Genomic DNA, 69,982 nt, shown 5'->3' with positions numbered 1-69,982 from the left:
CCAGTTCAAAGCCAGCCTAGGCCGGAAAGTCCATGAGACTTTTTATTTATTTATTTTGCTTGTGGGGTTTGAACTCAGGGCCTGTCGCTGAGCTCTTCAGCTCAAGGCTAGTGCTCTTCCACTTTGAGCCACAGCACCACTTCTGGTAGTTTATTGGAGATAAGAATCTCACAGACTTTCCTGCCCAGGCTGGCTTTGAACCATGATCCTCATATTCTCAGCTTCCAGAGGAGCTAAGATGCAAGGTGTGAGCCGCTGACACCTGGCTCCATGAGACTCTCATTTCCAATGAAACAGCAGAAAATGGAAACTGGTTCTGTGGCTCAAGTGGTAAGTCCTGAGTTCAAGTCCCCTGACCAACAAAACAACCTCAACAAAACCCAAATTTCATAGGTTATATTCAGATTAAAGAGTACTGTGTGTAAAGCACCTGCTTTTCTGTGTGGCAGTGGTAAGAATAACCAGATCTTAGGGAGTTAAATTTACTTATTGCATCTCAAAAAAAAAAGCAAAAACACTCAAACAATAATATCCCCTGCACAAAATGGAATAGTGTAGCCAGAAGACCCCAGCGCCTCCATGAGATTCTCAGGGATTCTGTAAATCTCAATTTCTCTCTTCCCCACTCCAAAAAAAAATACAAACTAAAAAAAAAAAATCCCATATTGTCCCCTGAAGCTTTTGCACACTAGAATTGTCTTAACCATCACAAACAAAAAGTGCTGTCACAGTTGTAAACACAACAGACCTTTGGCTTTGAGGGATTCCCCGAGGGCAGGCATTTGATCTCTTGTAGAAAGCTTGGGGTGACTGAAGACTGGGACCCCAAATGGTAACTGGAGCCTCAGTGTGTCAACCTGTGTGGGGAAGGAACTGTAGTACTTAGGGCTTCCACTTGCTAGATGGCAGCAGTTCCTGGTCCCCAGGTCGCCAGCCAGCCAGAAAAACTCTAGACAGGCCAGATTTTATTATTATTATTATGATTATTATTGGCGGGGGTAGACATCTCCTCCACTGATCTCCTGAGAACTACTGGGTGAGTGGTCAGAATATGTCAGGAACTACAAAGCCAAATGAGAACGGTGGCCTTGTGGATCCTTAGACAACTCACAGGTACAAACACAAGTCTTTTTATTTGTGTCAGTACTGAACCTGAACTCAGGTCCTGGGTGCTGTCCCTGAGCTTTTATGTTCAAGGCTAATACTCTACTGCTTGAGCCACAGAGCCACTTCTGTTTTTTGTTTCTTTTTTTTAAAATAGTTATTTTTTATTTTTTTTTTCTTTTGCCAGTCCTGGGCTTTAGCTCAGGGCAGGAGCACTGTCCTTGGGCTTTTTCAAGGCTAGCGCTGTACCACTTGAGCCACAGCACCACTTCTGGCTTTTCTATGTATGTGGTACTGAGGAATCGAACCTGGATCTTCGTGCATGCTAGGCAAACACTCTACCACTAGGCCAAACTCCCAGTCCTTTTTGTTTGTTTTAGGGTCATCACCTTTCAGCCAGGGTTGGCTTCTAACTGTGATCCTCAGATCTCAGCCTACTGGGTAACTAGAATGACAGGCATAAGCCAGCAGTACCTGGTGTAAGAGCCATTTAAATTGTTAACCATTCTTATCAAGAAGCCAAGATGACAGCAAAACAACTTCTAATGTGCTGAAGAGAGAATTGTACAGAAAAGCAAATTGTACAGAAAATCAAATGGCCAGTCACTCAACACACACACACACACACATCCCCCAGTTATTATTACCTTGCAAGCAGTATCAAATTGTAGGAATAGCAAGACTGTTTGTAGGCATGTTTTACTAAACCTTCACCTAAGATCTGGAAGCCTTGTTTATCCTGGGTAGTGGCCAGGGCTCACTCGCAGTGACCAGCGTGGGTGATGGGAACTGTTGAGAGTCCAGCTGACCATTGTGCACAGACAGCTGCCTAGATGACTGGCCAGCCACTGCCCAGCCAGCTAGCCCAGCCTTCCCATCCACCTGTCTCTACACGAGTGCAGTGACCCATGCGTCTTTTTAATTTAATCTCGAGTGGTTCCTAAAAAAAGCAATTATTCTGTGTGTGTCAGCAAACCCAACAGGAATGCTTTAGCAAGGGCATATTTTAGATTCTCACATGCTTTTCTAGATCTGAACTTAGCCTTTGCCTTTCGGAAGCCCTAGTGTCACTCGCTACATTGAGCTCCAATCCTAGTTTCAGTGACATTTGGTTTAATTTCTAGATCTTTCAAAGGCCCTCCTCATCCCCTCTTCTTCTTCCCCTCCTCCTCCCCCACTCCTCTTTTCTCCCTCCCCTCCTTCTTCTCCTCCTCTTCCCCTTTCCCTCCTCCCTCCTCCTCCTGACACAGCCCTTGTCTATTTTCATTTCCTGTGGCCCCTGTGCATGGGGTGCACTTGTTTCCTTGGTTTGGTGGGCTCTGTGTTAGACATAGAGTCCACCTAAGAAAACTCAGATGTTTCTCATATGTCAATAAAAGTATGTATTGCAATCCTTAAATCTCCCCTTCTTTCTCTCCCTTTATTATTATTATTAGTTTTTATTTTTTTAGCGGTCCTGGGCATAGACTCTGGGCCTGGGCACTGTCCCTGAGTTTCACAGGGCCCCTCCCAGCCTGCGTGTGTGTGTGTGAGGTTTATTGGAGGAAAGTCTCATGGACTCCTCTGCCCAGGCTGGATCTGAGCTGGGTAGCTAGGATGGCAGGCGTCATCCATGGCACCTGTCGTTTTCCTGCAGTCCTGGCTCGAGCGCAGGGCCTGAGCCCCAGCACCACTTCCGGCTCTTCGATGTGTGCGGTACCCAGGCCTCGAGCCCGGGTCTTCGAGCGTGCCAGGCAAGCACGCCACCCCTCGGCCACGCCCCTTGGCCACGCCCCTCGGCCACGCCCCTCGGCCACGCCCCCCGCCACTACCAGCGTCTCTGCTGTTGCCGTGGCGCTGGCCGGGCCTGGACCTCCGCGGCGGGTCACTGTCCCCTAGCCTTCCGCTCCAGGCTGGCCCCCACCACGTGGTCCCACAGACCTTCCTGCCCGGGCTGGCTCTGAACCCCCGTCCTCTGGTGTCAGCCTCCTGAGCGCTAGGATGGCGAGTGTGGCCCGCCGCAGAGACCGCGGCCCGGCCTGGACGACGCCACCACGGCCGCGCGCGCCTGCGCACTGGCGGAAGACGGCCCGCCCGTCCGTCCTCCCCGTGTGCGCATGCGTGCTGAGCGGAACGCCCCCTCCCTCCCCCCCCCCCCCCGGCTCGCCGTCACACGCGCGCCTGCGCACTGGGCAGGAAGGCGCCGGCCCTCTCCTCCGCGGCCCCCCCCACCCCACGCGCGCGCCTGCGCACTGGGGCGCGCCCGGCCTCCCGGAAGCGGCGCGCCGAGCTCGCGCCACGTCCGCCGCGGTCCGGGCGCCGCTCTGGGATGCCGCCGCTGGGCCGGGCCGACGGCATGGGGGGCCTGGCGGGCCGCGCGGCCCCGCGCCCCGCCCTCCGCCTGCTGCTGCTGCTGCTGCTGGGGCTCCTGCTGTGCGCCCGGCCGTCGGGGGGCGCCGAGCTCACCTTCGAGCTGCCGGACAACGCCAAGCAGTGCTTCCACGAGGAGGTGGACCAGGGCGTCAAGCTGTCCCTCGACTACCAGGTGAGGCCGCCCTCCCCTGCCCTCCCCTGCCCTGCCCTGCCCTCCCCTGCCCTGCCCTGCCCTGCCCTCCTCTCCCCTCCCCTCCCCTGTCCTCCCCTCCTCTGCCTTGCCCTCCCCTCCCCTGTCCTCCCCTTCCCTGCCCTGCCCTCCCCTCCCCTGTCCTCCCCTCCCCTACCTTGCCCTCCCCTCCCCTGCCCTGCCCTGCCCTGCCCTCCCCTGCCCTGCCCTGCCCTGCCCTCCTCTCCCCTCCCCTCCCCTGTCCTCCCCTCCTCTGCCTTGCCCTCCCCTCCCCTGTCCTCCCCTCCCCTGCCTTGCCCTCCCCTCCCCTGTCCTCCCCTCCTCTGCCTTGCCCTCCCCTGTCTTCCCCTCCTCTGCCTTGCCCTCCCCTCCCCTGTCCTCCCCTCCCCTGCCTTGCCCTCCCCTCCCCTGTCCTCCCCTCCCCTGCCTTGCCCTCCCCTCCCCTGTCCTCCCCTTCCCTGCCTTGCCCTCCCCTCCCCTGTCCTCCCCTCCTCTGCCTTGCCCTCCCCTCCCCTAACACTTGATTTTTGCCATATGGCGCCCAAAAGCCAGCTCCTGTCCGGCCATCTGCCTCCGTGGTCAGTGGCCCAGGGCAGCCTGCAGATCTGGGGCCTCCCCTCACTCAGGGGTGAGGCTCCGCAGGCAGATCTGGGGTGGGGGTCGTGGCACCCCTTGGTTTCAGCGGTTAGAGGGTTTCATGGTTAGAGGCACCGTGGGAGGCTTGTGGCTGCACACAGCTGTGTGGAAAGAGGAGGCAGGGGTCTGTGGCCCTTCCAGCTGTGGGGTCAGGTGGGAATTGTGCACCTGTCTGCACTCACCCAGATAACACATTGGTTGTGTGGTTGGAAGGCCCAAGGGGCCATGTCAGAGCTGCCCTCTGTGGCTTTAAACCTCCCACCAGCCTCCTGGGGCCTGCTGCCTTCCCCAGAGCTCGGAAACAACTGCATCACCTCTGCGTGTGTGTGTGTGTGTGTGTACGTGTACAGCTGCGTGCCCACGTGGACACACACATGCTGAGGCTGAAACTCAGGATCTGGGTGCTGTCCCTTAGCTTTTCTGTTCAAGAATGACTCTACCACTTGAAGTCCAGCTCCCCTTGCGGCTCTGTGTTGGTTAAGCGACGTGTCCCGTGAACCTATCTCTTGGGGCTGGTTTTAAACTGCAGTCCTCACATCTCTGCCTCTTTTGAGTAGCTGGGATTACAGGGGTGAGTCACAACACCCAGCAACAGTTTCCCTTTTTCTTTTAATTCATTTATTCACAGTCACATCTAGATTGCTTGTGTGGTGTTTCCCTCTGCTGTCTAACTCTGCCGTCTGTGTCCTTGTGTTTACACAGGGTGTTTCCACTGGAACCAATACTCATCAAATCCTGTGTGTACCCTACTGAATTTGTGCCTCTCTTGCTAATGTTACTAAATGCTGCTTTTTTTTTTATCCAATCATTGTTAACTTTATTAAATGTTCTTTTTTTTTTTTTTTTGCCAGTCCTGGAGCTTGAACTCAGGGCCTGGGCATTGTCCTTGGGCTTTCTCAAAATTAGCACTTTACCACAGCACCACTTCTGGCTTTTTTTGTGTATGTGGTACTGAGGAATCGAACCCAGAGCTTTATGCATGCTAGGCAAGCACTCTACCACTAGGCCACGCTCCAGCCCCCGCCCCCACCTCCTTTTGCATCTAATCCTAAATGCTACTGCTTTTGTATCCAATCACAGTTAATGTCACTGAATGCTGCCATTTTTGTCTCCAATGACTGGTCAGCTTTCCTAAACATCCTCAGAGCCATCCACCAAGCCCAGAGCTAATAGTTGTTTGCAGAATGGAGCCCACGGACCTCAGGTCCAGCCAGCCTCTCATCTCAGGCAACTTTCTTAACTCCAGTCCTCCATTTCCTCTGCTGTAAAATGGGTACAAGTTAGGCTTGCTGTACTCCTGTGGCTCAGACCTTTTGGCATCAAACCCTTAGGGACTCAGCTCTCAGCCCTGGCATTGACGCAGAGTGACAGTGGCCATTTGATGGGCCTTTCTTCAGGCCCAGCGCTGGCTGGAAGGAATGTGAGGAGCGTGGCGTGCGTGCGTGGCAGAGCGTGGCAGCCGTTTTGTGTGTGTGTGTCCCCGTCAGGTCATCACTGGAGGCCGCTATGACGTCGACTGCTACGTAGAGGACCCCACGGGGAACATTCTCTATCGAGAGACCAAGAAGCAGTACGACAGCTTCACCCACCGGGCCGAGGTGAAGGGCGTCTACCAGTTCTGCTTCAGTAACGAGTTCTCCACCTTCTCCCACAAGACCGTCTACTTCGACTTCCAGGTGGGGGACGAGCCCCCCATTCTCCCAGACATGGGCAGCAAAGTAACCGCTCTCACCCAGGTGAGTGCAGCGCCTCTGCCCCGGTCTTTCCTCCTTCCGCCTCTGGCTAGCCAGCAAAAAAAAGCCAGGAGTAAAGGTATGGCTCAAGTGGTAGAGCACCAGGCAAGAGTGTGAGGTCCTCATGCCAGGGCCCAGTACACACACATATACCACACCCAGGAGGGTGAGAAACACCCATCTGTTTCTCAATGCCCCAGAGCCTCAGTCACGTGTCACCTCTGTTCACGTCCCTCAGTGAGCACATGTCACGGGGCAGGTCTGGGTGAGTGGAGGGCTGGCCAGCCATGGCTGGACATTTCTGCAGGACGGTCACCGACACCTTAGGCCCTCATGGCTTTCATTGCTCATTCATTTCATTTTGGGCACTACTGGGATTTGAACTCGGGGCCTCGTGTTTGCAAGGCAAGAGCTCTGCCAGGCACTTGAGGCGTGTCCCCAGCCTTAGCGGGTTGATTCATCAGACCCTGGACTCGGGTTCCAGTCTGCCTTCCAGTCCTAAAGCTCACCCTCCCTTCCACAAGCAGCCGGATGTGTGCTCTGACCCCATTGTCCTCCCAGAGAAACTTGAAAGACTGGATCAGCCACCTGGGCCTGAGCTCAAGTGGCAGTGTCGTGAGTGTTGGGGTGTGGGGAGCAGGTTCCATCGTGCGCTGTGGTTAGGGGCACACACATGACATCCTTCTGGCTGTCACCCCCCCACACCTCATCCCCACCATCAGATGCTGCTGCATCGTTGAGAAAGTACATGCCGTCTGCACTCACCTGTTCACACTAATTCAAATTAAATGAACAACGCCACATGCCCGTGGCTCACGCCTGTCATCCCAGCTACTCAGGAGGCTGAGGTCTGAGGATCTCAGTTCAAAGCCAGCCTAAGTCTGTATCACCAGTGAACCACCAGAAAACCAGAAGTGGCACTGTGGTTTAAGTGGTAGAATACCAGACTTGAGCAAAAAGAGCCCAGGGTCAGTGCCCAGGCATTGAATTCAAGGCCCAGAACTGGCACCAAAAGGAAAAAGAAACGCCAGGTTCAAGCCTCTGTATTGGTGAACACACACTAATTTAAATGAGCAGTTCATCTTCTTGTGTAGGAATGCGCTGTGCCCTGGCGAGGCCCCCGTGGCAGAAGGCCTTTCTGGGAGTCTGCCTTGCTTGGCTCTGAGCTGGCCTAGTGGCTGCCTTCCGTAGGGTGAGCTGAGAGTGGAGCTTGTGTGTGAGAGCTTGTGTGATTCTGGACAGCTCTGTTGGGCTGGTGAGACTGCTCAGTGTGAAACGTTTTATAAGCTTGGCCCCAAAGACTTCCTCTTTTTTTTTTTCCCCAGTCCCTGGGCTTGAACTCAGGACCTGAACGCTTTCCTTGAGCTTCTTTTGCTCAAGGCTAGTGCTCTACCACTTGAGCCACAGTGCCACTTCTGGCTTTTTCTCTGTCTGTGTGAGGTACTGAGGAATCGAACCCATGGCTTCACACACTCTAGGCAAGCACTCTACACTGGCCCAAATTGAGATTACTTGTGTGTGTGTGTGTGTGTGTGTGTGTGTGTGTACACGTGTATGTACGTGTGTATACTCCATCTCTAGTGCTTGACCTCACCACTTTGCACTCTCCCTTGGCTTTTCCACTTGAGGCTCGTGCTCTACCACTTGAGCCACACCTCCACTTCTGGCTTTTTGCTGGTTCATTGAAGAGAAGAGTGTCAGGGATTTTTTCTGCTCCTTCAGAACTTTGATCCTCAGATCTCAGCCTCCTGATGCCGGGCTCTGAGTCAGTCTGGAGTCTGTCCCTCCTTCCTGTGTGACTAAGCCAGCCTTTTGCCCTTTCTGGGCCTTCAGGGTCTCCCAAGGGTTAAATGAGAGCGGTGCTGTGCTGGCACGGAGCCCCAGGTGGCCCTGGGGGGGTGAGAGCAGCCCCTGGTGGCTTGCTGGGCCCCTCTCCGCTGACGCAGAGCGTGGATCTGTCCCCCGTGCAGATGGAGTCAGCCTGCGTCACCATTCACGAGGCCCTGAAGACGGTGATCGACTCGCAGACTCATTACCGCCTGCGGGAAGCCCAGGACCGGGCCCGGGCCGAGGACCTCAACAGCCGCGTCTCCTACTGGTCGGTGGGCGAGACGCTCGCCCTGTTCGTGGTCAGCTTGAGCCAGGTCCTGCTGCTCAAAAGTTTCTTCACAGAGAAACGGCCCATCCACAAGGCTGTCCGCTCGTAGCTGCCGCCCCTGCGCCCCAGGTCCGGAGGGAACCCCACATCAGCACATCCAGAACCGCTGGAGCGCGCCGGCGCCGAGCTGGAGGCCGCACCTGGCAGTCCACGCACGCGTCTGACCCTGGCACCCACTCCCCTGCAGGCGTCTGATCACATCAGCCACCACCAGGGTTAGAACCTGAGGCTGGTGACTCACGCCTGTCATCCCAGCTGCGCAGGAGGCGGAGATCCGAGGACCGCCATTCAACGCCAGCTCCTGCAGAAAAGTACACGAGACGGTCATCTCCAGTGACCTAGCAAAAAGCCGGAAGTGGAGGTGTGGCTCAAGTGGTGGAGCCCCTGCCTTGAGTAAAAAAGCCAAGCCAGAGCACGAGCTGTGGAGTTCAAGTGCCAGTTTTAACAGCGGGCTGGGGAGAGTGGCCCAGCCCTTGGTATTCCAGGGACTCTGCTCCAACCTCCGCGCCTGGATGTGCAAGCCCGGAACTCCTCTCGGGGCTTGGTTGCTATGGGAACCGGAGGAGCGCTCCTCTGTGGCTAGGGCCTGCCCCCCTCTCCACTGTGTCTCCTCCGAGGGGCGGCTAATAAAACCTAAGCGTGGATACCCCGAGATGCCTGCCTCGCTTGTTACACGGCATCTCATCCGTCGGGAAAAATAATAAAATGTCCCTGGCTGGCAAATGGGTGACGTGCGTGTCACGCCAAGAGGCGAAGGGCACGTGTTTTCATGCCTAGGAAGCCCTTGGCACGGCTCAAAAGCTAAAAGAAACCCCAAGGCTGGGAGCAGCGCTCGCCCCTCCGGGGAGAAGCACAACAGGAAACCCCCAAAGCAGGCTCGCACGGAACCCCACATCCACGCCCTCCCTTCAGCTCTGTCGTGGAATGAGGAGAACTCAGTCTCCGGGCTTTGTAAGTCCCCATGTGGGGTGATGGAGACCCAGACGAGCTGGGGGGGTGGGGGGGTGGCCAGTCTATACTGCAGCTTTCCCAAATCCCCCCGAGTCCCCGGATCCTAGGTCAAGTCCATTTCAGGCATGGTTTATCATCAGGAACTAGAAAAGGACAGCATGACACTGGTGGCTCATGCCTGTAATCTTAGTGGCTCGGGAGGCCGAGGATCATGGTTCAAAGCCAGCCCAGGCAGGAAAGGCCATGAGACTTAGCTCCAGCTAATCTTTTTTTTTGCTGGTCGTGGGGCTTAAACTCAGGGCCTGCGCACTGTCCTTGGGCTTTTTCTCAAGGCTAGCATTCTGCCACTTGAGCCACAGCACCACTTCCAGCTTTTGCTATGTATGTGCTACCAAGGAATTGAATCCCAGTCTTCATGCATGCTAGGCAAGCACTCCACCACTAGGCCAAACTCTTGGCCCTTTTTTTTTTTAAGATAGAAGTAGCATTGTGGCTCAATAGAATGCCAGCCTTGAGCTAAAAAAGCTCGGGGACTGTGCCTGGCTAGGAGCTCACGCTCTAGGTTCTGCACAAAACAAAATAAAAACCTTGAGAGTAGAAATGGGGTTCTCCATTCTGGGGTTGTCTCCTCCCCTTTCCTCTGGGAGACTCCCAAACTATGATATTTCCGAGGATTGCTAGCCCAGCCCAGTTTTATCTGTCTCCTCCTGAAACTTTGTGTTTCTCAAGCCTACCATTTGACCACAGGAGAAGGGTAGGCTTCAGGCACGGTTTCCTCCAGCAGCTGCTTTCACACTGGAGAAACTGGGAGAGAAACTGTGTTGCTGACCTCTCTGGGTTTTCCTAGAACACAGGACACCATGAGTGCAGCTACCTTTATCCAACACACTGCCAGTGACAGCACACACACTCAGCACTGGAACCCTTCTAAGAAGGAGGGCGGGCGGGGTCGGCAGCTACTCAGGGGACTGAGGTCTGAGGAGTACAGATAAAAGCCAGCCTCGGCAGGAAAGGCCTCCATGTCAATGAACTAGCAAAAGCTAGAGGTGGAGGTGTGGTTCAAGTGGTAGAGTGTTAGTCTTGAGTGAAAAAGCTAATGGAGGGGCCGGGAGTTTGGCCTAGTGGTAGTGTGCTTGCCTTGCATGCATGAAGACCCAGGTTCGATTCCTGGATACCACATACGTAGAAAAAGCACGGTGCTTGGTGAGCAGTGACCACGAGAGGGCAGCAGAGCAGCGTTGCCCGGCTCCAGGCCGTCTAACCCCAGAGCTCCACGCACACCTGGCGTGGGCTAGACTGTCCCGGAGCCGGACTGGTGACTTCTAAATCCATGGCACTTCATTTTCTTTCCAATAAACCACAATAGCTTCCTCCATCCATGTCAGATGTGACCCTGTTCTCCATACGCTGAGCTGCTGGCAAGGAAGCCATGGCCCAGAGCAAGACTAGATGATGAAGCCTGGTATCTCGAGCTCATGCCTGTCACGTGAGCGTCTCAGGAGGCCGAGTGCTGGGGACCACAGTTCGAAGCCAGCCTCAGCACACAAGTCCATGAGACTTTAATCTCCAATCCCCCAGCTGGAGAGAGGGAGACAGAAGTGAGGGGAAGGGCTTGAGGCCTGGGGTGGGACTGTGAGATGACACAAGATGGCGGGCAGAGGGCCAGGGCCAGCCAAGGAGTCCTGGCAGGGCTTCTGCCACCCAATCACATCCCCAACACACCCTGGGGCTGTGAGCGTACCTGGGGGTGGAGGACATCGGGCTGGGCCCACGGGTTGCTGCAAAACCAAACCAAACCCCCTTTCCTGTGCTAGGCGCTGGTGGCTCACACCTGTTATCCCAGCTACTCAGGAGGCTGAGATCGAAGGATCTCGGTTCAAAGCCAGCCAGGGCACAAAAGTCCATGAGACTCTTATCTCCACTGAACCACCAGAAAACCAGAAGTGGGGCTGTGGGTCAACGTGGTAGAGTGTTAGCCTTGAGCAAAACTGCTCAGGGACAGCACTCAGGCCCAGGGCTCAAGCCCCACAACCAACGAAACAACAGCAACCATGAACCCCAAGCATTTTTAACATGCAGACAAAGGAAATGAGTAAGGTAAAACACATGTCTTAGAAGACGCATGGTTGGATTCCAAAGTAAAACCCACATTTGTGTTGCATATAGCTACATATGACATGTGGGGACCAGAAACACAATTGAGAACAAGTTATCTGGGGCTTGGAAAGCAGATGGGGTGGCAGTGACATGGCCTTATGAAAGAGAGGACAAAGAGAAGCCCGTAATTGGCATTGTTACCTGCGCTGTCACTGGCCTGAATTGCAGCCCTAGCACTGGACTACAGGCTGATATCACACAGCTCAGCCTCTGAAAAATGACCATAGGGTCATAGAGATGAGCTCAGGGCCTGACATGTGACAGTTGACCTGTCCAGGTGCCTTCTGGGGAAAACCTCGCGTGGGGTGGATGGAGGGGAGGCTGAGCTCATGGCCTGGGGCTCCAGCTGGAGCTGGTGAGCTGGGGTGGGGGGGGTGGGTAGGGATGGGAGTTTGTTCCAGGTACCTCAGAGCTGAAGAGAGCCATGTTCCTTTGAAAAAAACATTTTCTTTCTGCATAGAGGACTCCAAAGGCAAATAAAACAGATAAAAGCATTTTCAAGGACATGAATTCATCTGTATTTGTGGTGAGTCCAAAGTAATGAACTTATTTTTTAAAAAATCTATTAGGACTAATGAGACCACAGTGAGGAAGCTGGCTGACTAAAGATATATATATATCTATCTATATATATGAAAACCTATATTCTTTTACAGACCAGGAGAAGCTGGTCAGAAATCTTAATGGAAGAGGAAAAAAAATCAAAATAGTCCCCAAAGTGCAACCAAATTATATTTTACTGCAGCAGGAAAAAAAAAACTGTCTATGGTTCCAGCACATTAAAAATGACACCAACTGTGTGGAAGAAATAACTTTCTTGAGAAAGAAGAAGGTTATAAAATACCTCAGTACGCTCCCATTTGGGAGTAGAAATACACATACACATATACACACACACACACTCACTGCATATAGTTTGAAAGATAGTTATGGGAATATTATCATTTTTTGACAGTTCTGGGGCTTGAACTCAGGGCCTGAGCACTGTTCTTGGGCTTTCTCAAGGCTAGTGTTCTACCACTTGAGCCACAGTACCACTTTTCAGTTTTTTCTTTGTTGTGGTATGGAGGAATCGAACCCCAGACCTGGTGCATGCTAGGTGAGCACTCTACCACTAGGTCACTCCCTTCCCCCCCTTTTTAGCTAGCAGATGATGTGTCTTATAAATGCAGGTTGAGTGTCCAGGCAGAACCAAAGAAGCTGAGCAGAGCTTTCGTCTTGGCCTCATGGGTCTCTGGCAATTCTTCAATAACTGCAGATCTGCTCTTTTAAGTTTAGGTTCATATTCCACACAAAAATACCACCCCAGCCAGGCACCTGCCCCACATCTGTCATCCCAGCTACTCAGGAGGCAGAGAGCCGAGGATCTCAGTTCAAAGTCAGCTCAGGCAGGAAAGTCCAATTGAACACCAGAAAACCAGAAATGGCTGTGGCTCAAGTGGTAGAGCGCTAGCCTTGAGCTGAAGAGCTCAGGGACAGTGCCCAGGCTCTGAGTTCAAGGCCCAGAACTGGCAAACAAAACAAAACAAAAACAAACAAAAACCAAGCCAAACAAACAAAAAATAACCCGCCAGGAAGTAGAGTCCAAGAAAAAAAAGAAAAAGAAAAAATATTTCCAGGAACAATTTCCTAAGGCAGAGAGAGCCAAGGCTATGTCCAGCCCTTTTTATTTATGTATTTATTTCCATGCTGGTTACTGGGGCTTGAACTCATGGCCTGGAATTTTGTGCCCCATTAAGCCACAGCACCATTTCTGGGGTTTTGGTAGTTTGTTGAAGATAACAGTCTCGCCAATTTTCCTTTTCTAGGCTGTCTTTGAACCCCGATCCTCAGATCTCAACCTCCTGAGTAGCTGGGGTGACAAACCCAAGCCTGCAGTGCCCTGCTTAAAGCAATGGATGCTGAGATTGCTCGGTTGCCTTGCAGGGGCCAGGCCCACCGCCAGAGGGCAGTCCCTGTCGCCGGGCTGAGGCTCGGGAGAAAAAGTGGGGGCCTGGAACTAAGGAGCCTCTCTGGTTCCAGAAGAAAACTACAGCACAGACAGAAGCTAACATGGATGGATGCCTCCAACTCCATCTTCCGCTCACCTTGGCACCATCAGGACATGCATGCATAGCAGAGCAGATGGGTATTAGAAGATTCTAGTTTGTGTTGGTCCTGGGGCTTGAACTCAGGGCGTGGGTCCTGTCCCTAAGCTCAAGGCTAACACTCTACCACTTTGAACCACTTCTGGTTTCCTGTGGTTCCTTGGAGAGACGAGTCTCACTGTCTTTCCTACCCAGGCTGGCTTTGAACCTTGCGCCTCAGATCTCAGTCTCCTGACTGGCCAGGCTTCCTTCCCCTCCCCAGGCTGGGAGACCTAGAACCCCACAGAACCCCAGCATGGAACCTCCCAGAACCTCCTTCTAGAACCCAAGAGACCCTGCATCACGGCTCAGGAATCTCTTTGGGGTGATTGCAACCTTTGTCTGTTCCCCCCACCCCTCTGGCCCCCCAATCTGAGCTACTCTCTGCTACAGTCAGCAATGTGCAAGACCCCAGGTCAGTGGATTTGCTCAAACAAGCCCGTCTTCTCCTCCTCCTTCTCTTCAAGGGAACAGCCAAACAAAACAACAGCACAACAAGAAAAGCCCCATCAAGTAATTAAGTCCCTGGAAATTCTCCAAGGACAAAGACAAGGAGCTGACACTGGCAGGCGTGGTCTGCCGCAGAGCTGCAGCCAGCCCAGCCGTCTCTGCTGGGCCAAGAGGCAGCAGCTGGAAATGCCATAGCCCAGAGCTGCAGAGACACCATCGAGTTTTCCAGGGTGATTCATTGGGGCACGCGCGTGTGTGTGTGTGTCTCAGGAAACATGGCTCCCTCAGAATTCCAGGGTCATTTCTTGCAGGATGGGGCCTCAGATCCTGACTTTCCAGGCTCAGAAGCCATGGCCGGCCAGCCAGCCTGAGGCAGCGTGCCACGCGTTCACTCTCATCTCCAGGGACAACCCTTGAGGTGACACGTTCAGTTCATTCCTGTTCATTAATAGATAATGCCAGTGAGCCAGGGTAAACTAGCGTGACACAGCCAGACCAGAGTATTTCATAGCTGGGAGCTGGTGCTCACACCTGTAATCCCAGCTACTCAGGAGACTGAGATAGGAGAATCGCGGTTCAAAACCAGCCTGGGCAGGAAAAGTCCATGAGACTCTTGTCTTCAACAAATCACCAGAAAACCAGAAGTGGAGCTGTGGCTCAAAGTGGTAGAGCACTAGCCTTGAGCACAAACGCTCAGGCACAGCACCCAGGCCCTAAGTTCAAGCCCCAGGACTGACCCAAAACAAAGAGTATGTCAAGACTTAAACGGGGTGGATGGAAGGTGCATGGCTTTGGTGAGATGTTCCAGGCAGCTCTAGGCCTTGGCTGGCACGTCAAGCGTTTATCAGAATTCCTAGATTCCCCTCACCACACAACCACTGGGTGGCATTCTGTAGTGAAAAGACAGGAAAAGACAGTTCCTTTTTACCGCAGGATCCACATTGCAGTTACTTCTGATTTGGGGCTATTGGTGAGTTGTCTGCCGAGCTCATTTGGTATGAGTTCAGGAACACAGGTCCTTGTGGTTATCGAGGGAATGTCTGTAACTTGACTGAGCAATTTAAGAATCTTCTACAAAGTGCCCGGGGCAATTTATAGTCCCACAGAAGAAATATTCCTGTTTATTTACAAGAATATTCTTTCTCTGTTTTGGAGTTAATTCCTTCTTGAGTATATTTTACTCCACGGGAGATAGTTCTCTGTTATTTTCATTTACTTTTTCATTCTGTAAAGTGTCAGGGTGTGGGCTGGGAGCATTGCCTAGTAGTAGAGTGCTTGCCTAGCGTGCATGAAGTCCTGGGTTCAATTCCTCAGTACTACATACATAGAAAAAGCCAGATGTGGTACTGTGGCTCAAGTGGTAGAACTCTAGCCTTGAGAAAGTCCAAGGACTGTGCTCAGGTCCTGAGTTCAAGCCCCAGAACTAACAACAACAACAACAACAACAAAAGGGTGTGTGTGTGTGTGTGTGTGAATACTATAGCTTGTAATTTATCAAGATTTGGTCTATATGACTAATGGTTTTTGTGTTGGCCCTGGGGCTTGAACTCAGGGCCTGGGCACTGTCCCTGTGCTTTTATACTCAAGGCTGGCACCCTACCACTTTGAGCTCCACTTAGGCAGATTCAAATGTGCCACAAAACTAATTCAAAAAGTCATACTTGAAGCCCATGGCTCAAGCCTCTCATCGTAGCTACTAAGGAGGCTAGAATTTGAGGATTACAAGTTCGAGGCCAGCCAAGGCAGAAATATCTTCCAGACTCTTCTCTCCAATGAACCACTAGAAAACTCAGTGCGAAGGCATCGCTCAACTGGTTGAATGGCAGCCTTGAGTGAGTTTAAAAAATAAATAAATAAGCTAAGGGACAGATCCTAGGCCTTGAGTTCAAGCCCCAGTATTGGCGCCAAAAAGAGATAAGAAAAAAGAAAAAAAGAAAAGGCATACTGGAAAAGATTCTTTTTCTCACAGACTGTCAAGAAGAAAAAAAAGGCAGCCTGTGTTTTTATAGCACACCCGTCGTTCCCCGATGTTGGGTGAGCCTGGGTTTCTCTCAGCTCTGCTGTACTGACTCACACTTCTGTTGGCAAGCAAAGATTTCTTTATAAACTACATGGCAGAGAGGGAAGTTTGCAAACAGAGTTTGTGGCTTCCAGCATAATTGTTACTGAAGCTGTGGCATTTTTATCCAGACTGGCATCAAGGCTGTCCCGTGCTGTAATAACAGGTGAATAGGAAGCTTTCTTTTTCTTCTTCTTCTTTTTTTGTTCTGCCACTCATTTGTCTCTTGCAGATTCTGTCTCTTTTGGGTGCCAGGATGTGGCTACACATGGAGAAAGGGTTCTTGAATCTTTTTATTATATGTATTTTTGGCTTACAGCATTCATTCGTTTATGCAGGATCTGGGTGCTGTCCCTTAGCTTTTTTGTTTTGCCTGAGGTTGGTACTTTATCACTTGAGCCACAGCTCTACCTCTGACTTTTTGGTGGCCAACTGGAGATCAGAGTCTCAGGGACTTTCCTGCTCAGGCTAGCTTTGAACTGGGATCCTCAGATCTCAACCTCCTGAGTATCTGGGATGGATGACAGGCGTGAGCCACCAGTGCCTTGCTTGTGTTTATTTTTTTATCAGTCATGGGGCTTGAACTCTGGTCCTGGGCGCTGTCTCTGAGCTCTTTAGCTCAAGGCTAGTGCTCTACCACTCGAGCAATAGCATCACTTGCGATTTTCTGGTGGTTAACTGGAGATAAGAGTCTTGTGGACTTTTGTGCCTGGGCTGGTCTTGAACCTCGATCCTCAGATCTCAGTTTCCTGAGTAGCTAGGATTACAGGTGTGAGCCATCAGTGCCCAGCTTGTGTTTATTTTAATGACAATATTTCAAGCCTATAGCGAGGACTAGTTAATAATAATGTCTCTTCACCTATTATCCATTTATTACATTTTAATAATGTCCTATTTGCTTGAGAATTGTCTGGAGAGCCAAGGAAATTTCATGCCTCTTCTTAGTTTTTTCTCCTGTTTCCTTTTCATTTTGAAGTTGGATTTGGGGCTGGGAGGATGGCTCAGTGGTAGAGTGCTTGCTTAGCATGCACAAAGCCTGGGGTTCAGTTCCTCAGAACCACATAACAGGAAAATCCAGAGGTGGTGCTGTGGCTCAAGTGGTAGAGTGCTAGCCTTGAACAAAAGTTCAGGGACAGTGGTCAGATCCTGAGTTCAAGTCCCAGGACTGGAATAAAAAAAAAAGTTTGACTTGTTTTTGTCCATACTCGTACTTTAACATCTTTTGTTGTGCTTTTCCTTTTTACTGCTACTCCTTTCTTTTCCAGTTCACCATCTCGAACTCCCAGTCACTTCTATACCTATTGCTCCTTTGCAAATTGTAAGAGGTGACAGAAAAGAGGCTTCAGTGGGGTTTTGTGTGTTAACTCAAGACTCCTGTCTTTCCATCTGTGTCCTTTGATCCAAGCTGATTTTTGCTGCAGTCTCTTCGATTTCCATGGGCTACAGGAAAAAGAAGATTTTGGCATACGTGCCTTGCCATGGAAGGCACCTCATCTCTCTCGAGTGACATCTTGATCACGTGATTGCTCCTTTTCCTGAGCAAGAAGTTCAGGGACAGAGCCCAGGCCCTGGGGCCAGTCCTAGGACGGGCACCAAAAAAGAAGAAGAAAAAGGAAGGCTTTCGGAGTGCCTAAGAAATGATTTTGAATGATATTTCCAAAATCTGTACATGTTGCTTCAACCCCTCCAGCCCCCACCCCCCGCTGAGAAGGCAATCTCAGTGTCAGGAGGTACGAGGTGACCCATCTTAAAGGGGTATCCTGCCAAGATGAGGGGCCATGGCATGCCGGGAAATCTCATCAGGGTAAGTGACTGACTTCTTAGTTGTTATGGATTTTTTTTTGTCAGTCATAGGATTTGAACTCTGGGCCTGGGTGTTTTCCCTGAGCTCTTCAGTTCAAGGCTTGAACCACAGCGCTACTTCCCATTTTCCAGTGATTAATTGGAGATAAGAGTCTCATGGTGCTGGGGTTGGCTTTGAACCACAGTCCTCAGATCTTAGCCTCCTGTGTAGCTAGGATTACAGGTGTGAGCAACCATGCCGGAATTGTTATGGATTTTATTCCTTCTCCTCTTTCTTCGATACTAGGACTTGAACGCAGGGTGTCACACTCTCATTCCACTTTTTCTCTCAAGGCTGGCGCTCTACCACTTGAGTCACAGTTCCCCTTCTGGCTTTTTGTTGTTGTTGTTGGTTCACTGGAGATAAGAGTCTCATGGATTTGTCTGCCTATGCCGTCTTCGAACCCCAATCCTCAGCCTCCTGAACAGCTAGGATGCCAGGTGTGTGCCACCAGTGACTGGCCAGGCTTCATGTCTAATAGTCTGACAGGAAGTGTGTTAGGAGGGCAACTTCTATTTGCCAACTCAGTGGGCACATTTCCAGTGCCCCAGGCTAGGCTGCTTTCTTCCAATAAAGATAGCAACAGCGACAACTGGTGCCACCCCTGGGCTTCCTTTGATGGCCTGCTGTCATTGAAGCCCCATTTCCAGACACCTATCCCCTTATTTGGAATAAGCAGATGTGTGAATGCAGGGAGGGAGATGGATGTCTCAGCCAGCACAGGAACACAGAACCCAGCGTCCTCAGGGTTACATGGGGAGAACAGGAGGGGGGGGGGATCTTCAGAGGGACTCCAGTCCCCGGTCTTCTGGGGGACCTTGGGGACAGAAATAATTTGGCTGGCATGTGATTTTTCTTTGCTTTTTGCCCTGTGAGATGAGGAGAAGCAGGCGTGTCTGCTGGTGAGGAGGTGTGCCTGGGACATGGAGATTCATCAGCCAGGGCTCCCCGGCCCCCCATGGCCCCCAGAAGCCCAAGGAGGGTATGAAAGGCCTGCGGCATGGAGCCTGAGCTGGTCGGGGCCTAAATAGGGCTGGGGGGGGCGGGGTCCCAGGAAACTCAAGAATCCTGAGAGGTCAGAGCTCAGGACTGACAGGTCCAGTAACCTATCATCTAAGTCCCCGCCCCTAGGGTATAAGGTTTGCCGAAAGGAAACTCAGTTCAGGAGAGGAGGGTTTACTGTGTGAGGAAAGAGCAGCCTCCTGCCACCCAAGGTGGAGTACAGCGAGCAAGAGGGCTTAGGGCGGGAAGTGAGTGATGATGTAGGAGGAGGGGTTTAGACACAGAGGAGGTGGATGTGATCTCAGAGGATGGGGAAATGCCTCAGAGTGGGGGACCGCCCACTGCCCCCAGGCGTGCCAGCTGCCAGGGTTTCAGGTGCCGGGCGGGCATTTCCAGGGTGCAGTGGGAGAGAGCCAAGGGAAGAAGCCATTTCTTCCAGTGGGACCTCACATAGGGGACTTCAGGACTCATAGGAATTCAGACCACCACCTGGGGGCGGGGCCTCCCTTCCTCTAGGGATCCAGACACGCCCACCGCCTGGGGGCGGGGCCTCCCTTCCTCTAGGGATCCAGGCACGCCCACCGCCTGGGGGCGGGGCCTCCCTTCCTCTAGGGATCCAGACACGCCCACCGCCTGGGGGCGGGGCCTCCCTTCCTCTAGGGATCCAGGCACATCCACCACCTGGGGGCGGGGCCTCCCTACCTCTAGGGATCCAGGCACATCCACCGCCTGGGGGCGGGGCCTCCCTTCTTCTAGGGATCCAGGCACGCCCACCGCCTGGGGGCGGGTCCTCCCTTCCTCTAGGGATCCAGACACGCCCACCGCCTGGGGGCGGGTCCTCCCTTCCTCTAGGGATCCAGACACGCCCACCACCTGGGGGCGGGGCCTCCCTTCCTCTAGGGATTCAGACACGCCCACTACCTGGGGGCGGGGCCTCCCTTCCTCTAGGGATCCAGACACGCCCACCGCCTGGATAGTTCCCTTCCTTTACCAAGAAGACAAGATGAAGACAGTTAATACACCCATCTCCTTGTGGCCAAGGTGGTGCTGGCTAGACCCAGTACCCTTATTTCCTATGGCACTGTCCCAAAAGAAATGTACTCATCATCTAATTTATACAACTGCAATCCTTGTGTACATCATTTTCTAATAACAAAGTAAATGTACGAGAAGTAATGCACCTACTACCTGAGGAATGTAACTAATCCTTCTATACATTAAATAAAATTAAAAAAAGAAAAAAATTGCTTCATGTGACTCAAACTTGCTTTCTGCTCTCGTTTGTGTTTCCCACGCTGTCAAGGGCTGGGGACAGAGGACCCGAGAGCTTGCACCCAGGTGGGAGAACTTGAACTCAGACCTCTGCTGAGTTCCTGGGTCCTCCATTGAGAAGGGGGGACCCGTGGTGACATGTTGGGGTCCCACAGCATTGGTGGCGGCCCACTGCTAACATGAGAGCCATGCATTTCTTGGGGGGGGGCAGAGCTGGAAGAATGCATCTTCTTTCTCCTAGAAACTAGGAGTGGAGGGGACTGGAGGCATGGATTAGTTGGTAGAGCACCAGCTAATGTGTAAAAGCTTATAGGTAGTAAGGTTGAGTCATGGTCTTGGACCTAAAAAGAGAAAAAAGAAACACTTGGAGGAGAGATGATTTTCTGTTGAAGCAGTTGGCATTAGCCCTTCTTCTTCCTTTTCTTCTCTTCTTCCTTGCTTTCATCTCCTTCTCCTTCTGCTTCTTGTCAGCCTCAGCGCTGTCCCTGAGCTCTTCAGCTCAAGGCTACCCCTTGGGACACAGTGCCACTTTGGTTTTCTGGTGGATCCTTGGTGATAAGTCTCACAGACTTTTGTGCCTGGCTGGCTTTGAGATCCTCAGATCTCAGCCTCTGGAGTAGCTAGGATGACAGGCGTGAGCCACGGGTGCACGGCTGGAAATCTTCACTATGCAAATATAGTGGTTGTTAACCAATCACAGCAGAGCTTCCAGCTTCATGCAGCCCAATCACAGCAGAACTCCCATTTTCATACAGACCAATCATAGCTGGGCACAGATACACCCTTCCCCATCTGTCAATCACAAGTGCTTTGCTTTAGAGCTAACTGAAGACAGCCTGGAGGTCTGGGTTTCTGGAACACACTGCAGGTGAACTTGGCTGGAGTGTGGGGCTTGCTCTGCCTGAAGCGCAGGCTGCCCCCATGGCACAGGTGGTAACTGAGATATGGCCTTGTGAAGCCGGAGTCCAGTCTTTCAGCAGTCTGGTCTGCATTGCCTCCTGCAGCTGGAGTGCAGTTTTGTCTGGAGAGTTCACCCTGCTGGCTTGCTGGCATAAAGAAAGGATCTGTTGAATAGCCCGTTATCAATGGCTTCCCAGAAGAAAAGCATTGGGGAGAGCTTGCAAAAGAGACTTAACAAAGTCTTAAATAATATTCTCAAGGACATTTAAATGTTTAAGGGTGTTTAACCCCTACCTGGATACTGTATAGGGATTGCTGGGTCCCTTTGATCTGTCTCACCAGGATATAAAACCAGCCAGGCACTGGTGGCTCAAGCCTGTAATCCTAGCTACTCAGGAGGCTGAGATCTGAGGACTGAAGTTCAAAGCCAGCCCATGAGACTCTTTATTTTTTTCCTTTTCTTTTTCCTTTTGTCAGTCGTGGGATTTGAACTGTGGGCCTGGGCGTTTTCCTTGAGCTCTTCAGTTCAAGGCTAGTGCTCTACCAATTGAGCCACTGCACTACTTCCGGTTTTCTGGTGGTTCATTGGAGTTAGGAGTCTCAGGGACTTTCATGCCAGGGCAGGCTTTGAACCGTGATCCTCAGATCCCAGCCCCCTGAGTAGCTGGGATGACAGGTGTGAGCCATTGGCGCCTGGGCTGAGTGATATTTATCTGAAGAGAGGAGGGGAAGCACGGCAGATCCTGGGGAAGACAAAAGAATCCCTTGAACGATGACGCCAGGAACCTCACCTGGCCCAGTGAAGACCATTATAGACATTGTGATCCATTTTTTTATGAGTTACCGGTAGGTGATTCCAGGCAAAGGCAACAGAGTTAAATAGCTGAGACAGAGACAGAATGCCCCACAAAGCCTCAAATATTTATTATTTGGGCCTTGACAGAGGAAAAAAAATTTTTTTGCTGACACTTGCATCTTCCTGAAATAATTCTTTATGGATTTATGCCTTCTGGCTAATAATTTTTTTTTTGTCTTTTAACAGAGAGGAAATAGCCAAGAGAATCCAGCCAGCAGCTGGAACTGGGCTAGCCACTCAGAGTACCAAATTCCTATGCTGTAATTCTCCCAACTCATCACCGAAAAAAACCCCAAAACAAAACAGGTAAGTCAAGGAACAGAAAAACAACTTGTTAGGCAAGGCACCATATGTAATCTTAGCTACTCAGGAAGCTGAGATCTGAGGATGAAGGTTCAAAGCCAGCCCTGGCAGAAAGTCCATGAGATTCTTATCTCCAATGAACCCCTAGAAAACCAAAAGTGGTGCTGTGGCTCAATTGGTAGAGCACTAGCCTTGAGCTGAAGAGCTTGGGGACAGAGCCCAGGTCCTGAGTTCGAGCTCCATCACTGACAGATAAAGGAGAGAGAAAAAAATTTAAGGGCATGGTTGAGTCCACAGGTGTAGAAAAAAGAATTTTCTTTCCCAGGAGCCAAAGCTCCTTTGTGTACCATTCAGAGGTCTCTGGAAACGCGTGCCTTAGAAAGTGCAAGCTCTCTAGTGCCCAGAGATGGCCTCTCAAGTTTCGATAGATAAAGCCATTATAAGAAATCAATCTGTCCTCTTTTCCATTATTACTGAGCTCTAATGTCCCAGACACAGCCTGGCGAACGAAGTCACAGCAATTCACCTTGGACAAGAGGCTTTCTCGACCATTTCAAAGTCAAAAATAGGGTTCAAACTTGGTACCCATGAGGCTACTCAATGTGACTTTGCTGCCTGATTCTTGCTCCCTACCCCCTGCCTTTACCATCTAAGCCTGGATTTGTTCAAGTGTAAACAGAAATGGGAGGGAGCCATCTCTTACAAAGCTGATTTTTCTATGGTCTTTAATGGGACATTCAACCAAATAAAAATCCTCAGAGTATTTTTCAGAACGTCGTGCTGTACTGGGACTTGAACTCAGAGCTTCAGTATTGTTCCTTCACTTTCTCCTTCAAGGCTGGTGTTATACTACCTGAGCCACAGGTCTACTTCTGGGGTTTTGGTGGTTTATTGGAGATAAAATCTCATGGACATTCCTGTCAGACTGGCTTTGAACTGAGATCCTTAGATCTCAGCACTCATGAGCCATGAGTGCCTGCCTGTGGTAGGGCAGATGGAGCTGTGCCCAGCCAAGCAGTGCTTGCAAAGCCAGGGCCACTGGAAGGACTTTTTATCGCAATCAAATGGAAATTGGTTTAGTTAATATAATAAATTATGTCTCTAACTTAATTTGACAGCAAGTGCCTGCTACAATAGACCGATAAAATGTTGCTGGGAGATTTCCCATGTGTTTAAAACTTCACATGACTGGGAGGGTAAAAGTTCTGTGTGTGGTGTGTTTTCTGTGTATGTACATATTCTTGCATATATATACATATACATATATATATATAATGGAAGTCTAAAGAAGAAATTAAATGATGAATGTTGACAGGAGCATCTTAGAAGCTATAATTTGTAAGAAATTAAATCTAAACTAGAATTTCCCAAGTCTATTACAATAAATTTCCAGAAACATGTCTTGTGTTTTAATTGTGAATCTATTAACAGGAACCACACATTTATATGAGTATTTTTTTGCCCAGGACTGGCAAAAAAATTAATTTCTTATCTTTTTTAATTTTTTGGCAGTCCTGGGGCTTGAACTCTGGGCCTGGGCACTGTCCTTGGATTTTTCTCAAGGATAGAGCTCTACCACTTGAGCCACAGCACCACTTCCGGCTTTTTCTGTGTCTGTGGCATCAAGGGATCTAACCCAGGGCTTTGTGGATGCTAAGCAGGCACTCTATTTCTAGGCCATACTCCCTACCCTTCTGACTTGAAAACTGAGGGTAAGAACCAGGCTCACGCCTGTAATCCCAGCTACTTAAGAGGGTGAGCTCTGAGCACTCAGATTTGAAGCCAATCCAGGCAGGAAAGTCTATGAGACTTCCTATTTCCATCTAACCTGCTAAAAGCCACACAGCCAGAACTGGTAGTGTGGCTCAAGGAGTTGAGTGAAAAGACCAAAAGAAGCAAGAGTCTGGCGACTGGCAATGACTGAGGAATCTGCATCATTTCAAGACCAATAGTTTGGTCCCATCACATATGGCAGTTGGAAAGAAACAGGTACCAAGAGTTTAGGTAATTTACCTGCACTTATCCAGCCACAGAGGCACTTTGGGTCTCCCAAGAGAAGCCTTCTGAGGGGGGAAGGTAAGGGAGGGGAGGGTAAGACGAAGGAGAAGAGGGCAGGGGAGAGTGTGGGAGGGGAGGGCAGAAGGGGAGGAGAATGAGAGGGGAGGGAAGGGAAGAATGGACTGAGGGAGGTAAGGCAGGGGAGGGGGAGGGAAGGCAAGGGAGGAGGAGGCAGGGGAAGGGAGAGGAGGGCAGGGAAAGGGAAGGGAGGCTAATCAGAACCACCCCAAATTCTTCCATCCATCTGACATTTTTCTTTTTCTTTTGCATCTATGTTGTTCCCTGGGCTTTTTTTTTTTTTCGTGGCTCAGGGTTGGCACTGCTTTACCACCTGAGCCTCAGTTCCATTTCCTGTCGTTCACTCTTCACTGGAGATAAGAGTTTCATGGACTTTTGGGCCCGGGCTGGCTTTGAACCACAATCCTCAGATCTCAGCTTCCTGAGTAGCTAGGGTTACAAGCGTGAGCCACTGGTGCCCAGCTTGCTTTTTCTTTCTTTTGTTTTATTTTTTGGTAGTTTTGTGGCAATAAGAGTCTCTTGGACTTTCCCATCTGGGCTGGCTTTGAACATCGATCCTCAGATCTCAGCCTCCTGAGTAGCTATGATGACAGGGCTAATATTTGAAGTAGATTTCTTCTAGACAAAAGAAAACTAAGGTTTGGCTGTTTGTTGTTCTTTTCTGACCTGAAAAGCTCAGCTTTTTTTTTTATACTAAGCTGTTAGATCATTATATTATATGTAATTAGAAGGTTTCATCTATCTGTCTGTCTGTCTTTGTGTTTGTCTCTATCAACTATATTTGTCTGTCTTTCCGCTTGTCTGCCTGTCTATCTGCCTACTATCATCCATATTTGTGTTTGAATGTCTTTTTGTCTTCCTGCATCCATTCTACATCTGACCATCCATCCATCCATCCATCCATCCATCCATCCATCCATCCATCCATCATCTATTTACACTCTATCAGACAGATGTGCACACATCTCTATCTCCGTCTAGTATTTGGTTTGAATTCAGGGTTCTGCCGTCCTAGACATGCAGTCAACTGCTCCAGTCTTTATGCCCTGGCTTCTTTTTCTTTCTGGTGTTTTTTTTTTTTTTTCCAGATAAGGTCTTGTGTTTTACCTGAGGCAAAAGGGACCCCTAGCTTCTGTCCCCTTGCTCCAGTTCCTTCTCCTGACCCCCACACCCTACCTGGCACGTCCTCTGTCCATAGAGGAGGGAGCAGCAAGACAGCCTTGAGGGCTGAGCTGGGCCACAGCACCACTCCCTTGTCTGAAATGTCTAGACTTTCCCAGAGTTTCCAGCCTCCCATGTGGGTGGTGAGGAGTTTCAGACAGTCAGCTGATACTGGCTCTCCTTGCTTGAGTAGGAAATGGACAAATTGGAGGACCTTGAGGCAGACTCACAGTAAAGAGAAAAACTCAGGCTGGGGAATGGAGACTTGTTCAGCCAGGCTGGAAGACAGCTTACAGACTCCTTCCAACCGCCTGTGACAGACAAACGGCAGCATTCCTGTGCATTTATCCCAAAGATTATAAACCAGCACACAGTAAAGCCACCAGCACAGCCATGTTCATCGCTGCAAAAGACACCAGAGCCATGCAGACAATCCATACATATAATCTGACTTAACTCATTCGTTAGAATAATGAAAATGCATCATTTGCAAAGAGATGGATGGGCCCTGAAAAGAAATTCTGTTAAGTAAGTCAGGCTCAGAGAAAGGATGCATGTTTTCTGTCCTATGTAGAAGCTAGGACTAATTTATCAGTGTGCAGGCAAAACACATGTGAGGCTGCATGCACACGAATGCATTAACACAAGTATGGCATTCACAGGGGAGAATTCCTTACAAACAGACACTAACCCATAACCCAACAAAGTAAATGCCAGAAAGCTGGCACTCATGAGACGTGGGGGAGATGAATTAAGAGAGGAAGGGGGGTCATAATATTTAGTTCATGTCCTACAAAATTAAGAAATTTGAAGGGAAGGGTTGGGTTGTGATGGGGGCATCATGGTGGAAGAGGGAACACTGATCAAGATACATTATGCTTATCAACAGTTTTGTTAAATGGTGACTCTTTGGTAAAAATATGATTAAAAAATCGTTTCTAGGCATTGGTGACTCATGCCTGTCATCCTAGCTACTGAGGCTGAGATCTGAGGATCACAGTTCAAACCCAGCTTGAAAAGGAAAGTCATCAAGACTCTTCACTCCAATGGACCACCAAAAAGCTAGAAGTGGAGGCGTGGGTCCAGGCATTAGTCTGGAGCAAAAAAATAATAAATAAATAAAAACCTGGGGGATGGCTCCAAGGTCCTGAGTTCAAACCCCAAGACTGCCAAGACTGGTACGCGCGCGCACACACACGCACACACACACACACACACACACACACACACACACACACACTCCTTTAACTGTGACCATTCAGGCTTCTTACCTCAGCATTCGATACCATGTACCCACTGTGAATTCAGTCTGGAACAAGAAGCAAACCTCATCCCCATCTTCCATTTCCAGTGCGTCCTTTCCCCGAGGCTGGGTTTGATCAGGTGTTGCTGCAAGGTAATAAACCCAGTGGATTGTGAAAGGTTGGGCTGGGGAGGCGCCCTGGCAGACCTGGCAGACTCTCGTTAGCATGGCCTGGAGGAAGCATTATTTAAGGTATCCATGAATTAGCAGGTTCCCTTTTAGAGCGGTCACAGTCACAGACAGCTACTGCCAGGAAGTGCCAGCCTGCAGCGGGCAGGGAGGCGAGAGGCCACAGCGCCTGGCTTTGTGATGGAAGAGCAGCCCCGCTTCTGAGGTGGGCCCCAAGGAAGGTGGGCTGGCATCTTGTCCTGGGGCCTGGAGTCAGGGTCCGTCATTCCTTTAGAACTGGGGGCCCTGTGGCGAGGAGAGAGAGGGAAGAGGAGGGAGAGAGAAAGAGACTCTGTGTATGTGACTGTGTGTGGTTGTGTGTGTGACAGTGTGACTCTGTGTGTGTGTGATTGTGTGACTCTGTGTGTGACTGACAGTGTGTGTGTGTGACTGACAGTGTGTGTGTGACTGTGTGTGATTGTGTGACTGTGTGTGTGATTGTGTGACTCTGTGTGATTGACAGTGTGTATGTGTGACTGTGTGTGATTGTGTGTGACTCTGTGTGATTGTGTGATTCTGTGTGTGCATGATTGTGTGACTGTGTGTATGATTGTGTGACTCTGTGTGTGTGTGATTGTGTGTGACTGACAGTGTGTATGTGGCTGTGTGTGTGATTGTGTGACTCTGTGTATGATTGTGTGACTGTGTGTGACTCTGTGTGATTGAGTGTGTATGTGTGACTGTGTGACTCTGTGTGTGTGATTGTGTGACTGTGTGTGATTGACAGTGTGTGTGTGACAGTGTGTATGTGAGTCTGTGTGTGATTGTGTGACTCTGTGTGATTGTGTGTGACTCTGTGTGTGATTGACTGTATGTGTGACTGTGTGTGTGATTGTGTGTGACTCTGTGTGTGATTGTGTGTTTCTGTGTGTGTGTGATTGTGTGATTCTGTGTGTGTGATTGTGTGACTCTGTGTGTGATTGACAGTGTGTGTGTGACAGTGTGTATGTGCGTCTGTGTGTGTGATTGTGTGATTCTGTGTGTGTGTGATTGTGTAACCCTGTGTGATTGTGTGTGACTCTGTGTGATTGACAGTGTGTATGTGTGACTGTGTGTGTGATTGACTGTGTGTGTGATTGTGTGACTGTGTGATTGACAGTGTGTATGTGCGTCTGTGTGTGATTGTGTGACCCTGTGTGTGTGGTTGTGTGTGACTCTGTGTGTGATTGACTGTGTGATTGTGTGACAGTGTGTATGTGCGTCTGTGTGTGTGTGTGATTGTGTGACTCTGTGTGTGATTGACTGTGTGTGTGTGACAGTGTGTATGTGTGACTGTGTGTGTGATTGTGTGACTCCGTGTGTGATTGACAGTGTGTGATATGTGCATCTGTGTGTGTGTGATTGTATGACTCTCTGTGTGTGTGTGACAGTGTGTGGCTGTGGTAAGCACCAGCTGTGGGTGTGACTTCCCCAGGCCTGCCCTCCGTGCCCATCCACTCCCCCAGCCCAGCCCCGCAGTGTGGGGTTTGGAGGGGAGGGGGGAGATCCCGCCATCTCTCCGTCCTGGCCTGAACACCAGCCAAGAGGGAAAAAGGGAAAAACCACAACTCAACTCTACCAGCCCGGCTCTGCCTGCGGGGGGGGGGGGGGGGGGGAAACAGTCACCTCCCCCCCCCCCCCCCCGGGAACCCCGCTCCCCCCTGCCCCGCTCCCCCCCTCCCCGCCCGGGGAACCCCCCTCGGCCACGCCCCCTCCGCTCCCTGGGACCCCGCGGGAAGCCAAGCCTCCCAGGCCGCCCCTCCCTCCCCCCTCCCTCCTGCGGCGGGGAAGGCGGCCTCGATCCCGGATCCCCGCCTGGGAGCACAGCCCAGGGCCCCAGGCGGACTGCGCGTGTGCGCGTGCGCGGGCGGGCGTGCACGCGCGGCGGGGACACGCGCGGCGGGGACGCGCGCGGCGGAGAGGAGGAGCGGGAGGGAGCCAAGCGATCCGGAGCCACCATGCCCGCGGTCTGGGGTAAGTTTTCCCGCTTGACTTTCTTTACTGGTGATGATGATGATGATTATTAATTTTCGGAAAATGGACATCTTGAGGGTTAACCCCTGCTCAAAGTGCAGACCTGCGACGACGCCGGACAGACCCCGCTTCCGGGGCGGGGGGGGGGGGCGGGGAGAGGAGGAGGGGGGGAAGAAGGGGGAGGAGGGGGAAGAGGGGGAGGAGGAGGAGGTTCAACTCTGCCTGCCAAACAACACCCCAGAACCCCACCAGACAACACCCCAGAACCCCACCAAACAACACCCCAGAACCCCACCAGACAACACCCCAGAACCCCACCAAACAACACCCCAGAACCCCACCAGACAACACCCCAGAACCCCACCAAACAACACCCGAGAACCCCACCAGAACAGTACCCCAGAACCCCACCACACAGCACCCCAGAACCCCACCAGAACAACACCCCAGTACCCCACCAAAACAGCACCCCAGAACCCCACCAAACAACACCCCAGTACCCCACCAGAGCCAGGCCAGGCTGGCCGTGTGTGTCACTCCCACACCAAGTCCTGTCTCTGCAGCATCAGCCACTGCTCTGCCACTGGCTCTTCCCAAAGCCAGCATTCTTGGGGTGCTCACCTAACCACCCAAAGAATGAATCTGTCCCCCGCTGTGAGGGACAACTTCAGGGGTGGGGTGGGTGCAGGCGGCCCATGGAGGCACTGGCACAGCAAAACTCAGTGTGGCAAGGTTTGCGGGAAGGTGCTGACTGCATTCACAGCAGTGTACCCACACACTGGTCACCTCTGGGTGCTTCCAGGAATTAAATACTCCTTCGCAGAGAACGAGGTGGGCGTGAGAGTCCTTTCAGTCTGTGGAGACAGTACCCGGGTTTCTCTTGGGCCTGGGGGTTTTAATTGGGAGGTGACAGGACCTTGTAGCGTGTCCTTGTCCCTGTGATTTAAGGCCTCCCGTTGCTGGCTTTCTGCATGGCATGGAGAATTTCCAGGAGGAGTTAGGGACGGTGTGTGAGACCAGCTAGGCATAATCGCTTCCACCAAAAACAAACTACCACTGATGGAATGTCGTGGTGATTGTGTGTGACCATTAGCCTTATGGAGAGACAGAAGGCCAGCATGAGCTTCCAGCTGGCCAGTGGCTCGTGGAGATGCTGGGTGGGATCTTTCAGTGACCATTGATAAGGACAGGGGGTTGGAGAGGACTGAGTGCTTGTGGCTGTACAAAATCGAATACGCTTTTCTCCTTGCTTGACAACGGAGGCTAGAATGGAAGTGGGTTTGTGGGGTTAAATCTGCAGAAAACAATTTTAGAGATTCTTTTTAGGTACCTGAAGCCTGGAAGGAGAGTTCTACATGTCTAGTAAATAAAGTCTTTTAAAAAAATATTATGTGTCTGAAAGAATTGGATACATCTGGGCCCCTGTGTACAAAGAAATGGCAGGTGCCAGGGAAAGCTTAGATCAAACAGTTAGTTTGCTTTTCTGATGAGTGTGAGAGGGTTGGTTGATAATACTTGGAAAAGAGAGAAAAAAAGCCACCCTCCCCTTTTTTCTGGCATTGGAGTTAGGCTGGCTTTGAATTTTGCCTTTACACTAGCATGCCTTCTGACCAATCATAGAGGCAAATGAATGTACTTTTCGAGCGTGTAAAAGCTGTTGTGCTTGCTGATTCTCCCAGGTTCACTCTTAAACATTTCTGCTGTGGAAAGCAGCCTGGCTCTTACATCTCTCCACAGCGTACAATACTGAGCTGAGGAGGGGGAGGGGGGTTCTCACCCACTGCTCCCCAACTGAGCTCCTTCTCAGATTTTGACACACATAAAGCAGAAGGCAGAGGTGTGATTAGGGCAGAGCTGGGCTTTGATGACCCGGAGGAGGCAAGGGGAAAGCCCTGGAGGCAGTTCCTACCAAATGCCAGTGTGTTCCTCTCCCTGGGACTGGCAGAGGTTCCGGATTCCTTTAAATCTGGGGCTCAAGCTCACGGACTAGCTTTTTCCATGGACATACCAGTATTTGCCTGGAGGGTGCGTGTGCATGCTTATCCTGTACGTTTAGTATGAATGAAAAAGAAAAGAAGATAGGAGAAAAGACTGAGAGACAGCTTTGCATCGCAGGCAGGCTTTTAATTGACTGTTTGACCTTGGTAAGTTACTTATTTTTGCATGTCTGTTTTCTTCCTCTCTTTCTCCTTCTCCTTCCTCCTCCTCCTCCTCCTCCTCCTCCTTGTATTTTTGATGCCAGCTCTGAGCCTTAAACTCAAGGACTGGGTGCTGTCCCTGAGGTCTTTTTTCTTTTTCTTTTTTTTTCTCAAAGGATAATACTCTACCACTTGAGCCACAACTCCATTTCTGGCTTTTTTGATGGTGCTTAATTAGAGATAAGAGTCTCCTGGAATTTCCTGCTCAGGCTGGTTTTGAACTGAGATCCTAGATCTCAGTCTTCTGAGTAGCTTGGACGATTGGCGTGAGCCACCAGTGCCCTGCTGTTTTCTTACATATAAAATAAGAGCATTAATCAGCTCTGCCTCTGTGTCTTTTTCTCTCTGTGCTGGTACTGAGGCTTGAACCCCTGAAAACTCCTCGGAGTACAGTTTGAGAAGGACTGGAAGCCACTTTGTGATAAGCGTTTGCTGGGCCTGTCGCCTGAGTCCATCCTTCCTAAGGGCTGGCTGAGAACCACCCTGGGTCATCCAAGCCTTCGGCCACTGAGTCTAGTTGTATGGCGCATGCATGCAAGCAGGCACTGAGGAGGCGAGGAGGTGCTGAGTCTGAGCCATGCCTGAGTTAATGCAATGCGGTGTGATGCTTAGGAGAGCAGAGACTTTAATTGATGTTTTGTTCTACCTCCAATGCCCAGAGTAAATATCACTGAGCAGGGAGATTCTAAATTTTGTTATGAAGAAAACCTTGTTGGGCACTGGTGGCTCACACCTGCCAGCCTAACTACTCAGGAGGCTGAGATCTGAGGATCTCGGTGTGAAGCCAGGCTGGGTGGACAAATCTGTGAGATTCTTATCTCCAATTAGTGCCAAGCTGGAAGTGGAGGTGTGGCTCAAGTGGTTAGAGTGCCAGCATTGAGTGAAAAAGGCAAAAGGAGAATGCAGGGCCTCGTACACACGAGAAAGCATTTAAAATAAAGTTAACTGCTGGGCATTCGTGTTCTTGCTTGTCATCCTAGCTACCCAGAGGCTGAGATCTGAGGATTGCTGTTTGAAGCCAGCTGGGGCAGGAAAGTTCATGAGACTCTTCTCTCCAATTATCATGGAAAAGCCGGATGTGCACGAAAGCTTTACATTTGAAATCTGTTTATTTTTTCTTTCTGGTTTTGGGGCTTCGTCTCAGGGCCTTGTGCTCCTGCTTGGCTTTTTCACCCAAGGCAGGGTCTCTGCCACTTGAGCCACACTTCCACTTCTATTTTTTTGCCAGTTAGTCGGAGATAGGAGTCTCGCAGATGTTCCTGCCCAGGCTGGGTCCAGACCTGGGTCCTCCGATGGCAGCCTGGCGAGGTCGTAGGCTTGCCGGTCTGTCACGGCCACGACTGGGCCAGAGCAGTCTTCCCAGCAGGGCGGTAAGGTGCGACCTGAATGGCTGAGCGAGCCGGTGTGAGACTGATGAGTGTGTGCAGGGATGGGGGAGCTGCCGGGCCGTGCTCAGAAGCTGCTTTAGGAGCCTGGATTTCAGCCCCGAGCTGACACACGCCCGCCCCATCCTTCCCCCTCCCCCCACCCACCCAAACCGCCTGCCCACTCCACCAGCGCATCCCCGCTCCAGGCTGCGCCATGCACTCACCCAAGACCCCGCCCCGTCCTCCTGACCACGCCCACAGGCACGCAGGCCCCGCCCCTCCCTCACGCCCACAAGGCCTCGCCCATCCTTATGGAGGCCACGCCCTGTTCTTACCCAAGACCACACCCCCTCACACCCACCTCCACAAGGTCTCACCCATCCTTATGGAGGCCACGCCCTACTCTCACGACCAAGCCCCGCCCTCAACTCACATGCCCCCCCCCAAGTATGCAAGACTATGCCTTGCTCTCACCCAAGACCACACCCCATCATGGCCACGCCCTGCTCTCAAGACAACACCCCACCTGAACTCATTACCCAAGTCCTGCCCTCACTCAGGGCCACACCCCACCATCATGACTACACCCCGTCACCATCTTTGTTCACCCCCACCTCGTCCACCCCCACCATCAGGATGTTCTGCATACAGGTGTCAGCTTCATATCATCCTTCCAGGGATGGCTTTTCTGTGGGTCCCATGCCCTCAGCCAATGAGAGCATAGCTCCCGTGGTACCACCCTACACCCTCAGCCAATGAGAGCACAGCTTCCGTGGCACCGCCCCATGCCCTCAGCCAATGAAAGCACAGCTTCCATGACTCCGCCCTCCTGGGATTCCGAGAGAGAAGTTTCCTGAAGGAAGCGTAGAATGTAGGTTCCAGGGCTTCTTTGAGGAGGGGGTCAAGGAAGCAGGAAGGAAAGAGCACCTCAGGCTGAAGCAGTGGAGGGCTCGAGGAGCAAGTGTCATCTCAGCCCGGGTGACTGACAGCACCCAGAGGCCAAGCTGGTCAGGTAGAGGGGGGCCTGTGTGGTGGGAGAGGCCGCGCATGTGGCGGGTGACGGTGGTAGCTGGGGTTGTAGGTACAGAGCGGGCGTGTGTCGGGTGTTCAGGGCCTGTGTGTTGTGGGTAGAGGGTGGTGTGGCGTGTGGAGTGGGTGGTGGGTGCAGAGGGCAGTGTCTGTGGAGTGGACAATGGCACTGGGGTGGCAGGCAGTGGCTGTGTGGTTGGGTGGGCAGATAGAACCGTGGGTGGAGTGGGTACTAGATGTGGCTTGTGGAAGGTTGTGAGCCTGTGGTGAGATATATGGTAGCTAAGGGGGTTGGGGGTGCAGGGTGGGGGTCTGTGCTGTGAGGAGGTAAGGAGTGGGTGTGGAGCTGGGTGGCTCCAGCTTGTGTGGCTGTGGCTTGCTTGTGGGCAGGCGGTGGTTATGTGGTTGGGTGGGCTGTGGCCGTGGCTTGTGTGTGGGTAGTCAGTGGCTGTGTGTTTGGCTGGGCCGTGGCAGTGGCTTGTACATGGGCAAGGTAGTGGCCATGTGGTTGGCTGGGCATCTAGTAGTCATGTCAGTGGCTGCCTGTGGGTGGTGGTTCTTGTCCCCGTCCCCTGTTGTGCACAGGCTGTTTGGGGTGTGACCCTCCACTTCATGGTGGCCCTGGGGGACACGGCAGTGTGGCTAAATCGCTGTCCTGGCATCATTCCATCCTGTTGAGGTCGGCGCAGCCTCTGGTGCCATTTGGGCCCTGGCACACAGAAGGGTGTGAGCAGAGCCCCTGGTGGTGTGTGGTGCGCTGTCCGAAGGCAGGGAAGAAATTCCTGGTTTCCACTCCTATCGTCTCTGTCTGGACAGGGCCACGAGAGACCTGGAGTGACGGTGTGACATGCACGTCTAGTCCACACTCCCACATGCCATTTCTGGTTTTCTGGTGGTTAATTGGAGATAAGTCTCAGGGTCTTTACTGCCTGGGCTGGCTTTGAGCTGCAATCTTCAGATATCAGACTCCTGAGTAGCTAGAATTACAGGCGTGAGTCACTGCGCCCAGCCTACTCTGTTTTAATTCTTAAAAATGTATTTCTAGACTTTACCTCTTTAGTAAGTCATTTTTGGTTTTGTTTTGTTTACTTGTTTCAGTTTCAACAGAAGATGGCCAGGCATCTGTAGGCACATTTATTTGCATATTAATAAGAGCATATTTGCGTATGTCTTGCTTAGGACTTTGCATGCTTCCCCACTTTCAAGATGTGTGTTTTAAGTTCTGGATCCATTTCAGATACTTCTCTTTTGCTTTGCATTTGCTATTCCTCTTTCATCTTTAGTTCTTTTATAAATCTAAGTTATCCCGCTATTCAGTGTCTTTATTTTAACCTCTATTTTTATATCTTTATTGATTTTAAATATACTTATATATTTTAAAATGTTGTGATTGCCTTTTGTGAAGTTTTGTAATTTACTTGTTTATTATTATTATTATTATTATATTATCTTTTTGTCATACAAAGGGATTTCAAGCCAGGAGCTTGTAGCTTCTGCCTGTCATCCCAGCTACTCAGGAGGCTGAGAATTCTTGTACCCTGTGGCTTTATAAATTTGGGCCTAAAAGCATTTACCATATTGATCTTGTTCTCCATTTCCTTCTTTCTTTTTTTTGGTCGGTCATGGGGCTTGAACTCTGGGCCTGAGCTCTGTCCCTGAGCTCTTCAGCTCAAGGCTACCACCCTACCCCTTGAGCCACAGTGCCACTTCTGGTTTTCTGGTGGTTCATTGGAGATAAGAGTCTCACAGACTTTCCCTCTTGGGCCGGCATTGAACTGTGGTCCTCAGATCTCAGCCTCTTGAGTAGCTAGGATTGTAAGCAAGAACCACCAGCACCCAGCTTTGTTCTCCATTTCTAAAGGTATCTTTTCCTTTGTTCTTTAGTTATTTTTGGTCAGTTGTGGAACTTGAACTCAGGGCTTGTATGCTGTCCCTGAGCTTTTTTTGCTTGAGGCTGGTGCTCTACCACTTTGAGCCACAGAGCCACTTTTAGTTTTCTGGTGGTTCCGTGGAGATGAGAGTCTCGTGGACTTTCCTGCCCAGGCTGGCTGTGAACCAGCATCTCAGGAGGCCGCTCACAACTTTTCTCTTTCATGTAGAGCCCAGGTAGAGGCCGCCGGGGGTCCTTGTTTCCTGTCTTGGAAGTGTTACTATTATTTTTCCTCTATTTTTTTCCCTTCCGGGGTCATGTGGAATCTGAGTCTCTCTCAGGGACGGACTCAACTTCCCGTTATTAACAGAAGTGACTGTACCAAGCTCCCTGCTTCACTCTGAACTCCCAGGCACTTTCCTGTTTCTGAAGCCTTCTTGCTCTCTTGAGATTTTAACTATGCATATTAAGGTTTTATTTTTTTTATTTTTAAGCATTTCCCCTGGGCACTGGTGGCTCACACTTGTAACTCCTAGCTACCCAGAAAGTTGAGATCTAAAGATCCAAGCTCAAAGCTGGCCCCTGATCTCCCATTAAGCATCCAAAAGCTGGTGAGGGATGGGTGACCACTCCGGGGGCCTCGAGGGCCGCGGTGTGGGGAACTTGAGATGCCACCAGGGAAGCCGTGCGGAGAACTCGGGGGCTGCTGGGGAAGTGGTGTGCAGAGCTGGGGGTGCCGGTAGGGAGGACTCGGGGTGCTGCCGGGACGGCGTGGGGAGAACTTGGTGCTCTAAGTAGAGGCAGCAGCGATGTGGAGAACCGCAGCCAGGGTGGCAGGCCGAGAACTTGACTTCACCACTTAGGCAGCGATACAGCAAACTGGGGGGGGGGGTGACTGCTTAGACAGTAGGTCATGTAACTTGGGGTGACTGGACAGCAGGATACATAACTCGGGGTGACTGTAGGGCCATCAGCTTGGAAACTCGGGAGGTCACTGTGGCAGGCAATGTCGAGAACTCAAGAGGTGACAACCGGGGCAGCAGTTAAGAATTTGGGGTGACCACTGAGATGGCCATGTAGGGAACTCTGGGCGACTCGGGCAGCAGTGTGGGCAGTTGGGGTGAGCTTTTGGTATGACCACTTTGGCCACCATGTGGAGAACTTAGGATGACCTCAAACCGCAGTTTGGATAACTTGGGGGTGTGCATGCATGAGCATGCCCATGCCAGTCTTAGGGATTGAACTTAGGGCCTGGGCACTGTTCCTCTGCTTTGGTTAACTCAAGGCAAGCACTCTATCAGTTGAGCCACAGCTCTTCTTCTTCTGGCAGCGGCGGCGGCGGCTCCTCCTCCTCCTCCTCCTCCTCCTCCTCCTCCTCCTCCTCCTTCTTCTTCTTCTTCAAAAAGTCTCACATGCTTTGCTGCCTGGGCTAGCTTTGAACTGTGATCCTCAAATCTCAGCCTCTTGAAGAGCTAGAATTACAGATGTGGTCCACCAGCACCCAGTATTTAGAAGTCTTTTGAAGGACAGCAAGGAAAGAGGTAGCCTCCTGGATGGCGCAAAAAGAGGCCATGTCAAGTGACAACTGTCAACCTTCCAAAACACATTTCAGAGTATATCATAACCTGACCCCTTCATTACTTGAGTTCCAGTGCCTTGAAAAAGACTCACCACCTTTACTATGATTTTGTTGCTTTCATTTAAAAACAAAGCTATTTGTCCAAAATGCAGGTGCTTCTCAGATTACAGGAAAAGTAAACAAGTGACTTAAATAATAAAAATAGAAAACCATCTACCACATAAATGGGCTGTTTCATACCAAAATTGATTGTGAGTAAAATGTTTTCTATTGCTTAATTAATAATTCATGTCCTATTTCTTACTCTTGAAATATTACAAGTAGAAAATTGAAAATGTTTCAAAATAAAAATTGTATCCACCCCCCTCCAAAAAAAGGAAGCCTTGGCAGCAGGTGAAGTCAGATCTGCTGTGGCCATCAAGCCAGAGTATGGCAGTAGGCTGCAGCTCAGAGCCCCATTTCGTGCTCTGAAAGATGGGTGAATTATGGAGCAGGCACAGGGTTGAGTAAGAATATTTTCTGACTCGGTTTTGCTGCGCCAGTTCCATGATACTAGCGTTTATCCTTAGTGTTTTCTTTTTCTTCGCCCCGTGCTGGGTTGTTCGTGGCAGAAAGGGAAGATTCAGCAGTTAAAGGAATTGGTAGACGTGAAATGCAGAGTTCATCTTCAAGAAGCAATCCAAGAAATTATAGCCTACATTGTGTTTCTTCTGGTCTGTGTGTTTGTGTGTGTGTATGTGTGTGTGTGTGTAGTGTGTCGGGGGTGGGGAGGGAGAGGGAGAGGGAGAAGAAGAGGGAGGGAGGAATTGAACTTAGGGCCTGGCTGAGTTTTCTTGCTCAAGACTGAGCAAGAGCCACTGCTCTACTTCCAGCTTTTTATTTATTCATTTATTTTTTTTTAATTTATTTTTTGCCAATCCAGGGCCTGAGCACCTTGGATTTTCTCAAGGCTAGAACTCTACCACTTGAGCCTCAGCACCACTTCTGGATTTTTTTTTCTATGTATGTGGTACTGAGGAATGGAACCCAGGTCTTCGGTGGTTCATTGGAGATAAAAAAAAAAAGAAAAAAATGTATATATATATATATGTTTCATGGACTTTCCTGCCCAGGCTGGCTTTGAACCCTAATCCTCAGAACTCAGCCTCCTGAGTAGCTAGGATGATAGGTGTGAGCCACCTGTGCCCGGCTCATTCAAGGGTTATGGATGGCTGTGGCAGGGCTGGGTGTTGTGTCGAAGGCATGGGTTCCCCAAGAATGTGCTCAGTCAGGGTCAAAACCCATCAAGGAAAAAGCATGCCAGGGGGTTGGAGGCATGGATCACTGGCAAGAGCCCAGGAGTGGAAGGATGAGATGGGACCCATAAAACAATAAAGAAAAGAAATCTGTCAGGGCCCACACTGGCATTTGTGGAAAGGGCTGAGCTCAGGGCTGTGAAAGCACACAGGGAATGGCAACCCACTGATGAGCTGGAAGAAATCTCAGCTTCCCCCAGAAAATGAGTTGAGCCTCTGTGAACTGAGTCAGTGCAAAACAAATCAGTCATGAAGCTGGGTGCCAGTGGTTCATGCCTGTCATCCCAGGAGGCTGTGATCTGAGGATCGTGGTTCAAAACCAGCCTGAGTAGGAAAGTCTACAAGAGTCTCATTTCCAAAGACCCACCAAAAAGGCCAAAATGATGCTGTGATTCAAGTGGCAGAGCACCAGCCTTGAGTGACAGTGCAAAAAAGAAAATCAATTATCAGAAGTCAGGTAAACAGTGAGTTGGGAGCAAATGGTCATTGGAATCTGACTGAATTTGACCCAAATTTGACAAGATCTGTATGACTTTCAGGAGCTTCATTATTATTATTTTTAACCAAGGAGTTTCACACTTTACTCACATGTGAATGGTGAAATGTTTGGTTGGAGGTGTTTCATTTTCCCATTCTAGAACAGTTCCCATTGCTTTTCCCTTCCTAAGCCAGGCTCATTATTTGGTAATTATAAAAGAGAAGGTGGGAAATTATTCAGAATTACAATTCCAGTAAAATCATTGGGTACGTTCCCGTGCTTTATATATTGTAGATTTTTCCTGCAGGAGCATCTATTATTGTCAGAACTTTAGCCAGTGCACGCTTAATAGTCGTGTACTAGCCAAGTGGCTCACGCTTCTTTATCCCAGCTACTCAGGAGGCTGAGATCTGAAGATGGTGGTTCAAAGCCAGCCCAGGCAGGAAAGGCCATGAGGCTCTTTATCTCCAAGAAACCAGACAAAAACCAGAAGTGGAGCAGTGGCTCAAGTAGCAGAGTACTAGCTTTGATGGAATAAAAACTAAGGAACAGTACCCAAATCCTGAGTTCAAGCCCTAGTACTGGCACACACACACACACACACACACACTCTTCATTATATGTCTATTTCATATGAAAAGAAAAGCTAAATTGTTGCTACTTGGATGATATGCATGATGAGATGTGGAGAGAAGGGAAAATGTACAGATGTCTGTAATTTTCTTCAAAGTACTTAAAAAATAGTAAAATGGCTTGCTGACAGACAGATATAGGATCGAACAAATATAGCAACATGTTCATAGTGCAATCCAGTTGGTGGATATGTGATTATTTGTTTTGCATGGTAAAATGGTAGGGAAAAGAGATTGGATGTATCAGAAGTCAGGTGCTTGCTGGCTTACATTTATAATCTTGCCTCTTTGGGAGGCTCCTGATTCAAGGCCAGCCTGGAGAGAAATGTTTGTATAACCCCCTCCTCCATGTAGAACCGAGCTGTGCACCACATACCTTCATCCCAGGCTATGTGGAAGGCAGAGATTGGGAAAACTGTGTTTGTAGACGCTTATATGCAGAAACATCAAGAAGATTCCATCACTCATACCTGCAGTAGTGAGTGCCTGTCAGCCAGAAACTTTGAGAAACTTCAAACAGGCAGATCACAGTTCAAGTGAGACCCCTAGCTGAAAAGTAACGAGTGAAGCCAGGTGCTGGTGGCTCATTTCTGTCATCCTAACTACTCAGGAGGCTGAGATCTGAGGATCACGGTTCAAAACCAGCCAGGGCACTAAATTCCGTGAGACTCCTGTCTCCAGTTAACCACCAGAAAACTGGAAGTGGCGCTGTAAGGTGGTAGAGCCTTGAGCTGAAGAGCTCAGGGACAGCGTCCAGGCCCAGAGGTCAAGTCCCATGAACAAACCAAAAAACAGAAAGCGAAAAAGAGGGCTGGAAGAACTGTGCCAGCCTAGCAGGGCACACAGCCCGAGTTCAAATCCTAGTACTGTCAAAGGAGATGGGGGAAAGAATCCAGAAACATCCATTTGAAAACCCAAGCAAAATCATTATTAACATCTTGATACCCACAATGTTCTTTCATTTTTATCTTCAATCTCACTCTCATCTGTCTATCCATGTCCATCTATGTATGTATGCGTGTATCTACCAACCTACCTATATATTTATCTACCTATACTGGGATTTGAACTCAAGGCCTGAGTTTTTGTTTACTCAAGTCCAGCACTCTATTACTGGAGCCAGAGAGCCACTCCTGGTTTTCTGGTAGTTCACTGGAGATCTCATGGACTATCCTGCCCAGGCCGAACTTGAATGCTGCCCCTCAGTTCTCAGCCTCCCTCGTGGGTGAGATTCCAGGTGTGAGCCACGGCGCCCAGCCTGCACATGTGCGTGTTTAACCTGTTCCTCCTCATCTCTAGGCCTTGTCCCTGTCATAGCCCGCCAGGAGTCTCAGTGCAGCTGACAGCTTCCAGAATCCCAGAACATGGAGGCCACTCAAGAAACATCCCTCTTCCTGGAGAAGATTCTGGAAGAGCTGGACCACAAGCAGGGCACGGTCTCCTACCAGGAGCTGTGTGCATCCCTGTGCAGCCGGCTGGACCTGTCTCAGCTGGCCAGGCTGAGGGGCGCCCTCTTCTACACCGCCTGCCTGGACCCCAACTTCCCTGCCTCGCTGTTCAAGGACAAGATGAGCTGTGCAGGGAGCAGCCCGCAGGCCAAGAAGCTGGCAGTGGCCGCCGACATCCTGTCCATCTTCAACCTGGTTCAGGTGGGTGTGACCCCCAGGGACAAGCTTCAGGCTGGTGGACAGAAGGGACGCAAGAAAGGAGGGGGGTCCTTCCAGGCCTGTAGGCCGGACCCAGAGCTCTGCGACCCAGCTGAGTGTGAACCCCTCAACTGCGAGCTCCACGAGAGATCCTTCAGCCGGGGGTACCCCACTCGACAGTCCTCCAAGTGCCAGAAGGCCGACTGTCCCCCGTTTGTCCCAGATGCAGAGCCTAACTTCCTGTTGGGGTCCAGGAAGGAGGCGAAGCATCGGGTGTCCTCGCTGGACCGGCTGCAGGCCGGGGCCCCCTACCCCGTGGGTGGCCCACAGCCGTGTGAGATGCAGAGGACCTGCTTCCCCACCAGCGTGGACAGCGAGTCTGTCTCAGATCCGGATTCCCTGGCCCACAAGGAGACCTTTGTCCCCCGCGAGCCACCCTACCTGGCTCCATCCTGTGTGGACAAAAGGAACATCTTCAAAGATGACTTCCACAACCTGGTGGCCGCGTCCCCCGCCCTGCTGCGGCCCTCCAGCAAAGCAGAAAGAGACCACGGGGAACCCCAAAGGCGAAAGGAACCCCACAAAGCTCCCTTCTTTAACCACAGCTTCGAGATGCCCTACCACAGCCAGTACCTGAGCCCCGGGTACTCCCCGAATCCCGACCGCAGGCGAGCCAAGCACGAAAGCCTGGATGACCTCCAAGCCTCCACCTACTTCGGCCCCACCACCCCAGTGGTGGGCGGCCCGGGGGCCCGGCGCTGCCCGGGGAAGCCCAGCAAGCAGACCCCGTGGCCGGCCAAGAGCTGGAGCCTCAACACGGAGGAGGTCCCCGACTCGGAGCACCCCGTCTTCCGCAGGCAGCCCTCGGAGGAGAAGCCGCCCTTCTCCAATCTTGGCAGCCAGACCCCCAACTTCTCAGCCCCGGAGAGGCGCCCCGCGTTCCTGATGGCCCAGGAGCCCGCGTCGCTTCTCCCCGTGGGCTATGCCAAGGCCGGCGGGCCGGCCCCCCGGGACCTGGAGTTCCAGGACCCGGCCGCGGGCGCCGCCGGGCTGGGCTCGGACACCAGCAGCGTGGGCACGCAGACTGACCAGCTCCCGCCCGAGCCGCAGAAGCCTCCGGACCGGTGCGACGCCCCCCAGGCCCAGTACGGCGACCCGCTGGCCAGGAAACCCTCGGACGCCGACTCCGAAGTCGTCAGTGATGACATCAGTGACATTTTCCGGTTCCTGGACGACACCGGGCTGGTGCAGTCCTCCTGCTACAACAGCACCGGCTCTCTGTCCCAGCTCCCCAAGTCGGACGGCGACAGCTCGCCCGAGGGCCGCCGCCGGGGCGGCGCGGCGGGCGGCGCGGAGGGCGCGCGGCCCTCGGAGGCCGAGCTGCAGGCCAGCGTGTGCAGGCTGGTGCGGAGGCTCGGCGACATCGAGCGCAAGCTGGAGTCCCTGTCCGGGGTCCGCGAGGAGATCTCCCAGGTCCTGGGCAAACTGAACCAGCTGGACCAGAAGATCCCGCCTCCGGAGAACCCGCCCTCCCCGGCCGCCGAGCCCCCGCCCGCCTGGGGCGGCCCCGACGCCGCCGCCGCCGCCGGCCGCAGCGAGAGCCTGCGGGTGCGCGCCCTGCGGAGGAGCCTCTGCGCCCGGCCGTCCTCGCGGTCTCTGACCGAGGAGAACAGCGCCACCGAGTCCAAGATGGCCAGCATGGCCAGCTCGCCCGGGGACTGGCGCGCGCTGCCCCGCGCCCGCCGCCCCAGCGCCGGCGAGCCGCCCCACGGCGCGGGCCCCGCCGACGACAGGAAGGTGATTGGGCCCCTCCGCGCCCGCCCCGCCCCCGGCCGCCGCGCCGGCCAATCACCGCCGAGCTCGCGAGCGGGGTGGGGGGGCGCACAGGGGTCAGGACGGGGGCGGGGGCGGGGGCGGTTGGAGGGGTCAGGAGGGGGCGCAGGGGTCAGGAGGGGGGTAGAGGGGTCAGGAGTGCGCACGGGCCAGGATGGGGATGGAGGATCAGGAGAGGGCGCAGGGGTCAGGTGGAGGTCAGGAGGGCTTGCAGGGGTCGGGAGAGGGGGAGGGATGAGGAGGGAGTCAGGAACGGGGGTGGAGGGGTCAGGAGGGCGCGCAGGGGTAAGGACGGGGGCGGTTATAGGGGGTCTGAGGGGTCAAGAGGGGGCCTGAGGGATCAGGAGGGGGCTGGGGGAGTCAGGATGGGGGCTGGAGTGATCAGGATGGGGTGGAGGGATCAGGAGGGTGTCAGGATGGGTCAGGACAGGATCAGGAGGGTATCAGGGTGGGGGGGGTTGGAAGGCTGGCCTGCAGGTTCAGGAGACAGGTGGGGGCCCTCCTCACCCCTTCCTACCCTCCTCTCCCTTTCCCAATCCTCCCCTCCTCTCTCCTGCTCTCCCCTGCTCTCCCCTGCTCTCCCCTCCTCTCCTCTCCCCTGCTCTCCCCTCCCTCCCCTCTCTCCCCTCTCTTCCCTTCCTTTCCTCCCTTCCCTCCCTACCTCTTTCTCCCCTCCTCTCCCTTCCCTCCCTTTCTCTCTTTCCCCTCCTCTCTCTTCCCTCTCTCCTATCCCTTTCCCTCTCCTCCTCTCCCTTTTCCCTCCCCTCCCCCTCTTCCCTCCCTCCTCCTTCCTTCCTATCCCCTCTGCTTCCCTCCCCTCCTCTCCCTCCCCTCCTCTCCCTTCCCTCCCCTCTTCTCTTGTTCCTTTCCCAACCCTCCTCTCCTCTTCTTTCCCCTCCCCCTATTCTATTCCTCTCCGTTCCTTTCTCTTCTTCTCCTCCCTCTCCCCAGCATTTTCCTCCCTCAGCTCTCCTCCCTTCTCTTCCTGTCTTCCTCTCTCTTTCCCCCTCCCTCTCTACCTTTGCCATCTTTTTTTTTAATTCTCTCTCTTTGCTGTTGTTGGCCTTGAACTCAGGACCCTGAGCTCTTGTTTCATTTATTCACTCAAGGCTATCGCTCTCTACTTGAGCCACAGCTCCACTTCAGGTTTTCTGGTATTCACTGGAGATGAGAGTCTCCCAGACTTTTGTGGCCAGGCTGGCTTTGAACCATGATCCTCAGATCTCAGCCTCCTCAGTAGCTGGGGTAGCAGGTGGGAGCCACTGCGCCCTCCTTGTCCCTTCTGAAACCATGAGGATATTTTCCTTTTTTTTTTTCTTTTTGCATTCTAAGATAAATGGTTAATAAGAAAAGATGAATTAAGAAGTGAGTAATGGCCAGGAGTTTGGCCTAGTGGTTAAAGTGCTTGCCTAGCATGCATGAAGACCCGGGTTCGATTCCTCGGCACCACATACATAGAAAAAAGCCGGAAGTGGTGCTGAGGCTCAAGTGGTAGAGCTCTAGCCTTGAGAAAGTCCAAGGACAGTGCTCAGGCCCTGAGCTCAAACCCAGGACTGGCAGAGAAGAGAGGGAGGAAGAAAGAAAGAGAGAGCAGAAGAAACCGGTCACTTCCCAATTTCACACTGAGACCCAGTTGCCTCTGTGCCACCCTTCTAGAACTTTCTGTGCTCCTCTGCAGGCAGACAGACAGCATGACATCCCTTCACAGCACCGGCTGGCCAAGCAGCCCCAGGACGGCTTCCTGGTGGAGCAGGTGTTCAGCCCCCACCCCTACCCGGCCTCACTCCAGGCCCACAGGAAGAGCAACCCGCTGTACACGGACATGCGTGTCACCGAGGTGGCCGAGGTGAAGCGGGGCCAGCCGGCCTGGACCCTGGATGAGTATGTGCGGAATGCTGGCGACAAGGGCAAGCTGGCCGCCCTGGACCTGCAGGTGTGCCTCTTGGGCCCCGGGCCCCGGCCAGGTGTCCCAGGCCTATGCATAGCAATGTCTCCTGCATGGCTTCCACCGGTCACCCTGGCCTGTCATCTGTGAGCCCCTGCCCATGTGGGAAGCTTTGATCCACAAGAGATTAGCAAGGGAACTAGTGTTTTGTGGTTGTGGTTGTTGTTGTTGTTGGTGGTGGGTCTTGAACTCAGGGCCTGGGTGCTGTCCCTGAGCTCTTCAACTCAAGGCTAGTGCTCTACCACTGTGAGCCACAGAGCCACTTCTGGTTTTCTGGTGTTACATTGGACATAAGGGTCTCACGGACTTTCCTGCACAGGCTGGCTTTGAACTGTGATCCTCAGATCTCAGCCTCCTGAGTAGCTGGGATAACAGGTGTGAGCCACTGGTGCCCTGACTCCAGCTCTCTTATTGTGTTTATTGTGTCCCTATGTGGCACAGAGCAGTGTCTTTCTGTCGCACTGCCTCTCCCCCCACTTTCCTGCTGCCAGCAGGTAAGATCAAGAGTTGAATCTCTCTCAACTGCCTGCCATGCACCTGCACCCCAGATGCCACACTGCAAGTTTGTGGCTGCGAGCCCATGGCCAGCCACCAGCCAGAAAACAGGGAGACAGGGCGGAATGACACATGCTTCCCCAAGATCACGGAAAGTGACTTTCAGAGAGGCAAAGTATAGGGAGAAGAAAGAATCAGAAAGTTTTTGACCCACCCTAGATCTGAGTGATTAGAATGTGCCACTGTGCCTAGAGCCAAAGAGCCACATACAACAGGTGTTTTTCAGGTGTCTCCCCAGGCTCTCCCTGGGCCCTTTCACGTCTCAGTCCCCCCCCCCCAGCCCCACCATGCCCACTGGAGAATGGCATCCAAGGCCTGGGACTGATTTTTATCCCAGGTATTTTGGAAGGCTTAATTAGTGTTCCAGGTATCCCTGGAAATCTCACTATTACCTCTGTGTTATGAGAGATTGCAGTTATTGAAAAAAATACTAATTAAAAAAATCATCTTTCCCAGGCTGGCTCTTGGGCAGAGAGTAGATTTGCAAAGCAGTTGATTCCCCCTTGCCTGAGAGGGGGAACCGAGGAAGCCAGCCCTGGAAGGCCGGGGCAGAGAGAGAAATTGGTTCCTTGCAGAATTGCCTGAGCCTAGCCGGCTCTTTGTGGGTGCTATCCTGGTCCCCACAACAACAGACCAGTCTTTCAGCAAACCCGGCCCGTCTTGAGTTCATCTCTTCCTTCTCAAGCATTCACCTACTGAAGGCCTTTTCCACCCAGGAGAGCACAACGGCACGCGCATGTGCGTGGATGTGTGTGCATGGGTGCATGCATCTGTGAGTGCACACGGGTGAGGTGTGTGTGTGTCTGTGCATGGGTGTAAAATGGTGGGGGGGGGGCTGTAGTGAAAGGGATGCTGGTGGGATTGGGCCTGCAGGAGATGGGATGCAGAGCTGTGTCAGGAGGTACTCAGCAGGGGGATACTGAGTTATCAGTACTCTGGAATGCACACGGCACACCCCAGGCAAACAGTGGAGGGGATTTTTCTCCCTGGCACAAGTGGAGTTAGGAGAGAGCAGGGACTGCGCAGCCACCAGGAATCAGTTCTGGGGAGACACCACGGCCATTGCCAGGCCAATAAGCCCCCCCTCCCTACCCCGCACTGTGCCTTTTTCTAGAATATTCTCTAAGGGACCCAGCAAAGCAGCAAACAACAGATCTGGATAGCCGGTGGAAAATTACTTGTCTATTACTGGTCTAATTATTATTAATTAAAGTTATTAATATTATTTAGGCCAGGGTTTGAACTCAGGGCTTTGGGCACTGTCCCTTAGGCTTTTCTGCTTAAGATGGCACTCTACTATCTGAGCTATACCTCTTCTTCTGGCTCTTGGGTGGCTCATTGGGAACCAGTGTCTTTTTGTTGTTGTTGTTGGTTGTGGACCTTGAACTCAGGGCCTTGGCTCTGTCACTGAGCTCTTCAGCTTGTGCTCTACTACTTCTGGTTTTCTGGTGGTTCATTGGAGATCACAGTCTGACAGACCTTTGTGCCAGGCTGGCTCTGAACCGCGATCCTCAGGACTCAGCCTCGTGAGTGGCTAGGATGACAGGCGGGAGCTAGCAGCATCTGGGTTGAGGTTATTTTTAAGTATTTAAAGGGTTTGCTCTATTATGTTTTGATGGCTCTGGGCTTTGAACTTGGGACCTTGCACTTGCCAGGCAGGTACTCCACCGTGTAAGCCATGCCCCCAGCTCGGTTCTTGCCAACATAGTATTGCTTTTACGCCCTGGCTGAATTGGACAGTGGTCCTCCTGTTTGTGCCTCTGTCATTGAGAATGGCAGGAATACCCCACAGTGTAGCCCCTGTGCTTCCCCTGTAGGTTATAGGTAGAAACCACTGCCCGTAACCATGGGCTGAGATGGAGTCATGCACACACCTTTGGGGCCTTAGCTGGCCTCAAACTCACATCCTCTAGCCTTTGTGCCTCCCCAGTAGCTAGGATAGTGGGCCTCAGACATCATGTCCAGCCAGTTTCTCAATCCCCTCAGTGTGTGAGCCATTGCATGTTCCCGTGTTTGTGGACATTAAACAGTCCAGGAAAACCCCCCTGAGCCAATGTTTGGTGTATGTTTTGGAGATGTTGATGCCTTCCCTCAGAACCGTAGGGAGCTATTGCTTTTAGGTGACAGATTATTAAACATTTGCCATAAAGCAAGAACTTCATGGCAGTAGATGATAGAGCTGTTGGCACAGAAAGGGTTGCATGGACTGTGTAGGATAAATATGATATTTCTCTGGCAGATTGTGAACTCATCTCTGCCAGCCTGGGAGACAGATGTGAGGAGGGGCTGCCTTCTTACAGAAATGGCACCAAATTCAGAATTTCCGGTGATTAAGTGGAGTGTTGGGAATTTTCCCACCAGGGCTGGCTTTGAACCATGATCCCCATTGTTGTGCCCTGAGATGGGGTCCCCAAAGAAAACCACCTGCATTGAGGTATCTGAAATGCAAAAGCAAGGTTTATTGCAGGTTACAAGCCAGGCAAGGAACTGCGAAGGAGTTCCCAGTCAGGGTCTACACAGTCTTTTTAAAGGCAAAAATCACAGATTTACAGCCATTGGGGGGGGGTCAGGTGAGATAAAGGAGGGATTAGGGAACTCCCTGGGCTAATGGCCCATTCCACTGTCAGAGAGTAGTTTTATGGCTTAGAAAACAAATGCCATCCCTTGAATTTACCTGAGTTTTGGTTAATTTTAACACAAGTCAGTTCCTGGGATTTAATGGCACCACAATTCTGTTTCTTTAATTTATGTGCGCTTTTGGGTCACTCATACTTTATATAAACAGCAAGATGGTTACTACCTGGGAATGGGGGTGCTCTTTTTTTTTTTTTTTTGGCTCCTCATTCCCCACTTTTTTTTTAGCCTAGTCAAATCCTTGGCTATTTACCTCAGTTCAAACGGTGTTATACCAGGTATGTAGGATCATCAGTTTTATAACTCTGATCCTCTTTGTTTTACTAAGGACATCATTGCATTAATTACACACGGGCCAGTCAACAGTAACAGTAACATTAAAATAATCACCGGAGGGCCAATAGTGGCAGAGGATTAGGGAAGTTGCCCAGGGGGCCAGTTTTACAACCTCTCATATCATCCTTGAGACCCCTGTCTCTCCCTTTCTTGCTCATCTAGTCTCCTCTTTACAGCTGCCAGGGTATCTTTTTATTACTCTAGCTCGCTCAAAAGCAACCTTCTTCTCCCAGGGCGACACTCAAACCTCTAGAAACAATATGTCTAGTCCTCTTCTGTTCTGGAGGACAACTTTAGCTAGGGACCTCAGTGAGTCAGTGAGCTTGTGGATTGACTAATGCATACGTCTCGGGTCAGCATCTGTTTGGGACCCAAGAATGTCAAAGTCCATCTCTCTGGGAGTCTGAAAGTCCAGGATCCTCTCAAGTTGTCTTCACCTGGGCGTGATGAGTCCAGTAGTTCTTTACTGGAAGCCAGCTGATGAACATGTCCTAAAACGGACTTGTGAGGCCTGTAAAGCTCGATTGAATCAGGGTTAGCATTATAAATGGCTCCTGGGGCTGCCTCTGGATACCAGAGATAACACATGGCCTGGGGAGAAGTGTCAACAATTGTTATCAGATGCGGGCAGCAGACAGCATTCTCTGGTTTAGAGGGGCATAGAGCGTGCCCTCCCAGTTCTGCACCCAAGAAAGCCCTCACAATTAGGAAATATACACCCAAGCATAGCAACTCCTCAGATGGGCACAAAGAATAGTTCCACATCAGTATACCAATTCTAACCCTGTTTGTATTATGGCTAACTCAATTACATGCCAATTTTACTTGTAAGCTCAAGACATGCTCATACCATCTACATACAGGAACTCTCTAGGATTTGTCTTTCTCCCTTTTTGTAGAACAAACATAAGACAATTCTTTCCAGATCCTCCCTTATCCATAAACTATTCTTCTGTTTTCTCCATTCCTTTCCAAAGGTTTTCTTTACTAACCTTTTTCTCTCTTCTTTACCTGGCTATAGCCCTCATTCCCATTTAGCATCTCCCACGTCTAGGCTGTTCAGCACTGCATGGAAAATTCCCTTCACCCATCCAGAGTCACCATAATGGCTGCAAACACATAGGGGACTTTGAATTTAGCACAGAATGTCCCATCAGCAAGAGTTTAGTTCCAGTCCTCTCAGGAAACAGCTGTGGGTTGGTGGTGGAATCAGGCAGGACAGAATATGTGGCAGCAGCCTCATCTCTCCAATGGAATGTCACACCTCCTGCTGGGTCGCCTGCAAATTTCTAAAGAAGCTTAACCTAAGGCCTGACTTTGGTGAATTCTCCCAATGATTCCCTGGTTGCTTTACCTGAGCACACTCATTTTTTTCAGGCTGGCACCCCATTAGTTTTAAAGACAGTATAGGGTTGAGAATCCAAAGTAATACCAGGGTGACAACTTTCAGTAACCAGATTGAACGAGGCTAGGATTCTCTAGACAGGCACAGAAGACTTGAACCTGTAGCCATTCCCCACAAGTGCAGTCTCCACTCTTGCATATCTGCTATTTTTTCCATGCCTCTAACTTATCCTGTCTTAATTTTTAAAAAACAACTTTTTGGTCCCTTCATCTAAAGGGGATTGATGGGTGACGATTCGTCTTCTGTAACTTCTCCAAGCTGACTCAGGGACGTTGTCTCTACACCTAGCCAGGGACCCTAAAAGCTTAGCTCATTTTACCAAGAGGTTGCCAGGATTACGTATCAGGAGCAATATTTTACTCCAAATTAGATATAGTCAACATTTAACAGCTGCACAAAACTTTTCTTTGGCTACAATAATGTAGCTTACTTAGCACCCATTTGCAAAGGCATTTTCTTGATTGAGGAACTTTATCTTTGTGACTCTAACTATGCTTCAGTTGTCAGATCTAAACAAATCAATAGGGACACAAGCCTCAGATCCACAAACTTTCCTGAATTTGTGGCTGGTGTCAAATCAGAATTCGCTCAGTTAGGGCTTTAAATTACCCACTATCACAGATGATTGACAAGTTCCTGCCCAGTTATGAAAGGCATGGGCATTAGTAAGGCATGCTTACAAATTATTCTATGACCTCCTGGCTCTGAATAATTTTGAATGGCCAAGCACAAGTGACTCTAGAATTGCCATCCAAGCAGAGGCTCACTGCATCTGGATGCTTTATTGCTTTTGTCCCAGTAGTGTCTCACACAGGGATAAATGTCCCATTGGCATTTCACTTTGTTGGTTGCTGGACTTGAACTCGGGGCCTGAGCGCTGTCCCTCAGCTCTCCAGCTCAAGGCTACCACTCTGCCACTTTGAGCTGCAAAGCAACTCTATCTCGCTAGCAGTCTGCTGCTTGATTAGACGCCACAGTCTCACAGGGACTTTGCTTTGCCCGGGCTGGCTCAGAACTGCAGTTTTCAGATCAATGAGTCCTTTATAAGGCCATTTTAGTTCCAATTAAAGCAACAAGGTGGTCAACACAGAAATAGTCTCTAAGCATGATCTTACCTGGAACTTGGTGAGGGCCAAAATTACATCTGAATAAGGATCTGCTGTTTTCCTCCATGGGTCTGCTGGAAATTGCTATAAAGTAACTTACAAGAGCAAGCTGAAATAGCATTTAAGCAATCATTTTGGTAGTCCTAATTTTCCTTTTTTCTCTCTCTTTTTTGAAACAAACATTTAGGACAACTTCGCTTTCAAATTTTATTCAGAAACCCATTTCTAATGTTCTTTAAAACTTTTATGAGGGGCCGGGAGTTTGGCCTAGTGGTTAAAGTGCTTGCCTAGCATGCATGAAGACCTCGATTCAATTCCTCGGTACCACATACATAGAAAAAAGCCAGAAGTGGTACTGAGGCTCAAGTGGTAGAGCTCTAGCCTTGAGAAAGTCCAAGGACAGTGCTCAGGCCCTGAGCTCAAGCCCAGGACTGGCAAAAAAAAAAAAAAAACTTTTATGATATTTGCTTAAACACTTAACACTTTAGTCTTTATTTGCATTTGAAAAACCTTTAAGGGCTCAAAGAACTCCCTTTGCTTCCAGGCCTCTAGGGCTCAAGATACTCCCTTCACCTTTTAGAAGAGGCTTTTTTTTTCTTCTGCAGTTTAGGTCGCTGCCTAGAAGGAAACTTAGTTTCCTTCTTTTTCTAAAATACGTTCAATTGCAATCCAGTAACATGAAACCAAATCATTCCTTTTAAAAACTCTTTTCCCCAATTTAATACATTTTAGGGGGCAGTTTAAGAAACACTATTCACATCACCTCTGACATTGATAAACAAATTCTGATACTTATTTCCAAATTTTAACTCAAGGTAATAAATTCCTAATTCCCTAATACCTCTGTGCTAAACAGGATACAATGTTTACAATGTAAACAGCTCTATGCATTACAGTACCAGATTTTTTAATGCAGATTTCTGAATCTTTAGTAAAATAGCCAGTTCCTCTTTAAAATAATGCAATAATCCTTTGAGACATTGGAAACATTCAAACCTAATACTTTTCATGAAGTTCAAACTTAGATTTACCCAATTGCCTTTGTGTTTCGAGTATAAATTTACCCATTATGTTACATAGCATGCTGAAAATTTAACCTTGAACTTGTTCACTCACATTCATACATACATTCATACTCAAAGATCTTAAATTGCGCAAAATTAATATCGGCCGTTCATTTTCCAGAAGTTTTAGTATCATAAGAGTTTTGCCAATCTTACTCTTGTAGGTGAGAACCAGGTTCAAAACAAAACTTTTTCACAAGACAACCTAATTACATAAGGAATTTAACAAATGGGGGGTAGGGAGAGAGGCAGAAATGTAAAGGGTTTTGAGTTGGGGCCACACGCTCTTGTACACGAGCTGTAGATAATCAAACTTAAGCAAAAATTCAACATCATCTAGGTCAGTTAATAGATCAGTCTGGAGACTAGGAACCATGGGTAATAGGGAGAATTCCTTACTCTAAATAGAGCAAAAAGAAGAAGTGACACCAGTCTGCGCCAGTCTCTAAGGCCAATTTTGTTAAAGTCTCTTTTAGGGTCCGATTCATTTTTTCTATCTGTCCTGAACTCTGGGGTCGGTAAGCACAATGCAACTTCCAATCTGTCCCCAGTGCAGAGGCTATTCCCTGACTTACTTTTGAGACAAAGGTTGAAAGTCCTTCTATTCTTGGGGTATTCTTTGGCCCAGTGCCCTTCTTTCTTGCAATAAGCACATTGGTTTTTCCCTAATTTCAGTCTTCTGTTTTCATCCTCTGGCTTGCCAACGGTGGCTAGGAGCACCTGCTCCATTTGCCTTTGCTGTCCATCCAAAATCCTTTTTATTTGCCTCTCCTGTCTTCTATCTCTCCTATCTTTCCTTTCTTCTCGTTGCTCATCAGTTTCTCTTTTATTATATACTTTCTCTGCCATAGCTACTAGCTCTCTTAATCCTTTCTCGCCTAGTCTTTCCAAGGACTGCAATTTCTTCCTGATGTCTGGCGCGGCCTGGTTGATAAAGGCTAAAATAACTGCTTGTGTGCTCTCTTCCAGCTCAGCATCATAAGGGGTGTACCGCTTGAAGGCTGCCATGAGTCTCTCTAGATAAGCTGCTGGACTTTCAGTAGCACCCTGCTTAACATCCTAAACGTTGGCCATATTGGTAGGCTTGCGAGCTGCAGCCTTGAGACCTGCCAACAGAGCCTGGCGATAGACCTGGAGCCGCTCCTTACCTCCTGCTTCATTGTAGTCCCAGTTGGGGCCTTCGGAAGGGAAGGCTATTGCAACCTGGGTAGGGCCTGTGATGGGGTCTCCATGGAGTCCGGGATTAGTTTCCTGGTGTTTTCCAGGATCCTGTTCCCTTTCCTCCAGGATCACTGTCCGGACACGTCTGTCCCAGTGAGAACCTGCCAGATACAGACGCGATCGCCACAGACTGAAAGTATAGACGGCAACAACACAGACCCAAACAGCAAGCGCTCTTACCGGTTACTGAGCAACAAACCTTCCGGGCTCCAGAGGGTCTCAGTGGGGTTCCTGGGGGATCCCACATAGGCCCCATGTTGGGCGCCAAAATGTTGTGCCCTGAGTCAGGGTCCCCAAAGAAAACCACCTGGATTGAGGCATCTGAAATGCAAAAGCAAGGTTTATTGTGGGTTACAAGCCAGGCAAGAAACTCCGAAGGCGGTTCCCAGTCAGGGTCTGCACAGTCGTTTTAAAGGTAAAAATCACGGATTTACAGCCATGGGGGGGTCAGGTGAGATAAAGGAGGGATTAGGGAACTCCCTGGGCTAATGGCCCATTCAACTGTCAGAGAGTAGTTTTATGGCTTAGAAAACAAATGCCATCCCTTGAATTTACCTGAGTTTTGGTTAATTTAACACAGATAGGTCAGTTCCTGGGACTTAATGGCACCCCAATTCTGTTTCTTTAATTTATGTGTGCTTTTGGGTCACTCATGAGATGGGTACTACCTGGGAATGGGGCGCTCTTTTTTTTTGGCTCCTCACCCATATCTCTGCCTGCTGAGTAGCTGGGATGACAGGCGTGATGATGGTGCCACCTGCAGCCACTGTGACTTCGTGAACTGGTTTCCCAGCCATCAGTGCGCATCCCTGACAATCTTATCTTTGCTTTTATTTTGTATTATTTCTTCTTAGACCCAAGAGTCCTTAAATCCAAACAACTTGGAATATTGGATGGAAGACATTTATACCCCGGGCTACGACTCGTTACTGAAGCGGAAGGAAGCTGAGTTCAGGCGAGCTAAGCTGTGTAAGATGGTGGCTCTGATTGTGGCTGCCGCCTGCACGGTCCTTCTGGTTATTGTGGTGCCCATCTGTACAATGAAGTCCTGAGACCCCATGCAGACACCCCTGCCTGGCCCAGCCCGCAGAGACCCCCTGTAAACAATCCTGCCCCTTGCAGCGTGGGTCTCCTGCTCAAAGCTATAGCCTGTGGGCAGAGAAACTGCCATCAGCATCTCAAGGTGACCTTCAAATCCATGACTTCCTGGAAAGAAGGCCACCTACTGTCAGCTTACACTCAAAGAAGCTCCGGTGCATTTTTTTGGGAGGGGAGGGGAAGTGCAATATATATGTATGTATTTTCTTTCTTCCCAAAAGAATGTAAAACAAATTGCATATTCTTAAGCAAAACAAAACAAAGATGGGTTGGGTTTTTCCTATTCTCTTGATGCTTCCCTGTGCAAAGTTGTAGGGAAGGTATTTAACAGCTGCTTTTTAGAGGGACTGGGGTTGGGGGGGCAAGGAATGGCTGGGGGGTCGGGGGCTCTGTTTTCCTGAATGCCCTGAAGCCACAGACAGGTAAGGCTATTAAAGATCGGATTCCTCAAAGACCTTTGATCAAGGGCTACTGGCCTCTCCTTGCCCTTCTGTCAAGGACACCAAAATGGCTGCCCTGAGAACATTCTAGATCTTTTCCTTGTAGCTAGGGTAGAAGATAACAGGGCCACCAAGACAGGTAGGGGGTGAATGCTGTTTATTTATTTACTTTTCTGTTTACTGAGGCCAGATATTCCAATTTGGAGACTTTGCAGTGGATCTGTCTCGGGGTGTGTGAAATAGCCTCCCCCCCAGTTCAGATCAGAGGTAGAGGCTGGGTCCCCCCACAGCAGCCTCCATCTTGTTCCGGCCTGGCGTCCTATGATTTGATTATTATGTTTTTACTTCTGTCTCCTTGGTGGCACCGAATTCTCTGGAAGGTGACATTGTGCCTTGAAGAACAGAGATGGAACTCTGACCTCTGATTTCCAATAGTGGCTTTTGTCCATTTTCATCTTGAGCCATTTTTTCAGTGGCTTAATAAAAAAAATATATACATATATATATACACACACACATATATATGTGTATATATATTTGAAAACTTGTTGTAAGATTGTGATAAAGGCCAGATCATCTCAATTAACCACCACACTCACTCCAATGTTGAACGCTTGTCAGCAGTGCCAAAAAAGAAATGTTACTGTCTATTTAACCATGTATCTATTGTTATATCTAACAAATATATCAACTGTTTTTTTTGTTTGTTTGTGGCCTTGTGTGTGAAGGAGGAGCTGTAGGAGTAGCCTTGGAACTTGATTGGCTTTGCCTGCCCAATGGTGCTTTGATACACAATGGGCAGGATGAATCCTTGCCAATATCTGCTGCTCATGTCTGGCAGACAGGTTGGGGGTGGGGGTGGGGTGAAATAAAAAGACTGATTGCTGAAGCCCACAGGCATAGATTGCTTGCGATAATGAAGTAGGGCAAACAATCCATCTTGCTAGTAAGAGCAGTCGCTGTTAAGACAGATTCCAGCCAGGGGAGTCTGGAAAGCCTCTTGATTTTTAAAATTCTATTTAAGGCAATGGAAGTCTAACATCTAAATGCTGTTTAGCTGGTAGGGGTCAAGTTTTATTGTCCCCTGTGAAAGGGGTGGTGGGTGCTGGGGTGTGGGACTCTCAGCTGTAAAGAATCTTGGTCACTAGTGGCTCACGCCTGGAATTCCAGCTACTCAGGAGGCTGAGATCTGAGGAGCTAGGTTTGAAGCCAGTCTGGGAAGAAAAGGCCAGGAGATATTGATCTCTAATGAATCACCAAAAAAAATAAATAAAAGCTGAAGCGGACCTGTGACTCAAGTGGTAAAGCACCAGCCTTGAAAAGGCTCAGGGCAGTGCCCAGGCCCTGAGTTCAGGCCCCAGTTCATATGCACACACACACACACACACACGTTTTTTAGAGCGCCTTACATTATCTATTTCTGTTGTCAGGTTTAAGTGTAGATTTTCAACTAAGTGACAGAAACCATTTATAATTGGAAAGAAAAAGCCTTGAGTTTCTATATTATTGCGTGTGGATAGAATTTGAGTCTTTCAGGGCTCCATTTTTGGACTGAGCACTTTAAGCTTGTCTCTTTGACCTCCATAAAGATGCCAGGTAACAGCCTTGGGTGTGGCTGTTCCCCTCCTTCCCACCTGAAGATTCTAGAATATGTTGCATGCAATCTTACTGTCCTTTCCTTTAGACCAGACCCCACTGCCCTTGAGGGAGTCTGGCTTCCGATGGGCCTGATCTGGGCCGTGTGCCCCGAGTATGTGTGTGTGTATTCCTGGAGATACCATTCAAACATGTCTGTGAAAGGACTCTAGAATTTTTCTTCTATCTTTTTCGCTCCCAGGAGGTCAGCAGGTCTTGGTTATTTGAACATCACACTCCCTTAGAGTATTCTAGAATGTAGGCCTCAGACCTAGGAATGGTGGCTTGCCTTGCCCTCCTCCCTCACAAGGGGTAGAGGAGCCGTCCCCGCAGCCCCAGGGCCCAGAAGCTGGTGTGAGAATGACAGATGTTTGCCATTTCCAGAATCTTCCACATCCCCAGGGTCTGTGGAAGGTGATAGGTGCATGGATTCTTTCCCCTCTGACCTCACACTTGTTCCAGGCCCCAGACACATGGTGACCGAATCCCTTACTCTGAAAACACAAAATGAGCAGCATTTTTCCAGGTCACGGATGTCAGCCATTTGCTGTCGTCTCTTTGTTAAATGACAGATGCGATGAAGTAAACAAAGCACTCTGGCCTCGCCCCTGTCTGGGTGATTTCAGCAGGTTGCTGCAGGGCCTGGTCATTCCCTGCATGGTTAGCTGAAGGAACATTCTGAAATCCCTGTTCCAGTTATCTGTGCCAATCCTGGTGCTTTTGTTTCTGGTGGCACCTCATTCGTTTGTTGTTTTATCTTTCCTTTTATCCATCTAAACATGTGGCCATGTTTGACCTTCTGATTCTGTAATCAACTTGCAAGAATCCTGTGGTCAATGGAGTGAACGCCAAACCAATCTCTCTTCTGTGATGTTGCACTGTGGAAATATGTACTTAACAGCCAGGCTAGGAAAACTGGAAGAATAATGGGTAATCCCCAGAAAAGAGGGGACTAGACATTTGTTAGGTAACTAGGAGAAATGTTACACAATTCCCTATTTATGCCTTATGAACGCAAGTGTGAAAAATGTGGCAAGACTGTATGTTCAGGAGCCTGAGGGACGGAAGGTGCTTGGAGAAAAGAGACGGAGTCTTTTCTATGATTCCTGAGGAGCACTAAGTCGTTTCTTGGTGCTGGATCTAGGTTATATAATACTAATAACTAAGCACATTTTTAGATCTTTTTTCAAATGGCTTGTGTAAACTTTGGTTAATGTACAACGGCTGGTTTGAAGCTCTTGTGTAAAAAATATGCCTCTTCAACTATACTTACTAATAAAGGGAAACATAAAGGAGTTTGTAATGAGGTTTTATTGTGGTGTGATTATGGAGTGTGCATTTGTATATCTGTGCTAAGCTTCCAGCTTGATGCTTTCTCTTCTTTTTTGTCAGTCTTGGGGCTTGAACCCAGGGCCTGAGCACTGTCCTTGGGCTTTCTCAAGACTAGAACTCTACCACTTGAGCCACAACACCATTTCTGGCTTTTTCTATGTTTGTGGTACTGAGGAATAGAGCCCAGGTCTTCGTGCATGCTAGGCAAGCACTCTACCACTAGGCCAAACTCCCAGTCCCTTGTTTGTTGTGTTTTAATTTACTTTACTTCATTTTGGCTGCTTACCATTTTCAATTAATTGATGTATTGTATTTTTATTATCATTTATGCTGTTGCACTTTAAAAAATTAAATTGTTGGGCTGGGAGTTTGGCCTAGTGGTTAAAGTGCTTGCCTAGCATGCATGAAGACCCGGGTTCGATTCCTTGGTACCACATACATAGAAAAAAGCCGGAAGTGGTGCTGAGGCTCAAGTGGTAGAGCTCTAGCCTTGAGAAAGTCCAAGGACAGTGCTCAGGCCCTGAGCTCAAGCCCGGGACTGGCAAAAAAAAAAAATTAAATTGTCATCTTTTTATTTCTCTTAAGTTGCACAAATGAATTTCCTTTTCAGAGATCATATTTGTAATTTTCCCCTTCTTTTTTTTTTTGCCAGTTGTGGGGCTTGAACTCAGGGCCTGAGCTTGGACTTTTTTCAAGGCTAGAGCTCTACCACTTGAGCCACAGCACCACTTCCAGCTTTTTTCTATGTATGTGGTGCCAAGGAATCGAACCCAGGTCTTCATGCATGCCCTAGGCAAGCACGCTACCACTAGGCCAACCTCCTGGCCCCTCCCCTTCTTTTTTCTGTTTTCTGTTTTTATTTTTTAATTTTTTTGCCCATTCTGGGACTTGAACTCAGGGCCTTGCCACTATCCTTGGGCTTTCTCAAGGCTGGAGCTCAATGACTTGAGCCACAGCACCACTTCTGGCTTTTTCTGAGTACATGGTACTGAGGAATTGAAACTGGGTCTTCGTGCATGTTAGGCAAGCACTCTACCACTAGGCCACGCCCCCGTCCAGGTTTTGGACTTTCATTAACTGAGATAAGTTGTAGCTTTGCCATCTTGAGGTGAGTTTGTTATGGAAATGAAAATAGAGGGGGAATAAAGAGATAATAACAGGATTTTCCTGGAGAGGGAAGAGTCCAAGGGTTTCCAAAGACTGAAAAAGAAACAAGAACCATAAGAAATCAGGAGTGTGTAGAATGTGGGTAGAAGGTGTCTATAAAGATGTAGATGTAAAAAAACAAATCCTTGTTGCCCATGTGGGTGTATTATATACACATGTACATTGTATATAGAGCACATATACAGTGTATTGTACTATAAACACATTTACCTATACACACGTACATAATACATAATAAATGTAGCATATATATGTTATATACATGTATATATCTACTCAATATAGTACATATACATATGCACATTGTGTATCTACAACATATCTATTATATATACACTGTATCCCATATATAACCCCATTGTGTGTGTGGGGGGGTGCACACCACAGTCTCTTGATCTGTTGTTCATTGAGGTTAGTCATGGGACTTGAACTCTGGACCTGGCTGCTGTCCCTGAGCTCTTCAGCTCAAGGCTAGTGCCATAGCAACACTTATGATTTTCTGGTGGTTCGTTGGAGATGAGAGTCTCATGGACTTTTGTGCCCGACTGGCTTTGAACTGTGATCCTCAGATCTGTCTCCTGAGTAGCTGGGATGACGGGTGTGAGCCACTGGTGCCTGGCTACACAATGGAATTTTACTCATCTATTAGAAGGAATGATATTTGTACCATTTGTAAAAAATATGAACAATCTTGGAAAAAATGAGGTAAAGTGAAGCAATTCAGGCCTAGAGACATAAAGGCTCCACATTTTCCTTTCTATGTGGAAGCTAGATTTAGCTTAGAAGTTAATATGATGGGCGGAATGCAAGTGTATACAAATGTAATGATGGAAAGACAGTAGATTCAAGGGAAATTGCAAGTCATGCAATTCATTAGAAAGGCAAAAAGCAGGGGCCGGGAGTTTGGCCTAGTGGTTAAAGTGCTTGCCTAGCATGCATGAAGACCCGGGTTCGATTCCTCGGTACCACATATATAGAAAAAAGCCGGAAGTGGTGCTGAGGCTCAAGTGGTAGAGCTCTAGCCTTGAGAAAGTCCAAGGACAGTGCTCAGGCCCTGAGCTCAAGCCCAGGACTGGCAAAAAAAACAAAAAAAAAGCAAAGCTCAGTGACATAAAACATCAGAAAACGAGTCTCCAAAAGTGGTGGGGTGTGGTCAAGGGGAAAGGACTGGAGGTGAGAAGAGGAGGAGAAGAAAACAATGTATCCTACCAAATTAAGGCGATGAGGGCAGGGGTGGGTAGGGAAGGGATGGATGAGAATGCAGTGTATTCGTAAACTGCTTTGTTACATGGCAACTAGGGGCTGGGAGTTTGGCCTAGTGGTAGAGTGCGTGCCTAGCATGCATGAAGCCCTGGGTTTCATTCCTCAGTATCACATACACAGAACAAGCCAGAAGTGCTGCTGTGGCTCAAGTGGCAGCTCTCTAGCCTTGAGAAAGGCCAAGAACAGCGCTCAGGCTCTGAGTTCAAGCACCAGGACTGGTAAAAAAAAAAAAAAAAGGCAATTACTTTGCACAACTACTTGGAGAAAAAAATAAAAATCCCAGTAATGGAGAATGTCATTTGCCTCTGATGACACCTTAACTCAAGACAGCCGTGTCACGGTGACCCAAGAATTACTCCTTGTTTACAAAATGTACTGGGTAACAGATTACTCCTGACTGTTTAAATCACATTTACAAAAATGGAGAACATGCAGCCTTAAAAAAAATAATAAAACAGCAAAGCTTTCCTAGATCAAAGTCTTTCTGTTTTCTACCCTACAAATTCTAAGAAAAATGGATTTAATCTTCATGATGACCATGTTCCATGATTAGAATATGTGAACAGGATAATGACAAGTCCTTGCACTGGTGGATCCCGTGAATGTTTCCACAGTCAAGCAGAGAAATGGAGTGTATTTGGTTACAATTTGTATAAGCACAAAGGAACAGAAGAGAATGTGTTATTGCATCCTTTACAGACATAACATTTCTCTGAAGCTGGGTGCTGGTGGCTCATGCCTGTAATCCAAGCTACTCAAGAGGCTGAGATATGAGGATCGCAGTTCAAAGCCAGTCCAGGCACAGCAGTACAAGAGGCTTTTATCTCCAATTAATCACTAGAAAATAGGAAGAGGGGCTGTGGTCCAAGAGTAGGGTGGTAGCCTTGAGCTGAAGAGCTCAGGGACAACGCCCAGGCCCAGAGTTCAAGGCCCAGGATGACCAAAACATAAAATAAAAAAAATTTCTCTGAAAGAAGAACCACAGAGAGATGAGTTTGAAAACAGGATTTAAGGTGGGAGGAAGAGTTTTGACTGCATATCATGATTTTCTCTCCTTCCTTCCTTCCTTCCTTCCTTCCTTCCTTCCTTCCTTCATTCCTCCCTCTCTCCTTCCCTCCCTCTTTCCTCCCTCCCTCCTTCCTTCTTTGGTGTCAGTCCTGGATCATGAAAGGGTATTAGTTTGGAGGGTTGTTGATTGACTGAATGTACACACTGAGGCCAGAGGCAGGCAGTAGGGAGGGAGAGAGAACTTCACCTTGCAAGAAGGAAAGGAGACAGGACACAGCCAAACAGAGCATGTCTCAGGCTGGGCCATGGCACGCCTCCATTCCTTAGCTCATTCTTTACCTCATCCAGGATGAGGCTGAGATCATCCAACAGAAGAGGGAAATTTAGAATTAGAAAAAGAAAAAAAAAAAAAGCTGGGGACGGGGTAGGAAATAAACCAGGCCATTTTCAAAGGCAGGAAGTGACTGGAAAAGAATCAGAACTGAGCCTGGCACTGGTGGCTCGCACCTGTCATCCCAGCTGCTCAGGAGGCTGAGATCTACGGATCCCAGTTCAAAGCCAGCCTGAGCCGGAAAGTCTGCGAAACTCATCTCCCAGGAACCACCAGAGCAGAGCAAAGACAACGGGCCCTGCTGGTGGTTAAAGAGCCCAGAGCCCAGGCCGGGAGCCATGACACCGGCTGGGACACACACTGAGGAATCTGAAGACTCGAGAACCATGCAGAATGGATTTCTTTGGTTCAGGAGCTCGTGAGTGAGACCCCGGGAAGGGGGTCAGGGGAGGACAGAAAAGTCACATTTCAAACGTCTGTGGAGAGCAGCTGGAAGCACTGGCTCTGGATGGAGGCCACAAATACCTTAGGCTTTTTCTCTATTTAGGTCTGAAACGGAGACTTCAACTCTGCACTGATGCTTCTGTTCATTGGATGGTGTTCCACCCACTGAACCATGCCTCCAGCCCTAAAAGGTTGGTTATCTCCTTCCCTTCCCCTCCTCTCTCCTCCCTTCCTCTCCCCTTCCTGCCCCTGCTCTGCCCTCCCCCACTTTTTTGCCAGTCTTGGGTCTTGAACTCGGGGCCTGAGTTCATTGGCCTTTCTCAAGGCTAGAGCTCTACCACTTGAGCCTCAGCACCACTTCCAGCTTTTTTTCTATGTATGTGGTACCAAGGAATCAAACCCGGGTCTTCATGCATGCTAGGCAAGCACTCTACCACTAGGCCAAACTCCCCGCTTCTTCCCTCCCTTTTCCCTCTCCTCCTCTCCTGTCCTCCCCTCCCCTCTCTGCTCTCTTCTCTTCCCTTCTCTCTCTTTGCTTCTCTTGGCTTTGACACAGCTCATAAGGAGTGAGACCACACAGGAGTCTTAGTTTATGTTTCCAAAAGTCTAACCTGAGTTCCCCATGTACCCCAATTAACACGGGAACCCTAATTAACATGGGAACCCCACCTCCCATTCTCAGAGCCTCCCCCTGCCCTGCACTCCCCTGGACTCAGCCCCTCCTCCTGCCACACCTCTGCCATGGCCTCATCAGACAGGCACAGATCTGTTCTCAAGGGCATACAAGGGCATGATCATATCATTTGATTGCGTCCATTGGTTTCATTTTGGTTTGGTTTTTTGTTTTGGGTGCCTGGGATCTGAACTCAGTGCCTGAGCACTGACCTGAGCTGTTTTGCTCCAGGCTAGCATTCTACTACTTGAGCCACGGCTCCATTTCTGGCTTGTTTTAGTCAGTTATTGGAGATAAGAGTCTCCCAGACTTTCCTGTCCAGGCTGACTTCTCACCACGATCCTCAGATCTCAGCCTCCTGTGTGACCAGGATTTGATTCCTTTCCGTGCTGGCTTCAAACCCGATCCTCAGATCTCAGCCTCTTGAGTAGCTAGGATTTCAGATGGGAGCCAACAATGAGTGCCTGGCTTGGCTTTGTCCTTATAAATAGGAAAGAGGACAGTGACTTTTTTGTTCATTTCAAATGCAAGCTGCTCAAGCTCGCCTGAGTCCTTAGATGGCAGGGTTCTCTGTGTCATGCCTGCGCGCATGCGCGCGCGCGTTTGTGTGTGTGTGTGTGTGTGTGTGTGTGTGTGTGTGTGTGTGTGTGTGTGTGATCAGTAGACTGGAAGTTGGAGCTTGACACTTATGTGTAGCAGCATGTGACGGTGGTTGTCATTCTCACGACAAGATGAGAGCTTTTGTGTCAGAAGAACTGTAATTAACATTAAAAGAAGGAAAACACTAATAAGTATGTCACCCTGAAATACACTCTTTCCCCAGAGCATGTGATTTGCACAATCACACCTCTGGCACATCCGAACATCAGCCAAAGAAACATCTCATTTTCCCATGATGCTTTTATGACAGAGGCCTGAACTATTATTGAGGAAATCCATGCTGGGATAGAAAGAAGTAGAATTAGACATTGATATTCAATTCATCTTTGAGGATCTTTTCAGTTCTGGGATTCTGGAATTGTCTAGAAATGCACTGGTTTTGGCTAGATAGGAAGAGAGGACCCAAGCCTTAGCCAGTGAGGACTACATTCATTCATTCATTCATTCGTTCGTTCGTTCGTTCGTTCATTCAGCAGTCACACACTGTTTACGCTGGGATTGGCAAGTAGACACAGCACAAACAAGCCACAGCCCCTGCCCCAAAGGGCTCCCCCTTAGTCTTAATCTTTCTTTACTTTCTTCCTTTCTTTTCTTGTCAGTCATGGGGCTTGAACTCAGGGCCTGTGTGCTGTCTTTCCCTGAGCTCTTTTACTCAGGGCTAATGTTCTACCACTTGAGTCACACACCTCTTCTGGTTTTTTTTTTATTTTTATTTTTATTTTAGTTTTTGCTGGTTGATGATAGATAAGAGTCTCATGGACTTTCTTGCCTAGGCTGGCTTTGAACCATGTTCCTCAGAGTTCAGCCTCCTGAATCTAGCCTTTTTACCAAAGGAATTCTATCTGATTCCTCAAGGAGGAATCCTACAAAGCAGGATTCTTTTGTGTTTTCCTTTTTTTTTTTCTGAATTCCTCCCTTTTGCCCCATCAAAACCTGGCGATGACTCTGCCCACAGATAAGAAAGCCAAGGGGTGGCATGAGTCGATTTCAGATCTGTCCAGGGACACAACCCTGTCATAATCCTGTTCTGTTGCTCCTAGAATGCATGTCCTCCCTTGTCACAGAAGGTAGCAGCGTCCCTGCAGACCCATCGCATGGTTTCACCAGAGAGGCCGTGTCTCAGCTATTTATTTATCAAACTTGTGACAAGCAAGAGCTGACTGCACGACCTCAAGGTTTTTCATGATCACACCAAACCTCAACCAATGTTTACTACTTCATTTATACACACGGGCCCACCACCATGTGCAGAAAAATGAATGCTCGCCTTGAGAAAGCTCAAGGACAGCGTCCAGGCCCTGAGTTCAAGTCCCAGGACTGTTAAAAAAAAATCTGTTGTGAATAATGGAAGGCATGCATGCATTCCTCAGATAGTTGTCATTAGTGATGCTGAGAGACTTTAACCCCTGGATTAGGTCCTTGGTCTCCAGGGTCTCAAAGAAGGAGAAATAAAACAGCAAAGATCACAGTTCAAAGCCAGCCTGGGCAGGAAAACCCGTGAGACTCTAATCTCCAATCAACTGCTTAGGGAAAAAAAATGTTGAAAGTGGTGCTGTGACTCAAGTGGTAGAGCGCCACCCTCGAGCACTAAGAAGCTCAGAGATGGTGCCCAGGACTTGAGTTCAAGCCATGCAACTGACTGAAAAAAAGTATAAAGCAGTTCCATTCTTGGGTTTTGGGTAGTTCATTCGGGATCAGAGTCACATGGACTTTTCTGCCCGGGCTGGCTTTGAACCTCCATCCTCAGCTCTCAGCCTTCCCAGTAGCTGGAATGACATAGATTCTTGAGGAGACTTGGGTCTCGTGGGAGACTCAGCTATTGTAGCTATCGGAGAGAGAAATATGATAATTCCACATTGTCCTCCAAAAGTAGAGGTACCAGTGTGTATCATTATGCTAACTCCATCGATAATACGCTAATGGTGTCTCTTGTCAGTCATCAGTGTGGAGACAAGAGGGGGTTTTGGGGCACACATTTGAACAAAGAATAGATACATCTCCGTGTTTCTTAAACTCAAAGACACGCTTCTTTTGTCCTTATCGAAATTAAATTTTCATAATCACAGCACTACAGATTTTAATAAAATACCCAAAGGTGGCAGGGAAGAATAAAAATAGCAAGCACAGTGGCAAAGGAACCCGATACCCAATGAGTGATCCAACTAAGTAATTGCTTACGGAAGCCAATTTATGAGATGACAGAAAAGAAAATTGATTTATAAAGGGTCTGGGGAAGGTAAAGACTGCTGCCAAAGTGTTTGCATAAATGTGTTAATTATATCTAACACCCTTACTCACACGTGTAATCCTTAATGACCCAGGCAATATACACTTTTCTCTTTCAAAGAATACAAACACTCCATTGAAAAGAGAAGTCTTCTCTGAGCAATCTCAACTCCCTCCATCCCTGAAGATTATTTTTCTTAACTTTACATTATATACGGATATGGATGGATATAGGTATATGTGTTCATGAAGTAGATCATTTTGTTTAGTAGTACATTAGTTATTATTGGTTTGTTTCTTTGTGTCCCAATACAGGGGTTTGAACCTAGGTTCTCAGGTGCTTACCTGACTTTTTCTGCCCAAGGCTGGTGTTCTACCATTTGAGCCATGCTTCCACTTCTAGCTTTTTGCTGGTTCATTACAGATAAGAGTCTCAACGACGTTCCTGCCCAGACTGGCTTTGAACCATGATCCTCAGATCTTGGCCTCCCGAGGAGCTGGAAAACAGGCGTGATCTTAACTCAATGACAGTCTTTCAACGGCTTCTCTGCCCATCTTCAATAATTCTGATTCAAATTCCATTTGCTTTTATTCTCTGCCTGCCATCTGGGGACTCATTATTAACATCTAAGGTTTTTTCTCTTTTTATTTGATTTCTCCCCTATATTCTCTTTGCTTTTGCTGTCACTTTGCTCTCTTCCTCTCTCCATTTCCTCCTCTCTTCTCCACTCCTCCCCTCCTCTCCTCACCTCTTCCTCCCCTCCTTTCTCCCTCTGCTCTCTTCCTTTCCTCTCCTTTCTCCCCTTCCTTTTCTTCTCCAGTTTCCTTTTCCTTTTCTCCCCTCCCTCTCCCTTCTCCTCCTTTCTTCTCCTCCCTCCCCTCTCCTTGCTGCTCTTAGTCTTTGAATTTCCTGTTTCTAAGCAAGCTCTGTTAGTACTTCCAATGCTGAGAGAGAATCATGTTTCATTTAAACTGTCGCAATCCAGTGTCACTTAGTCTTGCAGTGCTTTGCAGTGAATACTCATCGGCTATAATACAATGCTTCACTTTTTTTTGGTTTGTTTCCTTCAAGCAGTTATGTTGTATAGAGCTGGTTTAATTTAATTTTTTGGTGCCAGTCCTCTCTGGGGCTTGAACTCAGGTCCTAGGCGCTGCCCCTGAGCTTTTGGGCTAAGGCTGGCGCTCTACCACTTGAGCCATAGCACCACTTCCTGCTTTTCTGTGGTTCATGGGAGGTAAGGATCTCATGAACTTTCCTGACTAGACCGGCTTTGAACCGTGATCCTTGAATCTCAGTCTCCAAAGAAGCTGGGATGACAGGCATGAGTCACCAGCCCCTAACTTGGTTTAAATCTTAATTTTATTTTGGCAGTCCTGTGTCTTGAACTCAGGACCTGAGCACTGTCCTTGGAGTTTCTCAAGGCTAGAGCTCTACCACTTGAGCCACAGCACCACTTCTGGCTTTTTCTATGTATGTGGTACTGAGGACTCGAACCCAGGGCTTCATGAATCCTAGACTAGCACTCTACCACTCGGCCAAACTCCCAGCCATTAAAAACAAACAATGACACACTCCACGCCAAGACTCCTAGTTCGGTGAGCCTTCTCTGCCAGGAGGGCAGCCTTGCTTCCTCCCGGGGTGGCCCGGATGTGGGGGCCAGGTGGAATCTGGGGAGGCTGGCTTTCCTTTGCTCCTTTGAGATGCTTTCCCACACCCTTTCTCTCTCCTCCCTTTTTACCTCCTCTTCATCATGTCTCCATTCCAGCAGCAGCATGACTCCTCTGTTTCCTCTAGCTGGTGCCTGGACCTCCCAGGTCCCCCAGGTGTGACTGGCTTGGCACTGAGTACAGAGTTTCTCTCTCTGGGGGGCAGTGTGTGTGTGTGTGTGTGTGTGTGTGTGTGTGTGTGTGTGTGTGTGTGTGTGTGTGTTGCAGCTGGGATTGAAGTCAGCTGAGTGTTCAATAGGCAGGGCTTTGTCATTGAGACACCCTCCCTGGGTGAATGGTTTCCTTTGCCTGTGCCTCCATGCCCTCTGCTCACTCCTCTCTCGGTTCTAGACCCCTCCTGCTCCCTGCTCGGCATCTGGTGATGTGTTGTGGGCGCTGTTAGGCTGGGCGCTTGTCTCTCTGCTTACAGACAAGTGGATGTCATAGCACCCCTACTTTGTGGAGATGCTGCCCAGACAGCCAGGCAGCTCCATGGACTCAGGTTATTGTTTCTGAGAGTGTAGGCTGGTTTTTGGGGTTGTTGTTCTGTGGGTCGACACACACACTGGCCTGTTTTCAGTATGAAGGCCACATGGTGTAAAAACTATCAGATTTCATGAGGCTGGGAGTTTGGCCTAGTGGTAGAGTGCTTACCTAGCATGCACCAAGACCCAGGTTCGAGTCCTTGGTTACCATATACATAGAAAAAAAAAGCCAGAAGTGGTTCTGTGGCTCAAGTGGCAGAGCTCTTGCCTTGAGACAGTCCAAAGACAGTGCTCATGCTCTGAGTTCAAGCCTCAGGACTGGCATTTTCTTTTAAACGTATTAGACTGCAAAGGCAAGAAGTCTATTACACTCAGGGCTTCAATATTGAAGTGTATGAGAGTGTAAGGAGACTAGAAAACCAAGAGATTCCTTGAGAGAAATAAAAACAAAGCAATGAAGTAGCAGAGAAATATTTTCCAGAAACTCCAAGAAAACCAGAGAACCAAAGATCTTAGATCCAGCCCAGTGGTCTAGGATGTAAGGAAACAGATTTAAATGTGAAAAAAAACCCCAAGGAATGAGGTGCAGATACCCTGGAAGAAGCTCGGGGGAAAAATGCCTAAAAGTAGCTAGTCAAGTGGCTGAAATATGAGGATCACAGTTCAAAACCAGCCTGGAAAAAAAAAAAAACAGCCTGGGCTAGAAAGTCCATGAGACTCTCATCTCCAATGACCCAACACACACACACACACACACACACACACACACACACACACACACACACACATCTAAAACCCAAATGGAATAAATGGAAAGAGGAAAATAACTTAATAGAACTGTTTTCAAAAGAATAACATATCCACATGATAGGAGATGGAGGTTGGGTAATATAAGTTTATGTCTGCATAGTCTTAATCTAGGCAAACAAAAGAAAGACAAACAAATCCCAACCTCTCCTTACTGTATCTGGTTTTCACAGTGATACGATGTGGGCAATTTAAATCTTTATATTTACCTCTGTGCTCCTCTTTCTCAAACTTGGCCTGGCTAATACTGTAGATGAAATATTCTGTAACTATTTTAAAGTCAGTTTAGCATTTTAATTAAAATCCCTCTGAGGGCGCCTGCTACATAACGAGTGGTTGATACATCTAAGTAAGTGTTATTAATTGAGAGCTCATTTAAAATGAAGATTAATAGAGGAAGAAATTGTATTATGGAAACTTCCCATTCACAAAATTTCTTCATTTACAAAGCTTTTTGTTTTCAAGCAAGTTTTATTATTTTTTCTCCCACTTTTAAGATATTACTCTTAGATATGCTGCAATGTTGCTAGTCTTATAAGGTTTTCAACATTGCTTCTTAATTCATTGCTGTTTTTTGTCACTGGCAGTTCAAGGGGGTGAACGGAAGTATTTCTGGCTATGTCTAAGTTACTATATTATTTTAGACTTCTAAATTCTCTATTTTTCACTGAGTTTTCTTTTGAGCATTGCAAAGTAGAAATTCTGGAAAGGGAGGAGAGTAAAGGAATGTTTTCAATTTTCTGTATCGGTAAGAGTCTGTCAGGCTCTCCATGTAAGCAGACAATGGATGGATAAAAAAGACAAAGGAAGAGATGGATGAATTGATAGATCAAGAGACAGGCGGATGGATGAGTAGATAGATGGATGGATGGATCGATCGATAGGCAGATAGATTAGCTGCAGAGAACTGGCTTCCATATCTGGGTGAATATTCATTTGGGCTATTGATGAGCTGACACAAATCAAGCCACTTACACATCAGAGATTGCTTTCTCACAGTTTTACAGTATTGAAGCTCCAAGGTCAAGGTGCTGGCCTGATTTTATTTTTATTTTTATGTTTCAATGGTCTCTGTGTTCTGACACGGTGTGAGCATGGAGGGAGTAAAGGAGGAGCTTCTCAATAAAACAACTTTGGAGTTACAGCCTCAACATGCAGCTTCTGGTTTATGGGTGTGGGGAGATGGGGGGATCATAACGTAATTAGGGGCTTGTTGTTGCTCTGAATCCGATGCTTTCTCTGGGGGAGCAGGCAGCTGGGAAAGGGTGGTGAAGCACAGACCAGGATGCCAGGACAACTGGGGCCAAACTCCCCGCCCCCATCCTACTGTTTTTATGTGTGCCAGTCCTGGGGCTTTAAGTCAAGCTGGACTCTGCCACTGGGCTTTATTGTGCTCAAGACTGGTGCTCTTCCACTTGAACCACAGCTCCACGTCCAGCTTTTTTTTTTTGGTGGTTCATTGGAGATAAAATTCTCATGGTCTTTTCTGCCTGGAACTGGCTTTGAACTGTGATCCTCAGATTTCCGTCTCCTGAGACTTTTCTTCTGTCTTCTCCGAAAATGTTCACCTTAGGAAATGGCAGCTTGCCTCCCAGATCTCATATACATATGCATATATATACATGATTTATTAACCATAAAAATACCACTGCAGAGCAGGCCAGGGAAGCTTCCATCTTACATTACCTTGCAGGGAGAAAGCAGCTGTTCCACTCCGCACCTGATATTTAAACTTCTGAATGGGGGAAGGTGAGAACATG

General features: G+C 49.4%; 2 protein-coding genes across 2 annotated transcripts; both read left to right on the top strand.

Moving 5' to 3' along the window:
- Positions 1-3,361: 3,361 nt before the first annotated feature.
- Positions 3,362-8,243, top strand: Tmed3 (transmembrane p24 trafficking protein 3). Its single transcript, XM_090321524.1, has 3 exons — positions 3,362-3,628; positions 5,770-6,018; positions 7,986-8,243. The coding sequence occupies exons 1-3, from the start codon at positions 3,413-3,415 to the stop codon at positions 8,220-8,222; spliced, it is 702 nt and encodes a 233-aa protein (XP_090177650.1). The 5' UTR covers positions 3,362-3,412; the 3' UTR covers positions 8,223-8,243.
- A 32,261-nt stretch (positions 8,244-40,504) lies between these two features.
- Positions 40,505-54,386, top strand: Minar1 (membrane integral NOTCH2 associated receptor 1). The gene is made up of 3 exons (XM_090321358.1): positions 40,505-42,644; positions 44,359-44,613; positions 53,801-54,386. The coding sequence occupies exons 1-3, from the start codon at positions 40,566-40,568 to the stop codon at positions 53,996-53,998; spliced, it is 2,532 nt and encodes an 843-aa protein (XP_090177484.1). The 5' UTR covers positions 40,505-40,565; the 3' UTR covers positions 53,999-54,386.
- Positions 54,387-69,982: the final 15,596 nt, after the last annotated feature.

This window comes from Megascapheus bottae, chromosome 30 (genome assembly GCF_031878675.1).
Source record: "Megascapheus bottae isolate mThoBot1 chromosome 30, mThoBot2.hap1, whole genome shotgun sequence".
Taxonomy (NCBI): Eukaryota; Metazoa; Chordata; class Mammalia; order Rodentia; family Geomyidae; genus Megascapheus; species Megascapheus bottae.
Note: the sequence above shows the minus strand (reverse complement) of the source record. Positions and strands in the feature narration are given on the sequence as shown.

Excerpts from the sequence above, each read along its gene's own strand:
- Minar1 (XM_090321358.1), top strand. The coding sequence starts at position 40,566 with ATGGAGGCCACTCAAGAAACATCCCTCTTCCTGGAGAAGATTCTGGAA. Across the intron at positions 42,645-44,358 it reads GCCCCGCCGACGACAGGAAG|GCAGACAGACAGCATGACAT; the intron begins GTGATTGGGCCC and ends GCTCCTCTGCAG. Across the intron at positions 44,614-53,800 it reads TGGCCGCCCTGGACCTGCAG|ACCCAAGAGTCCTTAAATCC; the intron begins GTGTGCCTCTTG and ends ATTTCTTCTTAG.
- Tmed3 (XM_090321524.1), top strand. The coding sequence starts at position 3,413 with ATGCCGCCGCTGGGCCGGGCCGACGGCATGGGGGGCCTGGCGGGCCGC. Across the intron at positions 3,629-5,769 it reads AGCTGTCCCTCGACTACCAG|GTCATCACTGGAGGCCGCTA; the intron begins GTGAGGCCGCCC and ends TGTCCCCGTCAG. Across the intron at positions 6,019-7,985 it reads AAGTAACCGCTCTCACCCAG|ATGGAGTCAGCCTGCGTCAC; the intron begins GTGAGTGCAGCG and ends TCCCCCGTGCAG.